Source organism: Aegilops tauschii, chromosome 6, assembly GCF_002575655.3.
Source record: "Aegilops tauschii subsp. strangulata cultivar AL8/78 chromosome 6, Aet v6.0, whole genome shotgun sequence".
NCBI lineage: Eukaryota > Viridiplantae > Streptophyta > Magnoliopsida > Poales > Poaceae > Aegilops > Aegilops tauschii.
Window position 1 is genome coordinate 140,536,585 of NC_053040.3, and position 72,089 is coordinate 140,608,673.

Sequence of the window (72,089 nt, forward strand, 5' to 3'; positions counted from 1 at the left end):
GAAATCATGGAGGTGGACGAACACAAATACTATTACGGGAAGCCTCTCGTCAAAGATGAAAGATCTCTAACAACGATGATGCGAAGATTACATGATTGGTACATGAAAACCTGCAGAGAGTCTGATGGGATGAATACTTTGACGCTGAGAATTAAACCGGAGCATGACCTCGTTGGAATTGAACTGCTGAATGTTTTATTTGAGGAGTTCTTCCAGTTTTTCAATCAAAAGGCCATCGATAAATCAACGATCACTTGCTACTATCTGTAAGTAGTACTACTTCTGTCATTAAGTCTCTCTATATAGGTCAGCTCTTTCATTGCATGTATTTATAATTATCCTCACTATATTATGCAGATTGAAGATCGCCGAATTGAAGAAAAGACAAATCGGTGATATTGGGTTCATTAACACAAATCTCATAGATGCATATACGGTTGAAAAACATGCCAAAGAAGCCGAGGCCAACTTGCTACGATCGTTGGTATTAAATCAAAACAAAGATATAATACTCTTTCCTTACAACTTCAAGTGAGTGTTACTGTCTTGTGCATATTCGGTTTCCCTTATTAGTCCAGGTTATGGTAATGTAATTGATGACTTATGCATGCATGCGCAGCTTCCACTATATTCTCCTAGAGATTAAGCTTGAGCAGGGAGTAGTAACCGTCTTAGACTCGAGACGAAAAGATCCCCAGGACTATGCGGACATGACTCAAATGCTCGAGAAGTAAGTTAAATCGATCATTATCCACCATATCAGCAACTTTGTTCATTTCCTGATATCAAGTAATTGTTTTCTTTGTCTGGCAGGGTTTGGAGAAAATTCACCACAAAAGCTCCGGGACTCCCGAAGAAGCTGCAATTTAGACACCCGAAAGTAAGTACTATAGTAGCATGTTCCGCACATCTCCTAGTGATTCAAGCGCTAGTTTCATCAATACCATTTAGCATGCTTGCTTATCAGTTAGATTGACCTCTATTTCTTGTAAAGTGGTTGTGGCAGGAACAAGGGAATGATTTCTGTGGATACTACGTTTGCGAGTCTGTCCGCCACACGACCTGTGAGCGGGGCTACTCTGACGAACAATATGAAGTGCGTAAGCAATAATATTCACAATTTTATTTTATTACCATCATTTGTGTCGAGTTTCATTTATTCATATATATATGTATTGACCCCCTTCTTCAAATTAGATGTTTCGGATGCGGGATGAACTCCTAGCAGAAGATCGTATGCGAGCAATTCAAGAGGAATTGGCGGCATTCTTCCTTGACCACGTGATCGCTGAAAACGGATAATACTATATGGACCCTGTGTTCTTACAATTTAATTAGGAGATTATATTGTAAGAGATAATTATTGTATATATGTAGCCGGTAGTGTCAGATAGATATACGAGAACTTGTTGTTCGACCAATCTCTCGGAAAAGGAGAGGTGGTCGATATCACTTCTCTCTGTATGCATATGTTCATGACGATCTTCTGTTTCCTTCATTTGCTTACTAGCTAGCGTGTCTAGTCCTCTCCATACGTATATAGTACGTAGCGTCGACCAAGCACGGAGATAAGAGAGGACACTTCTCTCTATTAATTAGCTAGCTAACACAATATATGAAACACCTAAATTAACCCCCCCAAAACCCCCCAAACCCCCCCCCCCCCTTTAAAAAAACAAAAAACCCAGCCCCTGAAATGCTGACGCGTGGATGCCTATTGGTCCCGGTTGGTGACACCAACCGGGACAAAAGGCCCTGCCTATTGGTCCCGGTTGGTGGCACCAACTGGGACCAAAGGCCCCCCTGCCTGGCTGGCAGCAGCGGTCACGTGAAGGACCTTTTGTCCCGGTTCGTGTAAGAACCGGGACTAAAGGGTTAGGGCTTTAGTAACAACCCTTTAGTCCCGGTTCGAAAACCGGGACAAAAGGCCCTTACAAACCGGGGTAAAAGCCCCTTTTTCTACTAGTGTTGCTGTGTGACTTATGGAGTTGTGGTGCAAATGTAACTTCGGACACTTGCCTTCGTATCAACTAACAAAACTATATTTTTCTTGGATAAAAAAGGAAGAATGTCAGGATATATATACACTGAGAGAGAAAAAACTTTTGATCACCACTGAGGATGCCACAGCCAAATTATTGCAAAATCGGGGAACACTGGCACAGCATATATGATATGTGCTAGCATGCATAATAAGGCTATAAAATGTACTTATGACGTGCAATCTTGTCGATTTAGAAATAGTACCTCTTTGGATGACTGAGGAATACACAATCTAATGCCTATGCCTATGTTCCAAAGTTCGTAACTCTAGCCAGTTAGTGTAGTAACTTAGTACCTTCAAGGCAAGCTTGCATGCACATGCATGCAAGAGATAGTACCCCATCCATTTAGTTTGTAAATCTGGCATGGGTTTTTAGGTCTTCGGTTTGATTAACAAAATCATGTGGTATATGCCACTAAAAATATACTCCCTCGTTCCTAAATATAAGTTCTTTTAGAAATTCCAATATGTCTATATACATCTGTATGTAGTCGGCATTGTAATATCTAAAAGACTTATATTTAGAATCGGGGGGAGTATATAACACATGTTTTGTTAGTGAAGTTGGAAGCCTAAAAACTTCCCGCAAAAGAAAAGCCTAGAAACTTGTGTCCGCCTTACAGATTTGGATAGAGGTGTAGTATGTACTAATGTTCTTGTCTTAAAAAGCGCTGTCATCCAAAAAATGCTATGTCTTCAACAACAAATGAACTGAACACGTATTTGAAGAGCATGCATGTTTCGGAAAATACAATTCAACATGCATGCTCACGGAAAAAAAAAAACATGCAAATGTGTGCTGCTAATTAGTGATCATGAAAAGCCAGAGCAACTGGGAGCAATATGTAGAACCACTAAATGTGGACAATGTAGAATAATGGAAATATTATTTGGAGCAAAGCCGGGTCATGTAGATCGCATTGTTACTATGTATACCTGTGGAAAATTAAATTTGGTGCAAACTAAGTACATGCACTCAGTACCTGAGGTGTGGGCCAAACAGAAATGATGGTTCTACAGTATTTAAAGAGGAAAGGATGAAAAGAGAAGGGAGAGAAAAAAAGTGGTCAGGATACTCGTACTTCATGCACGCAAGGGATGTGTGTATTTTGGAATCTGGTTCGATCAAATGAACTATCAGCAAAATATCAGTAATAGAAACTAGTAAATTATCTCTAAATTGCTAATTTGATTCTAGCGTGCAAGGTTTGAACCTCTTTTTCAGAAGAAAAAAGAAGATGGAAAAGACGTGCATGCTTAATTCAGTCCTCATGTATCTTGTATCCTGGTCATACGAGGTTCCAGGCTACGGTTCATAGTTAATTTAGGGTTTTGAATTGCATGAAATTGGTAAAAGATTAACAACTACAAAATCTACGGGGATAGTCGTTTCGATCAAAAACATACATTTAAGTGAATCAACCTAGCTATGTGAATGAGTATGAAAATATGCCTGTTAAAATTCCTATGGAATTGGTGCCCAATCCATTGGAATTTGGTAGTATCTTCTATTTAATCCAGAAGTGATTTATATATAGGATAAAAACAAAAGAGTGTATATCAGTATGTTTGAACATATGTATGCTGAGATCTTGTACGTAGAAGCAGTTTTATGACAAATTTATGCATATATACTTGAAGCGTCTAATTAATGAACATTTTAAAATATATTGACAATAAATAAAGTTTTAAAAGCCAAATATGCTCGTGTCCAAAGCGACAACTTAAGTTTAGAAAACTGAATGGGATGTATAAAATCACGACAATCGATACAAATCCGAGGTTTTGGGAATTAAAATCCGTGGGCACCCCACAATAAAACGAGATACAGATTAACATATACAAACCTCGGATTTATGGTACCGCATTTTAATGTCCAAAAATCCGAGGTTTTTTACACTGTTGTATTCTCATAAAACCCTGGATTATAATTACCATAAAAATCCGTGGCCTCGTTAGTTTTATGAAATACAGTGATGTGATTTTTATTAAATTAAGTGGAGTGATATAATTCACATAGGGTCATATATGTTCATGTGCAAATGAAGAAAAAAGACATGTTCATGTCCAAATGTTACGTACGGTATGCAGATGTTCAGGGCAAAGCCAATCATCTTGACCTATGCAAAAAAAGAAAGAAAAGTTGAGTGTTAAATGTTCCGCATGAAATTTTCTAAGCATGTCTTGGACACTAACATGAACATGTATGAAAAAATCAGAACATTTTGAATTTGTTTGACACTCGTTGCTGGGAGCCAAAACGGCATGCCGGAACCCAGGTATAAGTATATGCATAAATTTCTATTTTGTTCAAAGTATACTGCCTGCGCTGCAGTCAGCACGCAGATCAGCGCATAGGCTCCTACTTACTGTCCCCTGTCAGTATGTGCATTTCAGCCTGCTCAAGCCCGGTACCCTAGGTTTGCCCTTTATTTGACTAATAACGAGGAGACGCAGAGATCTCGAAGGAAGCTTCTTCCTGAGCCTTACCGGGAGTACACTGAAGCAGGAGCAAGTTCCAAAAGCTCATGCCACTGCTACAGTACGCGCGCGCAGCTCCCGAGGCAAATCATCTTGGGTTTCACCAAAGCAAAGCAGCCCGCAGGCCAGGCCGGCCCCTGGTGGCCCGGGCTGGCTCGCCTCGGGTTCACCCCCGGTCGGTGGGTCCCTTGTGCAAGAGACAAGCGCCCTTTTGCTGCCGCCCTTTGGAGGAGAGGGGGGTGAACAAAAAGATAAAGGTGCATGTCAGTGTCCAGCCAGCCGGCCATTGTTTGACGAGGGAGGAAGCTTCGTTTATTCCCTCTACTTCCACCGGTTGCTGTACTGTACAAGTAGTAGGTAGGAGTAGCAGCGTACTAGTATAGTACCATACGGTTGGTTGGCTCGTGCTGCTGCTGGCCCCATTCACTCTTACCGCCTGCCCAGGGTCTGCACTCATCGCTCGATCTAGCTGCTGCTACCTCGGTAAGCGGGAAAGAGGAGATACCAGCCAGATCTTCTCAGCTTTTCGTATTAGGCGTCCTTTTGTTTGTTCAGAATGTGAGAGATCTCATCGGCTCATGCCGCATGTGGGAGTGGTTTCTGCGAAATTCCTGCTTGCCAACAAGCGTTTACAAGTACTCCGAACTTGACAATACGGCCACTACTCACTCCGTCTTATACAACTACTAACACACGTGTTGTTTAATAACCTACGCCGGTCAAGCATTTCAGGTTCGACCACCAGTTTTAACATTGACAATGCCAAATTATTACGCAGTCTTCAAGTTACGTGTTCATTGTACACAATAGTTTTTATTTCAAACACCACAATTGAAGGCATCGGTGGTTAAAATGTCGCGCAGACCCACTGCTACTTGCAGGATAGTATTAGTTACTCATGATCTGTGACGCTTTGGTGACACAGGAACAGCTCACATGCAGGAGCGACAGTGGCCAGAAACACAGAATGCAGTATCACTACACCATTTGAGAGGATCTGCTCTCTGCGTCAAGTGAACAACGTGATGATTATTGAGTAGTACCAAAGTTCAGAGACGAAGCCGTGCTTCACGTTTCATTCATTTACAACTCATTACAACCCTTTTATTTGGGCACGGCCTACTCTCTTTATTCCAAGCTTCTAGACTGCCCTCCCTCTTCACTCGGATTTGCACCTTTTATTCGGACACGGCTTTACTCTCTTTATTCCAAGCTTCTAAAACTGTCCTCCCTTTTCGTTCCATCTTACACCTTATTACGCCTGCAGAGCTATCCACGCTTATCAGCGCACCTGGCCCCAGTAGGTTCTCGATCCTTCTTCTCCATTCAGGTGGAAGCGAAGGCCAACTTCAAACATCAACCCAGGTTGCCCATGCATACGTACTTAATCTGCAACCGCGGTCAAGCAAATGAGAAACGAGTAACACGTCGGGAAACAGTTTAGAGAATCGCATGTACCAACCTCCAGGTAGTCGTCCATGCCGTATTTTGATCCTTCTCGCCCAAGCCCAGACTGCTTAACCCCACCGAATGGCGCTACCTGGAAATTATATGAAATATATCTTACATTGTAGGCTCATAACGCAGGAGATTAAGTGATTTGATTTGGCGTTCTATCACCTCTGTTGAAATTAATCCCTCGTTCACACCGACAAGCCCGTATTCAAGAGCTTCAGAAACACGCCATGACCGCGCAATGTTCTTTGTAAACATGTATGCGGCTAAGCCTGGAGCATCATGGATAATGAGGTTACTAGAATGAGTTTACAACATGTTTTCACAAAATTAGCCTTAAGCCAAGACTATGGAATTGCTCAAATAAAATTCATTACCGCTAGGTTTTCTTAAGATGGTTATATATACTTAGCACAAAGAATTCAGACATGGCAGATTATAGTTACCACTATCTAGAAATATGTCAATGTTGTATCATTCTCTACCAACGTTTTCTGACTGCGACATACCCTATGCATTATGTTTCACTGCAGGTTTTTTGTTAAAGGGCTTGACATATATGGCAGTCTACAGAAAGGGAATCCTAAAAAGTTAACTTGGGCCAGAGAATGAACCTGCATTGGTGTCGTTTGCTAAATGGATTGCTTCCTCCTCAGTTTTGAATGGTATAAGTGGTGCAACTGGACCAAAAACTTCTTCACTGAAGCAAAATGTATTGGCCTTGTTACACATTAAGAGTTCAAATCTGAAGATAGTTATAAATTTGCAAAGGACTGGACCAACGATTTCATGATTTCTGCACATAAAAGTAAGATCTATGCACTGAAACAAGATGGACATGATGTAGAAATTCAAACTTTACCTGAAAAGAAGCATATCATTGCTTACATTCCCTACCACGGTTGGCTCATAAAAGCTCATCCCAAGGCTGTGCCTTTTACCACCGAGCATGATGTTGGCTCCCTACAGAAGGACCAAGATAAGGAGATAATTTACAGTTTACATGCAGTTGCAGGTTATGTTGGAGATTTGGTATAGAATCATCAGACAAGCATCTTGGTATAGAATTGTCTCTTGTTAGTGTGTGGGTAATGAACCAGAGTCAAGATTCAGGAAAACTGTGGTTCCTCAACCACTTAACTTTCTGATTCACCTTTTAAAAAATGTTACCAACAATCCAGCTGGGGCCAGGAAATGGTCTAAGCCATAGTTTGGAACCTAACATCTACTCCCTCCATTCCTAAATACTTGTCTTTCTAGGCATTTCAAATGACTATCACATACGGATGTATGTAGACATATTTTAGAGTGTAGATTCACTCATTTTACTCCGTATGTAGTCACTTGTTGAAATGCCTAGAAAGACAAGTATTTAGGAACGGAGGGAGTAGTTCCAATAGAGAAAATGTACGCCGTTACAGTCATTTGAGATTACCTTTGAAGTAGCATCACCTACAAACTTCTCTACCTACAAGAGAACAAGCCAAAAAATAAAACATGTGAGGATCGCTACATAATATTTCAGAATCATTGCAAGTGCAAAATATGAACCTTTTGAACAGCAGCTTCATTGATTAGAGGACCCTGCATGTGAAAGAAACTGTAAAACCTGACATGAGGTACCAAAAAGCAAATAACATAGCAGATCACGAGCATTATCCATTATGATGCAGCACGAAGTTCAATCATAATTCATAAGGGTCTCTTTGGAAGACAAGATTCTATAAATTAAGGAATAAAAAACACGTAGGATTGAGATCTCATGGCTTGTGGCATCCGTCAGGTTTTGAATTGAGTCAACTAAAACAGCAAATATCTCCCAGGGCAAGCCGTCACGCTGCCAGATGCAACTGACGACTGGCAGGCAGACCTTGTTGACCGTTTCAAGAGGGTTGTACCCACAACTTACGGAACCTAAAAGGACCTTCAGGAAGACAGCCATGGGCCCACGTTGATGAAGTGGCTTTGTTCGATTTTTATCAGCATTTCTTGGATTCGATTAGTGAGGACTCACTTTCCCTGCTTCATGATTTTTATAATGTTAGACTGGACATAGCTAGACTTAATTATGGACTGATTTCTCTCTTAACTAAGGCCCCGTTCGGATCTCCTCTAGCTTCTTGATTAGCTGGCTTCTCGAATTCTCGCTGGAGCAGCCTCGCGTTCGGCTGGCGTGAGCAGCTCCTCACGTGCACAGCCCATGAAATGGGCTTGGCCTGTTCAGCCAAGTCTGGGGCCAATGCACTTGGAAGAGTTGGGCTGAAAAAGGGTGCACGTATGTGCGGCGTGGATCTTGTTGCAGACTGGACGGAGCAGGTCGTCCGGCTGCCAGCGGCGACCAATGGAGGGAGTGGCTGCAGATACGGAATTTGACTGCGGGCGGCGACCTGCAGGATGAGTCTGAGAAGCGAGGGGCGGCAGCGGAAGTCTCGAGGCGGCGGCGCCGCAGCTAGGGTTGAGAGAGCAGAGGCTCGCGTCTGTCTCACTGAGCTCGCTCTCGTCGGGTCAGGCTTTAGCGAGAAAAACGGTTCGAGGAATCTGCACGTGGAACTTCGGGAGGGCAATCATACGTAATTTCCAGCAACTCCTGCTTCTCATTTTTGCGAAGCTGGGCCGAAGCTGCTCCACAAAATTGCACTGCAGGCCGCTCGTTCTCCAGGAGCTGAATTCTCGAAGCTGAACCGTTCGGGTCGCTTCTCGCTCGCTTCTCAGGAAGCTGGATCGTGGAGGAGATCCCAACGGGGCTAAGTGTCCATGTGCTGATAGAATTCAAACATGTGGTCCAAATGAGCTGAAATATCCCACATAAGTAGTGAATACAATTATAATTTACTGATTTTTTAGCATTTTTTAGAAATGTTGAATTCTGAACCAAACTTTTGAATGAGGCAACTAAAACTGCAAATATCCCCAAAACCTGTCGTCCAGCCCGGGTTTTTTTTCATGTGTGCACTTATAAGTGGGACCAACAGGGATCATGTCACGGAGGCAAACGATGGATTAGAGCTACCTGCAATGGATTACACTAATAGGTTGTGTTTCATACATTAAACTTGTAGAGTAGGTGTTCTGCGCAAAATCAACCTCAATAGTTGGCAGGAAACAAAAACATATGAATCTAGAAAAGTGGCTCTTGGGGTGCCCCACAAAAAATTTGTAGGAATTTGGAGAGAGAGAAGGTTGATGCAAGACACTAAGTAATTTTCCGTGTGGTCTAACCTCTTGCTAGATATCAGATGGAATTGGAGCGTATGAAAGCAAGCCTTAGAAACTTGGTGGTCTCATTCATTTGATCCAGAGGGATTTCATGCGAAAAATCCTATTGACTGACATCCTACAGAATTCCTATGAAAATCCTTCAATCCAAAGAGACCCCAAGTACTGTCAAATTAGGTATTCTTATAACTCATACAGCATTAGAAAACATTGTCCAAGAAACTAACACAAGAAACACATAGCTCAAATTTTGTAGCTCAATATATAACACAGGGGGATTAAAAACTTTATATACCTGTGATGTACTCTCTTCTAGCCCATTACCGACTTGCAAACTCTGAACAGCCTTGACAAATGCACTTGCGAATTTTTCATAGATACCTACAGATGCAACTTGCATTCTTAACAGAACAAAAGAGGCACCAATAACATATATATGACATAAATGATCAGTATACCTTCTTGCACCAATATCCTGTTTGCACATACACACGTCTGTCCACTGTTCCGAAACTTGGCAGCAAGCTAAATAAGAATGGAGTAGGTGAATATGCATCATATTATGATCAAAATGATAGAATTTACACATTTTAATAGTCTGTTAGCTGAAGTGGGAAAGTGTAAAATATGTTAGTAAGAGAAAGTGATACATATGAAATGAACTGCATTAGCTGATTCAGCCATTATCATGTTTGTTTTTTTGTTTGTTTGTTTTTTGCCATATCGTGATATTATCCTCTAGAGAAGTAAGAGGGATATGTGCATTACCTGGATACCAACCCAACACTGAATTTCTAACATAATATATGTTGGGAAAGAGTGAGGAAAGCGACATGTGTTTAGCCCACGTTATGTTTCTCGGTTGCAGCTCAGGAAAAAAGAAAGGGAAGTCAAGAGACATACATATGCATGCATTGACCTAAGAAAACTGAGCATTTTCAAGATCGTTCTTTAAAACCACGAAACAGGCCCCAATAGTCAATTAGCCAATTCATGCAAGTCTTAGACATAAAGTACAAATTCATCATATCTATTATGATGTTCATCTCCACCTAGAGAGCTAATCATGATCTTTTTGGTATGTATGTTAGTGGAAATACGAGACCCGAAAATAGTTGTGGAAGTGAGGAAAAGTAAATTTTTACTTACACTGCCTTTAACGGCAACATCAATATCTGCATCATCGAAAACAATGCAAGGCGCATTCCCACCGAGCTCCAAAGAAACCTACATGAGAATTATTCTTGCGAATATCAACATTGATGATATCACACTGAAATGAAACAATAAAAGCTTTTGCAGAAACATTCCAACTAAAATAAAGGAAGTTAACCGCACAGTGAAAAGATCTTGCTAACTAACAATACCGCATATATCCCGACCAAAATTTCACTGGAAAATTAAGTCAAAATGGCAAAGCAATTATTAACATATCATGGTATTACTAGCCAGCAAGTAGTTACGGTGCTTAAAAAAGTGAAAACTCTATATCCGACACCCTAAAGAATAAAATGCTACCAAAGCTGAATTGACCGAATAGCAAGTTTTGAAAGTGGCACAGGACCAGAAAAATACAACCAGGGTGGTTCCAGAGATCGGGTGGTTTTTGGACCACTTATTGGTAAGGTCTGAGACTTTTTCGAGAAAACGCAAAGGACCTTTGCATTTCATTTCATGGGAAAGGTAGAACAGGCCTCCTAGGAAGTGAGCGGTACAGAGTCATACAAACTATCAATGGACGTCCCAGGTTGTGGGCAGAACAACCCGAAGCCCCTGGGCTCCAGCCTCTAAGACTTTCTAGATTGATGTTTGGGGCATATCTAATACTGGGATATATAGACATTCCGGGCTGAAGTGCATGCAGTATGGTATCTAGGGCCTAAACCAGAGGACACATTTTATGAAAATTAGATAAGGGCTAGTATGACCAGAAGCAGCGAGCTACTCCTGGTTTGCTGAGCCCTTCTGCACAGATATCTTACATGTTCATCTGAAACAAGGTTAGTTATTGCAATATGTCACCAAACGAAATCAATACAACTTGCAGCTATTGGATGTGTTCTTGGGAGGAGAAAGCTCTAAAGATGCACAAGAACTTTAAACTTCAGAGGTACAGTAATTTCTCCTCAAGTAGTTTCTCAGTACATACCTTTTTCACAGTGTTTGCTGATCCAGCCATCAGTTTTTTGCCAACAGCTGTTGAACCCGTGAACGTAATCTTTCTGACCTATAAAGAGGAAAACATGTGATCATGTACACCCACAATTTATATGATTTAACATATCTAAAAAAATACTTGCAAAAAAACATACTAGATAATTAATACTGAAAGAAAGGGAAGGAAATAAAACCTGCGTGCTCTGCATTAGTTCATCACCTATCTCAGGAGCATTACCCATCACAACATTTAGTGCACCCTAGATGAAGAAATATGATTGAAACAGATGTCATGAATAGACTCATAGGAAACCTTCTGTTAAATTTAGTGCACCCTAGATAATGAAAAAATAACTGTGATGAATAAAACCTTCTGTTAAGAAACAACTTGGCAGGTGCAATTAAAAGATGGGAAAATACTATGATTTGTTCCAATAATAACGAAAACCTGGTCTTTCCCCTAGGGACTTTTGCAGGATTGCAGTTATGACTAGTTTTAACAGTTTACTTCTCAAAACGAGCAAGGCATCCCAGAAATCTAGTACTCCCTCCAATCCATATTACTTGTCACTGAAACGGATGTATCTAGTCGTATTTCAGTGCTAGATACATCCATTTGAGTGACAAGTAATATGGATCGGAGGGAGTAACAGAATTTTCTCGGTAACTGTACCCATACCATGAATATGAAAATTTCGCTACAGAAATTTAATAGTCCATTTTGAAACATGATCTTCAACAAGTACAGATGGAAACAGAATAAATACACTCGTACACAAATAATACTGGAATAATAGAGAACTCGAGAGAATTACAGCTGGTATTCCAGCTTGAAGAGCAAGGTCTGCTGCAGCTAATGCTGTCAGAGGTGTGAACTCTGATGGCTTGACAACAACAGTGCATCCACAAGCCAATGCTGGTCCAACCTGCGGCAAGGCATATATAAGAAAATGCACGAACATAGCTGATTTTCTTTTGGACATTTTAACCAATGGAGAAGTGTGTTTTGCTTCAGACCTTTCTGGTTATCATTGCTAAAGGAAAATTCCATGGTGTAATAGCTCCAACTACGCCAATAGGCTGCAAAAATATCCAGTAAAACTAATATTAGAAAAATAAAGGTTTACTGTACTAGTACAAGAAAATGAACTGGGAAACTAGAGTAGCATTCCAAGAAAAATAAAAGATTATCATGACATTTTGCTTGATGAAATGAAAGGTGAGAAGTGTACGGTGTGATGATGAAATATGTAATACTACCTCCGTCCTGAATTACTTGTCGCAGAAATTGATAGGAAGGAATGTATCTAAAACTAAAAATACGTCTAGATACATCCATTTCTGTGACAAGTAATTCAGGGCGGAGGGAGTATAAAAGTAATGGGGTAATAAAGGGAAAAGTGACTACCAGAAGGAACAGGCATAATAAATGTTTAGAGGGTACTAGCATATTACCTGCTTCAGAACCAATAGTCTGCGGTCAGCTAGAGTTGGGGGAATAATATCACCATACACACGCTTTGCTTCCTCAGCAAAAAATTCTATGAAACTTGCACCATAGTTCACCTGAATATATGATTAGCAACAAATTACCCTACTATAACCCTAGATAATGACAAGCTCCAACAAACTATTGTCAGTGCATGATTTCTGCAAGTACCTCCCCAAGGGCTTCTTTCATAGGCTTCCCCTGTTCCAGTGTCATAAGAAGTGCAAGTTCTTCCTTGTGTGACATAAGTAGGTCATGCCTTTGTGGAATATACACAGTGAGAAGAAATATCCAGGTAATACTACAAGAAATTCATGCTATTATTAACACTTGAATCCATACAAACTACCATTTTCTTAGTGCCTTGCTCCTTTCACTTGCAGTGAGTTTGCTCCAAGCTACAAAAACGGAAGGGTAATAAACAAACAAAGAAAATTACGAGTGGTAAATGGAAAAGCAACTATAATGAAATATGCCAAGAAAAACATTCTTAGGCATACAAATATTTAGCAAAGGCAAACAACAACAGCAAACGCACAATTCCATGCAGGACTCGTATTTTTGTTATGAGGTGAAGATGAGTATCCTACTAGGTATTGAAAATCATAATCAAACTTGATTTAGATAAGGTTTGCATCAAAAGAGGGCATGCATTAGATATTTTTTTAAACGAGCATTTCCGAAACAACAAAGTTGCCAATGCTTTAGCCAAATAAGCTTTTAGAGACCAATCTGTCTCTCCTAATTTTCTTTGCCTAAGTGCTGATCATGTATTCTCTTGCTGCCTTTCAGAGCTTGTACTAAAAAACTAGAGGATTTTGGGAGTCTACAAGATGTACTCTGTCTACTACAAAGTACAACTCCTCTGTTCTACCAGAAACAAAACAACCATCACACATTCACCTAATATGGAGACAGTATAGTAGTTCTGATTTTGATTTATTAAATTACTATTTATGGCAATAAAACTAAGCCAGAATGAAAGCATTTTCTGATACACAGAAGATATTAGTTGATTGTGGAGACGTAAGTGACATCTGAGCAAGGGTTCACTTGATTCATGGTGTTCCAATGCTGATCTTCCGCAGACACGGAAGCAATTTAATTTGCATATATTATTAATATTATAAGCATGTCAAGACAGTTTAACTGGCACTTACAAAACATTATTTGGTCAGTGTTCAAGCATTAAAAGCGAATACACTAATGTGTTTGACATACTATAAAATGTAGTGTTAGCAGAAGTTATTGCATCAGCTGTTTCTCTGTTGCCCATGCAGGCTACATTTGCTAGGACCTCGCCAGTTGCTGGATTTTGCACCTACAAGAAAAATAAGTTATTCCAGTGACAAAGATTGACAATCAACATTAGCAACTTACCATAGATTAGAGAATTGAGATATAAAAAGTGAGTAGAGTTGCAGTAGCAACATTTCATTAATTCCTCATACTGTTCAGCGCTCATTACAGAAATAACCTAAGGAGCAAACTCAAAAGGCTCAAGACCAGCTAAGTTCCGGCACTATTTTCATGGCTATCAAGGCGTACGGTGGCTAAGACAGGGCAAAACCATACTAAAGAATTACTCATGGCTCCAAACTATATCAGGCAAGAGGAAAATTTTAATGGTGCTAACGTCCTAGGAATGGGGTCAAAAGTCCAAGCAACATTGCCAGAGCTCATCGATGCAGCACTAACCGTATTGAGTTTTCCCGTCTCAACACTGGATCTTCAGCCTGTCAACACTCGGTGACACAACCTAGTTTATGTGCTCCCCTCGGCAGATTCACCTGTCGTGCGGCATAAAACCTCCCCACTGACCAAAACATGTTGCAACGAAGCACACAATTCTGTTTAGCCCACTCCACCAAGCAGTCTGACACTGTCGCACACAGACTGCTCACCGGAATGCCCCAGTGGGGAGGGAATGTGCTCACAGCTTAAGAACACACGACTAATAGCTACACCAACAAAATTGCAATTCAACAGAACGAACTAAGAAATTCGGCACAAAATTTCGAACTCCCACGCGTTCCATTAAGTAGCAACTGGAGCGCCGCAATAAGCCCTGATTTCCCCTCGAAATCGAACGCTATCCGAACCGCGCCAATCAACAGGCATCGCGAAGGATGGATGGAGGGAGTAACGGTACCTCGATGGTCTTCCCGTCGTAGGCGTCGACCCATTTGCCGCCGATGAGGCCGCGCGTCCTGAGCAGCCCCGCCGCCCGGATCTTCTCCATCGCCGCGCCCGCGTCCACGCTGCCCATCTGCGCACCCACCCAGCGATTAACAGAAAAAACACGACCCACCGAGCACCACCGCCGGGGGGCGCGAGGGGTATGAAGGGGCGCAGGCGAGTGGGGTGGGGGCAAAGATGGCGTACGTGGCGGCGGCTGGCGACGCGGGAGGAGGCGGAGACGGAGGCGGCCAGGATGTGGCGGGCGCCGAGCGCCGCCGCGCGTCGCATCGCCATCGCCATCTGAAGGAAGCGACGAGTGACGAACACCTGCACCTGGTGTGGCCGGGTCTCTGTGTCTTATTCACACGAGCGCTTTACACGTGGCCTGCTGAGCTGGTGCGGAGGTGGGGAAATTTTGAACGTTGTGCGATGGCGACCTCGCAACCTCTCGCCCCGACGTCGGCAAATATTCGCGGGCCGGCGTGGACCGCACGGACGGCCAGGTCGCCCCAGATCACAAAGAATGCACTTGCCCTTTTTGCCCTCCTAAAACCATTCTATGCAGCACCATGCAGACAAGCAAGGAAATCCATTTCGACTGAACATGCTCAATTATTTTATTAATTTTATTAGGGCATCTGCAATGGTGATATCTTAGAAGTGTCACATAAGATAATTGCTCAGGTAAAGTGAGAGAAACCATAAGAAAATGTTTGTCTTTTCTTAATTAAGAGATGATTTTTTAGCAACAATTGTCTCACCACATATTTAAGGATATTTAGTTTTGGAGACAAGACTAAAGTAACTTATTGTACATCACTTTTTATTGTCTTATCTAGATTACGTGGCGGACATAAGATAAGACGGCATTATCAACCATTATACATGCCCTTAATAACTCGGGCATTAGCAAGCAGTTTATGCCACTTTATTTACATGGTCAATACATAAATTTGAAATGGTGGCCGGAGATATGGGCCAAACAACAATCATCTCTCTCTCGGGTGCACACATGCATATATACAGAGGCAAATGTTTTTAACTGACAGCCTCCCTGACATATCAGGGCCACCAGCCGGCTCCCATGGTAAAGAGGACCCGGTGACCAGTGCCAACGTGCGCCCCAGGCGCACGGGCCGCGCCAACTCCTGCTACAGTGGGCCGGAAAGGGTCAATGCTATCCAGACGAGGGGCTCGACTACTTAGGCATCCAGCGACAAGACCAGAGGCATCAAGAGGATCACGGCGGCACGGCTCGGGCGGCTACCCACCTACCACTTTTCCCCTTTGTTCCTCCCGCGTGAGGCCTAGTTCATCCTTCCTTCCTCGAAATTCTTGTACCTCTTCTTGTAATCGCCACTGATTCAGACCACTGAGAGGAAGAACTCATCCTGTAACACTAGATCGTGAGTGGGTGTTAAAATTAACAAATCGAATAGACGCAAAGTAACACTCTGAAAGCTTATATGCATCACACATGAACAAAAACTATATGTATTGTGTTATATGGATATTGCACATGGTATGAACTTCACACGGTTGATCTTCATTAGGAGCTTGGATGATCTTCGAAAAATGGCACATTGCTGGTTTCTTTCATTTTTAGCATATATTGGATGATCTTCAGAAAACAACATGTTGCTGGTTTCTTTCATTTTAGTATGGAGATTTTTATCTTGAACGTTTATTATTTCCTGAATAGGTGGGGAGATGAGATCAAAGATGCCGAGAGCACATACAAATCTCCATTTGCACTAGGCAAGGACATGCTCCATCCGCTACCATAATTTCCTTCACGTCCGCGTCTAGATTCAGTTCCTTAAGACTATGAAACCCAGAAATGAAGTCAAGACGTGCCTCCTGATAGGACTCAGGGAGTAGAGCTAGATAGGTAAGAAGGGGCAACTCATTACTTAGTTGGTTGATGAAGTAATTGTGACACCATGCCTTTGAGAATTTTCTTGTCTTTTGGATCAAGGTCATGACACTGGTTCCATTGGCCACCAGACAATGATCAAGGGGGCTCGTCCTCTAGAACCAAACTCACAATGTCGCATCTCGTCATGGGACTTAGTGTCGTGACATGGCTTCCTTTCTTGCGCAACATTACACATGCTCTGGCTGGAGGGGAAGGGCTCCCAGGTTAATTGTTTGTCAATTCTTACTCTAAGAATAGGCAGGTTCATAGAACATTTTTGTTCTAGCGTGAATAAGATTTAGCTATCCCCCCCCCCTTTTCTCTATAACTTACTAAGCTTTCGTTTGAGTGAGATCAAGCTAAATACAACGGGAAAATCACAAAAGACCAAAGTCACCAATCACAATGTAACATCAACATGCCACGTTCCAAATATACTTACCCTTTTTATTCTCACAATACATACAACATGCTCAATCATTTTATTAACTCTGGCATAAGCAATCGGTTTCTGCCACTTTATTTTACATAGTCAATACATATTTGAAATGCTGAGTAAGTCTAATCCTCAGAGATATAGGACAAACAACAATCATCTCGCTCTCAGGAGCATGCACGAATGCTTAGAAAATTGACACAAGTAACACTCCCGAGCTTATGAATCACACAGAATAAAACATATATACATCGTGTTATACAAACATTGCACATAGTACGAACCTCACATGGTTGATCTTCAGTAGGAGCTTTGATCTTCATGAAACACCACATCGACGTCGCGTACTTTCATATTTTCATCTTTTTATAGAGATAGTAATCTTGGTGTTTGATTATTTTCTCAATATTGTGTCGGACCTTGAGATGAAGACCCTTTGAGTAGTTGGTAATCTCCAACTTCTCTAGACATGGACATGCTGGGTCCTCTATCACAATTTCCTCCACACACATGTCTAGGTCTAGCTTTAGTTCTTTGAGACTCTGAAACCCATCCTTGAAGGCAAGACATCGCTCCTCGTAGGACTCGGGGAGTAGAGCTAGAGAGGCAAGAAGAGGAAGCTCAACACTTAGTTTGTTGATGAAGTATTGCGACACCTTGGTCTTATTCAGAGACAACTTTGTCAGAGTTGAGAATTTCCGGAAGTATAACGGGTTACTGTCGTTTAATGGTGGCTCGATCTTCCCTTTCAGAATCATCACCTGAAGGCGTGTAAAGTTGGAGAAAGTGAACAACTCCAGGGAAATTACCTTGCCTTCAATGCTTAGGAGCACGAGGTACTTGACTTCATAGATAGCTGCCAAGACAGCCTGGGCATTTTTGTCGGGGAGGTTCCAAATGTACAAGGACTGAAGATGCTTCATGCAGGCGAAGGTTGTTGTATCCCAGACACCACCATCTTCATCGGGCTTTACTTCTTGTAGTGTCTGTAGTTGCTCTAGGTTGCCGACTCGCCTGGGCAAGATGATGGATCCAAACACATGTCGCAGTGTTGGAATCCTCCGGAACTCCCTGGGAAGTCTAGTGACAGAGGTACCCCGAACATCTAGCGTTTCTAGATGTGTGAGGTTCCCGACTGATGATGGTATCTCGTCGATGGAGCAGGAGGTGATGCCAAGGTAATGCAGGTGCTTCACATTACTGATTTCTGGGGGCAACTTTTTGCCGATCTCGAGGCCATCTAGGAAGATGACACGAAGGAACTTGGATCCTTGTAGGAGCTTCTGCATGACATCATTTGAGTGGGCATGGGCCTTGCGAGGGAAGGGGATACAAGCCCCAACATTGGTCTTGATATCTTTCTTGGTCTCGGCACCGCCTTGGGACTCTTTCTCAAAGTTGGACATGATGGACCGCAACTTGGGCAAAGGCTCAGCAAGATCAGCATACTTGTCCATGTGATTCTGCAAGGAAAGGCGGCGAGCAGTGGACAGTGTTGGCACATCATCACCACTATGGATCTCCATGAAGTTTGCCTCTTGCGCCTCGAGCACCAAGAAGTCATGGACTCTAGTTTGGACGGTTACCCGTTCATCTCCAGGAGCGGCATTCTCCAATGGTGGAAGGTTCATGAGGCGCCTATGGATCAGCTCATGCAAGTAGCGCTCACCCACCTTCTCCATTGTCTTGCCCTCTTTTGGTCTCAAGAACCCCTCTGCCATCCACATGCACACCAAAGAGCGTGCCTTGACAAGTGTGCTCGCCGGGAAGCCGACAAAGTAGAGGAAGCAAGACTTGAGGCCATGTGGGAGATCATCGAAGCACATCGACAATATGTTGTCCAGACGCTTCCGTTCATTGGAGTTGCCCTCGAGGTGCTTGAACACCTTCCACCATTCTCCAGGGTACTCCTTGGTCCGTAGAAGGCCGGACAAGAGCACAACCGCTAGTGGTAGACCACCAGTGACATCGAAGATGAACTTGGCATGGTTTGTTTTGACAGCCTCCATGACCAGATCGCCACAATGCTTCTCTTTGTCGCTCATGAAGAGTGTTGCCAGGAACAACTCTACAGTTATATCTTGTTCTTCAAAGTGATGAAGCTCAATATTTTCCTCTTCAAAGTAGGGTGGAGGCGATTCCAAATCGGCCGCTTGTGTGATTCTCACTACTCTGCTGTTGACGTTGTCCGTTGGGAGGTAGTCTATCATGATGTTCCACTCCGTGCTGCTGACTTCAGCATCTATAACCAACAGGTACTTCTTGTTTTTCAACACCTTCTGCAGCATTGTCCTGAGATCATCATCTGTGGACCACTTAACAGAGCCTCCTATCAAACGCGGAAGAATTAGCTTCATGAGGTTGGAGGCATTGAGATTGGGTGCACATGTCACCCATGCCTTTATGTCAAAATAACGCTTTGTTGAGTGTCTCTCGTATCTCTCCTTCACCAGCTTTGTCTTGCCGACACCACTCTTTCCTGTCACAGAGATCGCCATTGGGTGCTTAGTTTTTTCTGAAATAAGAGCATGTCCCAGATACTTTAGTTGGGCAGCTCGTCCCACCAAAGGTATCACAAAATCATCCCTGCAATTCAATTTAACTATGTGTTAGGATTCCCTGTTCTAACTTGCAATATCTGAAGAACTAAATGTGTGATGATATGTCTATTATCTCCAAACTGTAGACTTTTTTGACAAAAGCAAATTGTAGATTTTAATGTTAACCATAAGGAGAAACTGCCAAAGGTTTGGAGTCTCTGTTTTTAGTTAAAGAAGCATGCAAACTACAATCACCTTATAATAGCCATATGCAATTTTGCGGTCATGTTAAGACCATTTTTGTTTTGACCTCACATCAACATAAATATTATAAATACAAAGTCACTTCACACATGACACTTGGTGGTTCGGTCCTTGTACGATGAGTAATCCAGTGATGTCCTACCTTTCTATTCTATCTATGTACAATCTGATCAATAACGTCGGACAAAAATTATATTCAAGATGACATATGTGTAGCAGGATTCTTATAAGTATGATGCAGTCAACTGACATTATTTGTACAGAATTCTAGGGTTCACATCCTATGTGTGCTGAGAAACCTACTCAATATCTCATGGTTGGGTGATCAAGTCACTAGTGCAAGCCCTGGTATACTAATGTGCACATGAAGTTGCTTTTCTCCATAACTATATTAACTGACACCATTAGCCATCACATGCGGTGGGTTAAGGGACAAATAAACCATAAAGAAAATAACTGGTTGTAGTAGTATTATACTTCATTCAATTTTTAAAAGAAATCATCTCAAAGAAAATCATGAGTATGATTGAATTCAAACCAATTGGGATACAATATTGCACTAAGTTGCCCTAAAGCAGTTCGTTGCTCTAAAACAATAGCGACAACCCTAAAACCCTAACTCTTTTGAGATATAATTAAGCGAGTTTGTGAGTCCCCAATACGTGATTTTCCTTGGTCGTGCGGTTTCATAAAAAATAGAGAGGTAGGTGCTAATAGAGTATGTATTTGTCGATGACATGAATGTACTTGGTACTTATTTTCATTACATCACTCAATTGTTTCCAGAAATTCCACACCTAAGCGTGCGTGTGCACATGCACACACACGCGCACCTATAAGTCACCTGGATTGTACTCATTTATTCAATCCTGCATGACCTCTTGAGAAATCATACTAACAACAAAATATATTACTATGAACGATGTAATGATAGCAATGCATTGATGAGATGAATGTGAATACGTGCTTGTGATAGATCATGTGTTGAGCAGTGATAGGTCTAGGTTCGAATGAAAAAAAAGATCTTAGACATAATTAACAATACAACCAATTTAACTTTAAATCCTGGTGTCTACCTCTTTTCATGTAACCGTGGCTCGGTGCTAATTGAGAGAGGTTGGCTCGGTGCTGATATTTCACCTCGTCATCTTGAGTGATGTGATTAGATATGCGTGCACTTGTTCATTGTGTTGAGTAGTATGTTTTATTCGGCTTACCTTGATACGTACTGAGATGTCAGTGAACGTGGGAAGCGAAAACACACTAATTCATATGTCAATTTCTGCATACCCTCCTTTTTGAAAATAATATGGCAGTCCTTGATGTACTGATATTCTTATTCAAATTCATATAATGATGCATAATTTAAAATACAAACATGTGAAATGATGGGATCATGGAAGTCCAATAACTACTTGGTTCATAATAATAATAATGATAACAACAACAACAACATACTCACAACTTTTCAGCAGTAGCTGAGATGGCAGTGGATGGTCTCCAAGTGGTGACTGGCATGGTTTCACTTCCATCATCGATTTTGTACTTGCCCTTGTTATCAATGATGCTCTCAAACCTTGTGTTGATCAATTTGATCCTCTTTGAAAGGTCGCTCCGCACACGCACTTGTGTGAAGAAGTCGCGGAAGACTCTGACAATGGTATGGCTCCAACTTGGATACCTTCATTCCCAAACAATGTATTGTTGATTAACTAGCTGTCTCTATTAACTATCTCACCTTCTTCCAAAAATTAAGCTTATATCAAACTAATAAACTGGTCAAGCTAATTAACTATGATGTTTAAGTACCTAGTGTAAGATTTATAACACTACAAATATACAGCGACTTGAAGCATTTTATGGGTGTGCCCATTAGAAAAGCTTGACTTTCAGCGCGTTAAGCATTTTATAGGATGCCAATTGGAACATGGCAAAAAGTACTTGGAATTTGCGGGAAGCAACTTTTTCATGTGATAGTTAATCATTGACCTTGACCGTTGACAAAGAATCATTTGGAAAATAGTGTTTTTGAACTGAAAATTTTATTTTGGAATTGAGAACAACACAACACATGCATCGTGGGAAGCTTCATGACTACTCTGCTTCACCTAGGGTAATTATTGGATGATAGAAGAGTGTGTACTTATATCCGTATCGCTATTTATTAAAAGGAGCAATATGCTAAAATCATGGGTCATGAAACTCACCTAATGAAACGACAAACATATGACTAGCAAGTATGCATGACCTTGACATTGTTGTAGAAACCCCCTCTAACTAACTACAGACCCAAAAACCCGACTAGTGACGAGTTGTTCGGCCTATCACAACTTCTAGTCAAATGGAGTCTTTTTACACAAGTGAGGCTTCAGAGCACATGTCAATCGTTCGATTTAAGAACCCTAAAAAAGTGGGCCAAGTCTATAGGCCCATCTCGCTCAACCCGTGAAAGATGCCAACACCATCACACATCGTCTCTATCACCATAAGGATATGGCCATCCTCACCCATGTGGAGTCGAGGAGTCATCCGACGTCCAAGTAGTCGATGCCTACGTCATCCGTCGAGCGTGGAGTTGATGCTGACAAGGTTTGTCGTGCGCCGATTCAATGTGGACACTATGCTACATTGAAGACGACAATGTGGACATTCTAGTGGATGAAACCACTGCCATGACTAAGAAGCCACACCACGGGCTCATAGCTACTTCCGAAGGTGGAAGGTAGAGGGGCGGTTTAGGGAGTCCAAACGTGGAGGAACGAAGAGGCGGCACAATTTCTAGGACGACAAAGAAGAATGGTGGGGAGAGGGCATCTAGGGGTGACACACACACACACACACACAAAGGTTGTTGGTAGGGAGAACGGGATTTAGGGGGTAGGGTTGGGGACAGGGATCAAGAAGGGTCTCATCGACATTAGGGATGATAGGGTCGATGTCCATCTGTTAGAGTCGTGCACATCGCCTTGGAGCCAAAGAGGGCGTTGAGGCCACTAACTGGAGGTTAGGCCGATGGCGGGAGGTGGGTGTTGGAGATATGCCCTAGAAGCAATCATGAGATGGTGATATTTCCTTATGTATTCATGAGTTATTTGTACTGTCCTTGAACATCATCAGTAATATGTATCAATAAGTATGTGTCCGCCTGTTTGTGAAACTATATATTGTATGATGATTGTTCTAATGGTCCCTAGTTGATAAGGTTATGCAGACACATATCCCTTGCCTAGTATAGGTTCTATTGATGACTATGTTTCACCGGCCATGGGCATAGAGATGATAAACCGATGGTATGGACTCAGGGATGGAGATCAGTTAGTCGGACAATCCTAATTTGTGACGCAGCGAGATATTGTCATCCGTTAGTCTCAAGTACGATGTATATGTCATGTTGTAGACCTGAGGTTCTCGCATGTTCAAGGGATGAGGATCGACTCACTTAGGGTCTATCAAATGCTACTTAGTAACTGGCTAGTTATAAAGTGTAACATCCCAAAATTCTAAATTTTGGAATGTTATATTAAATCAATAGATTGATTATTTGTTTGATTGTGGTGTGGTTGCTTGTATGAAATTGAGTGAAATTTGAAACTTTCTAAAAGTTAAATGAGAGGGAATATAAGGACTTTCCCAAACTTTCATTTGCATTTATGATCTCCATGAATTCAAATTTATTTCCTCACAAAACCCTAGAGAGAAGATGACATGACTTCTTCCATTTAATTAAATGAAATGGGTTGTTGAAAAGATTTGAATTTCATTTGGAACTATTTCAAATTCAGAAACTTTAAGCAACTCAATGATTTTCATAAGAGAAGATAAAATGACTTCTTCAAAACATATGAAATATGAGTTGGAAGTTTTAAAAGAATTAAATTCAAAGTCCCTTTGAAAATTATTTTCAACTTGGAGTTATTTGGTTTTATTCAAATTATTTTTCTTCAAAAATAAAATATATGGAAATTAGGTTAAAATGATTCCCTACAGTATAAAAATGGAGAGAAATAAATTTGAAATTATTTTGGTGTTTTTAAAATGATTTTATGAGGTTTTCTTGCAACAGTCGCACTGTTTGCTTTATTTAAATTATTGCGGATTTTATCTGACGCTATAAAAATGTTCATGTTATAGAAAATCTTTTTCCGAAAATTTTGATATATAATATGCCTATATAAAATTTCATTTTTATTTTCGTTATTCAGTTTTTCCTTTTCTGTTTCTATTAAAAAAACTACGTGTGCGGCCTGTAACTATCCGTGGCTCACGTGCGCAGCATAGTCAGTAGACAGGCTCGTAACTGTTTTTATTTATTTATCGGTTATGCTTGGAGAGAAAAAAAATTATTTCAAGAATATTTCTTTTTCTTAAAAAAAGTTCAAAAAAAACGCGCACGACAGCCCATACTGTGCACGCGCGGCCGGCCGAACTAAAAGGCCCATATGGTGCCTTTTTGTTTCTTTTCTCCTCTTTTCATATACATTTAGTCCCACATTGCCTAACCTTTAACCCCTAAACCTTTTTTCCACCTATAAATATAGACGGGTTTTTTCCCTCTAGCTAGGGTTTCCTTCTCCCGGAGGCGATCCAGCCGCTGTCGAGTTTTTCACCTTCCCTCCTCCGATCGTCTCACGGTATCGCACGACTCGGGCTGAATAAGGGCTGATCCTGTATCACCACCCGGCCTTGGTCTGCCTATCGGAGGGTTTGGAGAGTTAGGGTTCGCTTCAAAGCCCGATACTGTAACTTTTCTCGGGCTAGGTTTCAAGGTTTTGGCGGCGATGGGATCGAAGGCCTCGAAGGCGTCAGGTTCCAACTCCGCATCCGAGGTAGAGAAGATGATGGCTGAACTTGGGCTTCGGGAGGAGGATCTGGACGACGTCGTCTTCGACGAGAAGGCGGCGCCACCGGACGCGACCAGATGGATGGCTGTGGCAAGGGTGCACATCGATAAACCTTACAACTAGTACTGGTTTTTCAAGAATATGCGGGCTGCCTGGATCAGGCACATGAGGTGAAATTCCGCCCTTTGGAAGATAATCTATATACCCTACAATTCTTTTGTCTTGGCGATTGGGAACGGGTGATGCAAGATGGCCCATGGAATTTTAGAGGAAACGCTGTCATCATCACCCCCTACGACGGGATCACCAAACCGACGGAGGTAAATCTGGATAACCTAGATATTTGGATACAGATCCACGATGTCCCTGACCTTTATGCACATCTTGTGACACCGCTCGCGTCTAAGGTTGGAGAGGTTCTATTCACCGAACAAGTGACACATGATTTTGCTGGCAATTTCTACCGTGTCCGGGTTAATATCAATGTGCACAAGGCTTTGAAGAATGCTGTGTCCATGATCCGTGATGGTAAACGTCAGATTTATCGTGTCAAGTATGAGCGCTTGCCGGATTGGTGTGCAGTCTGCGGGCATCTTGGACACGTGTATACAGAACATGGCGATGGGATCCACGCCCCCTCTGCTCTGTACTTCAAGGACCTCCGAGCCACATGGAACATGCGAGTTGGGACTGGACCTGGTCGTGGCAGAGGACGCCACGGTGGAAGGCGTGGTGGTCGAGCTGCTGGCCGTGGTAGGGCTCCTGAAGACCCTGAAGGTGTTGATGATGTTACCACTGATGGCCTGGATGAAGTCATGGCTGACGTGGGGGATAGCAGGAAAAGATCATCGGGGGAACAGAAGGATGCAACTCTGTCCCTCCCATCAAGCTCGGAGGAAAGTTTGGCGCTAGTTGCTGCAAAGGTGCCGGCTAGTCCTTCGTCAAAACAGGATCCGAAGAGACCACGTGTCATCCCGGACAAGAGCAATGTGAAGAAGGGTGCTGCCCAAGAGAAAACATATATGCAAAAACGGCGACCTCCCGAGTGGAGGATTGCCGAGCACAATGAATCTCATGTGTTGGAATTGTCGTGGTGCGGGCAAAGCCGCGACAATTCGAGAGCTTCGTGATCTAGCGAAGCAATTTGCCCCTACCGTGCTTTGTATCGTAGAAACTCAAATCTCAAAGGCACGAGTAGAAAGTTTAGCTGGTACTTTAGGCTTCAATCATGCATATGCAGTTGGTAGTTCTGGCCGCAGTGGCGGCATGGGTCTCTTTTGGAACGATGGAATAAAATTGGATGTTTTTGGGTATTCTGAGTACCATGTAGATGCAAAGGTGAAAATACCAAACTTTGCTGTATGGCGGCTTAAGTGTGTTTATGGTGAAGCAAATGTAGGGGACAGATACAAAGCATGGGATACACTTAAAGCGATTTCCAGCGCTAGCCCTTTACCATGGCTCTGCATCGGAGATTTTAATGAAGTATTACATTTGCATGAACACGTTGGAGCAGGCCAGCGGAGAAGGTCCCAAATACAAGGGTTCCGTGACACAATTGATGTATGTGCCCTAGTTGACCTGGGATATAATGGAAAGCCTTGGACTTTTGAGAAGAAAACGTCAGGAGGTGGTTTCTGCCGTGTACGGCTGGACAGAGCACTAGCTAACTCTGATTGGATGTCGCTCTTTCCCCATGCAAATCTGGTACATGAGACTGGCGCATCATCGGATCACTGTCCCATCCGGCTACTTCTGGAGCCACCGGGTGCACCTCAACAGAGAAAAAAGCTGTTCCGATACGAGTGCTACTGGGAGCGCCATGATGGATTTGGCGACTCACTAGAGGCCATGTGGAGCGGGTCATCGGGAAGCCAATCAGCCGCAGAACTGAGTAGTAAATTGGAGAACCTGTCAGCATCTTTGCGGCAGTGGAGTGGGGACAACATAGGCTGTGTATCTAGGAGGATAAAGAAATTGAAGAAAGAGTTAGCACTTTTGCAAAATGACCCTCAACTTTTATCGCCATCACATGTAGAGATAAAAATTACAGATCAACTGATTGAGCTCTATCATATGGAAGAGACCTTGCAGCGCCAGCGGTCTAGGGTCGACTGGCTGGTAGATGGCGACAAGAACACCAAATATTTCCAGAGGAGGGCCAGCATGCGGAGGAGGAAAAATCTGATTAAGAATTTGCAAAAACCAGATGGAACACTAACACATGATCCGGCTGAGATGAGCTCTATGGCAACGACTTTCTATCAGGACTTGTTTCACTCGGAAGGAACTACCGAAATGGATGAGGTACTGCACACAGTACCTGTAAAAGTTACAGCCGCGATGAATGCTAATCTGACTGCCCCTTTCACTTCGGAGGAGGTAAAAACGGCTTTGTTTCAAATGTATCCAACAAAAGCTCCTGGTCCGGACGGATACCCGGCCCACTTCTTCCAACGACATTGGAGTTTTGTGGGGGTGAAGTCACCAATGTGGTGCTCCACATTCTTCGAGGGGAAGAAAGTCCGGAAGTTATCAATAAGACGTTGCTTGTTCTTATTCCAAAGGTAAAGGACCCGGTTCTGCTTTCACAGTTCCGACCAATTAGTTTATGCAACGTGATCTACAAAATATCATCCAAGGTCCTGGCCAACAGACTTAGGGTGATACTTCCGGAAATAATCTCAGAGGAGCAATCTGCTTTTGTACCAGGACGTTTGATCACAGACAATATAATCACAGCATATGAATGTCTCCATTTTATGAAAAGGAACAAGGCAAAGAGGAATAGGTTTTGTGCGGTCAAGCTTGATATGATGAAGGCATACGACCGTGTCGAGTGGAATTATTTGGAAGCTATAATGACTAAGTTGGGCTTTGCACCATCTTGGGTAGCCTTGATTATGAGAATGGTGAGCTCAGTAAGATTCTCAATCATGTTCAATGGTGGCAAGTTGGATGAGTTCATGCCATCACGAGGGATCCGTCAGGGAGACCCAATTTCTCCATACCTGTTTTTGCTTGCAGCAGAGGGCCTTACGTGCCTCCTTAAATCACAAGATGAATCATCACACCTCAGTGGTATTCGAGTGGCTCCATCGGCACCCCCGGTAAGCCATTTGCTTTTTGCGGATGATAACCTGCTGTTTGTCAAAGCCAGTGGAAGTGGTGCAATTGAGTTGTCCTCCTTATTGGATCGGTATTGTCATGCTTCGGGGCAGAGGATTAATTTGGCAAAATCTTCGGTGTTTTTAGCAAGGGGTGTCCCAACCACTTGCGGGCCGAGGTAATGAACACTCTTAATATTGCTAATGAATCTCTTTCGGATAAGTATCTGAGTATGCCCACGGATGTTGGCAACAGCAAAAATGGTGCTTTCAAGTTCTTAAAGGATAGAGTATGGAATAAAGTAAAAGGTTGGTTGGAAAAACTCCTATCTTCAAGAGGAAAGGAAGTTCTTAGAAAATCAGTGGCTCAAGCGGTCCCTGTCTATTCCATGTCCTGTTTCAAGTTACCACGCGGCCTATGCGAACACATCAATACTCTCATACGTAAGTTTTGGTGGGGGAGTAAGGATGGTCACAGGAAGCCGAACTGGGTCTCTTGGAGCACAATGACCCGGCCAAAACATTGTGGGGCCCTAGGGTTCCGGGATATAGAACTCTTCAATCTTGCCCTGCTCGCGAGACAAGCGTGGAGAATTATGAAGGATCCAGAATCGCTTAGTGCTCGAGTACTAAAGGAAAAATATTATGCCAATGCTGATTTTCTGCAAGCTGAACTTGGTACGGCGCCTTCACAGATCTGGAGGGCCATCATTGAAGGCCGGGGCGTACTCACCCAAGGCTTGATCCGCCGAATCGGGACTGGAACGGATACGATGATATGGCAACAGAACTGGCTACCTAGACCGCACAATATGAGGGTGGAGGAGCTCATACTACCGGGGCGGAGTGGAATAGAACCCTAATTGAGGAGGTGTTCTTGCCCTCGGACGCAAGGGTGATATATGCCATTCCACTATGCACGAGACATATAGATGATTTTTGGGACTGGGTGCATGAGAAGAAAGGAACCTTCACAGTCCGTTCAGCTTATCGCATGCTTGTTGATACAAACATGAGGAGAGAAGCCTGGCTTGAGGGACGGGCTGATGTATCGAACAATGAAGGTGAACAGAGATTATGGTCGAAGCTGTGGAAAGTCGACGTCCCGTCGAAGGTCAAGATCTTCCTCTGGCGACTAGCCCAAAATTCAATGCCAACCGCTGATCTTTTGCATGACCGAAACATGTCGACTACCACCGCTTGCAAGCTATGTGGGGCAGAGGATTCTTGGCAGCATTCACTCCTTCATTGTAGTGTTGCAAGATGCGATTGGGTCCTCCAAGATTTAGACCTTGTTGAAGTTCTCAATACCACTCAGGAGCCGGATGCCAAGAGATGGATCTTTGCCATCTTAGACCTGCTCTCCCCCTCCGAATTTACCCAAGTTCTGGTGACTTTGTGGGCTATCTGGTATGCGAGGCGCCAAGCTACCCATGAGAATATCTTTCAAAGCCCGATGGCGACACATAGCTTCATCATGAAGTACCTCCGTGAACTGAAGGAGTGCAAACCACATCAGCCGCCAAGACAAGCAGCAACAACACCAACTCGAAGCAGAACAAGGTGGATCCCCCCGGCTCCTGGGGTAGCAAAGTTGAGAGTCGATGGTGCGGTGTCCAGAGATCTTAACGAAGGGACTATCAGCGCCGTGTGCAGAAACTCAGAAGGTACATTTCTGGGAGCCTCCTATACGAAATTTTGTGGTCTGACTGATCCAGCTACTTTGGAAGCGGTGGCATGCCGTGAGGCACTAGCGCTGGCTGCTGATCTCTATTTGGATAATATGGTGATCGCTTCCGATTGCCAAGGCGTTGTTCGAGATATCCAGGATCGAACAGGAGGATCGTATGCTACTATAGTTAAGGAGATTAATGAGACTGCTACTGTCTTTCAGCAGTGTTCCTTCATCTTTGAAGGGCGAGAAACTAATGTCGAGGCACATAGCCTTGCTAAGCATGCTTTTGGTCTGGGGTCCGGGCGCCACCTGTGGCTTTTAAACCCGTCAGACATCGATTGTATCCCTATGATTATTGAGTGTATAAAGTAAGCATGTTTAGACTAAAAAAACCCCCTATAAATATAGACCTATAGAGCCCCCAAAAATCATCTGATCCGGGTTAAATCAATATTTAGATTTGAGTAGATTCATTAAGAAAAATATTTTCTCCTCTCCGGCGGGACTTCTGAAAGTTGTCTCCTCTCTCCGAAGTCGTCTTTTCTCTACCTTATAAAGGTATATTTTTTCGCCTTTTTTATATACGTACGTAGTTTATTATTTCTAGACTAGTACGGTAGAATAATTAGATTATCAATTAGTCTCTGTATTTATACATTAGACCTAGAATTCTTTTAGCCGTAGTTATTTTTCTTTCTTAAAACAGCTTGACCCTGATTTTTCAAATGGCCATAACTTTTTACCCGTTCATCCAAATTAGATGAAACCAACGCCTATAGTTTCGTCTTGTTTTCACTTATCCAATGAACCTGACACATTAACTTTTTGAAATTTTCAAATTTCAAAATTTGTTCAGATTCATATTCAAACTTTTTTTGATCATAGCTTGAGTTTCGTAACTCCGATTGGGTTGATTTTTTTTGCAAATTGAAGCTCTTGACCTTAACTTTCTGATAAGACCAAATTCACCCAATTTTGGTACTGTTAGAAATTGTTTTATGTTACCCCTCAAAAAAAGATATTGTTTTATGTTGCAAGAGTTAATTGCCTGTTTTCAAAGTTTTCCGAGTTTTTTTCTTTGATTCTTTTGCATGATTGCTTATGTGTGGTTACTATTGCTTGCTTACGATAGATTGAATGGAGTGTGACGAGTAGAACTATCAGGAGTTATGAGTGCGAATCATCTTCATCAACAGTACAAGGCAAGTTCACACTTTGATCATATCCCTTTCATACCCAGTTTTTATGCATTAGTTTCACCCTCAAACATTGCATGAGTAGGATCTGATTAATATGTGGGTTTTGGGACCTTTCATACCCATTTTTTATGCATTAGTTTCACCCTCAAACATTGCATGAGTAGGATCTGATTAATATGTGGGTTTTGGGAGGTAGTTGATGAGGTAGAACCTATTGTCCTTTATATCAAACCCCTGGGAGTTACTTCTACGTTATGCTTATACTTCTATGCTATGCTATGCTTGTAGACGTGTATTGGTTTGAGAGAATTCATGAAAGTTGCGAGAGTAATATTATCTAAGGGAAACATAAGGTGGCTACTTTAATACACATCTGGGTGGATTGGTTGGGGCACCCTGGGGATATACCAGTGGCTTGCCCAGACACTTGGGGATATACCAGTGTTGTCCTAGGAGATCCCGGGGAACCCGTGTGATCATCCTATGGAATGCCACCCAGGCTCAAAGGGATCATAAGATTATTCATGCTAGAAACTTCCGTGTGCAGCCACAAGCTATTATGAGCTCTAGCATAGTTGAGTATGTTGCATGACCTCTTTGAGTGGTAGGCTAGCAGATGTAGGGGAAAGTAGGTGTAACTGTCTACCCAGAGTAAAGAGTTAATGTTTCTGAAAGACTGTGTCTCGGTCATCCGTTTCTCAAACACCATGTAGTGCGAGAAATCCAACGGAGGAGATCGAGTCTTGTGGGGAAAAGTGCGCAAACCTCTGCAGAGTGTACAAACTAATCATGATTAGCCGTGTCCCCGGTTATGGACATCTTGAGTATCTGGTTCTTGAATTATCGTGTTGATCTCATCACTCTACTTAATTAATTTGTTGGGTTGTTCACTTTTAAATCGGATTGAGTTGGAGGAACCTTCTCAATATTTTCAACAAACTTTGTAGTTAAATAAAATATATTCCTTTGTTGTAGGGAAAATTGGCTTTATGCAAAAATAAACTTAGAGCTTTCCACCAGCCAAATATGCATGTAGTGATAGCTATTATTCATCATTATCCCATGGTGTGAATTTGCCAGTACATGCAATGTACTGACCCTTTGTGGCTGCAATGTCTCATGTTGCAGGATTCTTACGACGAGTAAGCGATATGTTAGGGTTACGATTTCTACACTCAACTTTGCCGTTGGTGTTGATGGGAATCCACAACCTTGTTGTTACTTCCGCTATTTGGATTGACGTAATATTATTTACGTTACTTTATACATGTGATTTACCTATGTTATAAATCCTCGAGTACTGTGTGTGTCAGCATACCGAGGGATGACAGTTAAGCACAGAGACTTGACCGTCTGAGGTCGGGTCGCTACATAAAGGTAGCTTTTGGGTGAGTCATGAGACATGCCGCGAGACATGGTTGACCAAGATGGGATTTGTCCCTCCGATGCGAAGAGATATTCTCTAAGCCCTCTCGAGTGATCATAGTTGGAAAACATGGCCATGCGACTTGGGTTAAGAGTTAACCCTGTTCAGAAATGTGTATCGCGGTTTCAAGAAGAGAAGTCAAGCTACAATAAGGCTAACAAGTACTCTCCTTGAGCTCAAAGACATATTTTGTGAGGCAAAGGAAGTTGCATATGAAATATTGTCAAGGTTCATCAAACGGCTTTTCGCACACATGGGAGTTGGCACGTTCTACTAGGATCCGCTACCAACTATCGGCTCGGGACTTGTCCATGTGTACATGAACTTATTGCTCTCCCACTTAAGGGGCTGCAACCCATTCGGATTGGGTCCAAGTGGAAAATGGGTGTAGACTCCTAGTGGGCCTAATGAGTTCAGCCCACCTCAAAGGTCTATATAAAGGGGAGCGAGGCACACCTTTTAGGGTTGATCTTTTTTCTCTCACCATAGCCGCCACCGCCACTCCCCATGCCCATATTCCAAGTAACCAGACGTAGTTCGGCGCCCAAAGCTGCTCCCCGTACGTATGGATACCTTGGAGGCATCACATCTGAGGTGCTCTGACTAACCGTTCAAGGGAACCGAGACGGACAGTTCGAGGGATCCGCGAGGAACCGCTTGAGGGCGATCGGCTACACGGGGAGGAGATGACTCGGCTGATCGGCTAGGCACATCATCAACTCTACTTCCTTTACGGTGACTGCGGGTCTAGTGGTAAACCTGATCCCGTGATCTATCTCCAGCAGTACGTTCTTGCTTGCGCGGTAGAAATTTTTAGTTGGTGGTAGTGTAGCGTTCCGCGTACCCCAACAGTGGGGAGTCAGAGGGAGGTGTGTTGGACCGGACGTCTTTGTGTGTGTGTGTGAGAGAGAGAGAGATAGATTTCGGTGCTAGAGAGAACGAGATGTGTGTGTGTGTATGGGGGGGGGGGTTGGGGATAGGGATTGGGATTGAGAGGGTTCTCATTGGTGCTAGGTAGGATAGGGTCGACGTCAACTAGTTGGAGTGGTGCATGTCATCCTCAGAGCTGGAGAGGGAGGTGAGGCCACTAACTTGGAGTTAGACAAACAGTGGAAGATGGGAGCTAGAGGGAGGTGTGTTGGGTTGTGTGTGCTAGAGAGAGAGAGAGAGAGAGAGAGAGAGAGAGAGAGAGAGAGAGAGAGAGAGAGATGTGATAGATGGAGTTGGGTTGGGCCAATTGATGGGAGACGATGAGGAGGGAGTATGGGTTTGGTTTTCTTGTTTTTATACATAATGGGGTCGGGCTGCGGGCAGGTGTTTGGGCCCAGAAATACTACTGATGGTCCGAACAAGAAGCACATCAGTAGTTAGTAGCTCTCTACTGATGGACAGGATTTTTTGGCCCGTTCGTGGTAATAGCTAGCACTTGCATATCATTAGTGATGGACTTAAATGCATGCATGCCCGCCCTTGTTATTTTTTTTGCAAAATTTTGGCAACTCGTTAAAACCTCCACGATCAGGTTGCCAATTTCCATCAGTGGTATGTAGTACTAGTGGTGGGATTTTTGTGCCTGTCGCCAGGGACCGATCACCAAAGGGGTATTTTGTAGTAGGGTTGCCATTTAGCAAACTCTACCATCACCTCAACATAATTTCTACCTTTTCAGTGGTCATGTCACTCAACCCTTATTGTATCCATCTCGTGGATGGATGTACATTATCACATGAGATAGACATATTGAAGTAGTTGATTGTAGCAAACTAACTAATGTGGTATACGTTGGAGATGGTAAGTTTTGAAATTATGATGCTTATTCGAATGATCGGTGATTATACTAATGGCAATAAAACTTATAGTAGGTTGTAACAAGTGATAAGGAATGAGAAAAGTTCTTTATGGTGATCAAGCACAAGTTACATTGTGAGGCATCTAACAATCCATCAACAAAATCTCTGCTGCTTTTCACCAATGGTGATACTAAACCTGTTCCAAATGCCCTTGTAATGTGAGAAGTCTCATTCTCGCATGACATGGGCAATTTGAGATGTGTCGATTGATATTACTGTTAATGTGCTACATGTTTTTTAACTATAGTAGGTTGCAAAATCTTGATGCTTACTTGAATGATATATGATCATGCAACTTTCTTGTGATTTTCTTAGGTAACATGGATGATTGGGCCAATGATGTTAAATTAATGTCTCGATTTTGCATCGTAATAACTAAAAATCCTTAACATAATCTATAAATCAGGCATGGGATCGAATCGGAGAAGGTATGGTCCGAGGCCTACATATAGTTAAGTAAGCCATTGAGAAGATCTCTAGTTTATCCAGTAGTGTCACTTAATCCAATTAGAGTGACCAAGTTTTTTGAGGAGAAGTTGTTCTGACATGAAATGGATACTTAAACAGGTTGATTCACATCGGGTGATGTGGTGTAAGTTTTGAAGATCATGTTTATTTGAACAACATATGATTATGTGATTTTTTTTGTCTGAGATAGCAACTCATATCCCCAACAGCTGGCTATCGAGACACAATTGTTTGGGGTAAGGTGGTCATCTCAAATGGCCAGTAAATTGTTTTGGATGAAGGGCTCATCCCCAATGTTTAATCCTCGACGGTCGCGAAGATTGTTTGGGATGACATTTTTCAATCATTTTGGGATGAATCCTACTATTATACTAACTAACATGTTGGCCTAAATCAAATGTGAGGGCATCATTTTAGTGTGTAGAAAATATGAAGTATTTATTTTAATGTTTTAACATTTTTAATGTTACGACGAAAGCCCCCCCCCCCCCCCCCAATTACCTCTTCATTACAAAATACACGAAATGTTAGATTGATACATTCATATAGGTGTAACTGGGACTCTATTTATCTTTTGCCATGATTTAACCACAAAGGTACAAAAAAATTATTTTGAATAAAATCTAATGATAATGATTCTTTTTCGTAGTAAACTTTTATTTCACCGGTGGGTGTTTTGAGAGGGCACCAACAAAAATAACTCGAACACATGACCACTAAATCAAATTTCCATGTCCTCGGTAGGGTAGCTCTACAACTCAACGGGTTCCTCATTTTGCACATGGTTATACAAAGCAACAAAACATAATATACCTATTGATATCCTCCTCAAACGACAAAACTTTTAAATCCAACTAATAATTAACATGTACAACAAATAATGCCTAGAATCTCATCTAAATTCCTCACAAAAATGAAACCTTATTCAAAGATAAAATGATACATATCGGGTGACCAATCGAGCAAACCAATTGGTCATTCCCACACAATGCCGCTCATCCAGTGGGACCACACACTAGCCTCTCCCTCAGCCTTTATTTTTCCGGCCATTTGTTCTCCATCCCAATGACCTCATTCTTCTTCTCTCGTTCTCGCCGCCTCAAGCCATCGCCCTATCTTCCCTCCCAGCTATGGCACGTCGGTGCTGCAAGGACTGTGGAGTGTGGCAATAGATGCCGAGGCCATGATCTGAGACCACGACCACATGCGTTGCTATAATCCCATCTCGGGCGTTGTTGCAAGCGCCCCTGCTGTCCGGATAAGGGAGGCAGGGCGACGCCACATAGGAGCTATTGCTGCAGTTGATTTCCGTCAGCCGGTGTTGGGGATGGCGAGCGCGACGACAATAAGATCCGGCGAAGGTAAAGCATGAAGGGTCCACAGAATGCTACGACCTCTCGATTGTGGTGTTGCAATCGTTGATGGCAAAGCTACATCTGTCAATGCGGGGAGCTGCAACCACAACGGTTGGGTGCACCACGTTCTACGACGGGCGGCAATGGCGTGCTGCAACTTCGGCGACCGGGTGTTGCGACAACAGTGACCGCATGCTGCGAGCCTCGATGAGCGGTGATTCAAGCGTCAACAAGGGAGGTGGCTGGACAACGAGGTGTTGCATGCTAGGGACGAGCTGCTGGAGGGGGGCATTGTCGGTGTGGCGGGGTTCCTTGCTAGTAGTTAGTTATGACGGTTTCAGGGGCGCTCCTGCAAGGTGGAGGGGTACAACCTGCTATGATGGCGTCTGGTCCTGCTGCGTCGCAATGAGTTGGCGGTGCTGGCTTATCTACTAAGCATGAGTTGATTACATTAGAACAACGAGCTCCTGCTAAACGTGATTATGGGCTGAGCAAACCATGTTGTAACTCCCTTTTTTTGCCAGGGAGGGGTGGAGGCGAGTAGTAGTTGATCCAGTCTACTAGTACGGAATGCAAGCAAGTCTCACTCGGGTAGCCCTAGAAGCTTGATAGGATTCCATCAACCGTTTCTGATGGCTTTGCACCTAGGGCAGATTAAGAAACAGAAAACCAAGACGGGTCAATTCCGGTGATGTCACACTGAGATTAAAGGGGAGACACAGGTTAAAAGGGAGTGGAAAGGATCAAGGGTGCCTAGGATGCTTCTTACCCGCTTTATCCGCCAGGTTAGGGTTGGTTTTGTTAACTAGAGATCTTTTCTGTGCCTGGCGACCGGCGACTGTGACTATGGGAGGATGTGCAATGACACAAGGACATACATACACATATACACTCATTCCTATGAACGCGCACGCGCACACAGGGCCGGTCCTGAGATTTTGGGGGCCCGGGGCAAGACAAAAAATTGGGGCCCCCCTAATATATATAACCAGTAATACTTTAATGCAACCAATTTTGATACTATTTTCGTTCAATACTTTCTACATATTATTCTAGAAGTTTCTTCTAGAATCCCGCTGGCCATCCGGAACCTAGTAGTAAGGCCATGATTCGTGTCAAGAGATCAGTCATTCTTCTGTAGGCGAAACATGTTAGACATCCGTTTATCTTGAGAAACATTCGAATAACTAGGCTACAGAACGACTAAGCAAGTCAAGGAGAACAATATATATAAGATCTTGTCTCTTAAAATAAAGTCCTGCGTGGCTGCGTCCATGTACTCGAGCTGCCGGCGGCCAGCGACTTTTGATCTAAAATTCGGGACCAGGGAACAGAGAATAGGGCAGTGGATTAGGGATGCGATCTCACGTCGCAAGAGTTACGCCGTGATTGCGTGCGTACATCAATGTGGGCCTAGTTTTGTTTACTTGAGCTAATTCGTTTCGTGAGAAGAAAGTAATGAATTCCTGATTGCGTACTTGCGCCTAGGCTGCTACCTCTTTCCTTTGTTTGAGCTAATTTCATTTCAGGAAATGATATGGGCCTATGGGCTATATTCGTACCACATCTGGGAGGGGCCCCCTGGATTTCGGGGGCCCGGGGCAGCCGCCCCCCCTGCCCCCCCCATCCGGGCCGGGCCTGCGCGCACACGCCCTACCACAGTGAGCGCCTCCAAAAGACTGAGCCGTCATATCATCTTAGATTGACGAAGTCACAGACGCCTTCATAGTCGACGAGAAAGTCTCTTCCTACTAAATGCACATCGCTGAATGGCTTGAAATAAATCCAGGAAAATGCGGGCATCAATGTTAAGTCTAGGACTTCAACCCTGGTAGACTAGGAATAGCACTGTCTACTAATCATCTAACCACAAGTTGGTTCGTTGGCTGTCCTTCCTTGATGTGTATTATATTTGATTTGCATCCTACTACATGTCTTTTCCAGAATACATACTAGCTATGATTTGATTTAGAGGGAATAGGTCATGTATGTGATAATTTTGTTTATCCGCACTAATTGGTATTGGAATGATGCACCGATGTTATAATTTAGATTTAATTTGCTATAAATTGTGCTTGTGTGGTCATGGGGAGATCCAGTCAATGATATAATTGGTTAAGCTCACAACACAAATCTGGTAGTATGATTCTAAGTTTCTACAAATCAACGAGTAGCTAGCATAGAAAATACTAGCACTAACTCTAATCCAACAAATAAGCACTTCTGATCTAGGCGATTGTAAAGCAAAATGAGTAAATGGTTGAACGCAAAGCTAAGCTTAAGACTACACTATATTTGTTATGGGGATGACTGTTTTGGCTCTGTGGTGCATATGCTCTCAAATAGGAGTAAATAGTAAATTTGAAACCAAAAGTAAATAAAATTAAAAATTCTGATTTTTTAAATTTTTTTGCAGATGCTCTTGTTAGTGTAACAAGCGTGCTTGACAATTTTCATATGAAACGAGATAGCGGTGATTCGCCGGTATAAAAACAAAATTAATGTAACATTTGGAGGTAATATTTGGCGGTCGACTTATTTTTTTTTTTGCAGGTCAAAATGCATAAGCTTGTCCCCTAAAAATTTGCAGTTAGCATTTTAATGTGAAAATGAACAAAATCTTTTTCTATTGACATTTGCAAAAAATATTTTTGATGAGTAGGAGCATATGCACTCAAGACCCAAATTAGATTTTGATTTGTTATGTCTGTATTTTTTGTTTGTTTGCTTGTTGTCTCTTTGCCCCCTCCAATGCTCAAACCCTGGCTCGGTCTATGACGGGGACGGTGGTGGTGCGACCCGGCGTAGGAGAGTAGGAGGTGGGAGAGAGGAGGTCACGGGGATTATGTATGCTTAAATAAGTTTGTGAAGTGTTAGTCCTAGATAGTAAGTATTAGTCCTACCCTGCAGCGACCCTCCTCCCCCGACGCGGGAGAGAGCTCCGCCGCCGCCGTCGCCTGATCTCCCGCCTCCGGCCACCTCCTTCACAACAGAGACTAGACCTAAAACTCTCTCCTCACCCTCTCCATCCATACAGGAGTCGAGCGCTATCGGGCGACTCGGGGGCGACCTCCCTTCCGCCGCCGGTGTAGACACCTCCTTTCCCTCCCTCCCTCGCCGCCGCATGAGGCTGGCGCCGGGCAAGCCCGTGCCGCAGCCGGGGACTGCGGCGGCGGGGCCCTTGCTGCTTCGCCTTGCGCTGGAGAGCGATTGGATCTGGGGCGGCGGTCCTTCCGGCGAGGCCCCTCCGTGCTACGGCGAGCAGCGGGGCTGGAGTGGTGCCGGTGGTCTCGTCGGACGGCCGACGGATCTTCGATGGACCAGGGCCTAGCGTGGCTGCTCTGGTGGCCGGCGGCGCCTGATCTGGCCGCTGTCCTCCGACCCTGATTCGGTGTGCTTCTCTCCTGCGGGTTCCTGGCGGTGCCGGCGTGGCTTCCCGGGACCCTGGCCGGTGGCCGTGGATGAAGCTGGTGGAGGAGATCCAGATTGGGGGAAACCCCTTGGTCGGCCTCGACCGACCGCACCAACGACGACGCTCAAGGGCGCCGCTTTTCTTCTTAGAGACGTTGGTCTACGTCTGCTCCGCTACTTCTCCCCTACCTGCCTCTCGAGTGAAAACCCTAGCTCCAGTGGGCGATGGCGGCGTCCTTGACGTCGTAACCTTCCTGTAGGCGTCGCCTTGAGGGCTGAGTGGTGGTGGGCACTGTGTGGGTCCTTGACGGTTGTTGGTGGTGGGCACTGCTTCGGGGAAACCCTATGATCTGGTCTTCTAGATCGGACGATGGCGGTACCGCGGTGCCGTTTCTCTTTTGGGAGCATTGTTTGTGGAGCAGCGCTGGATGGCAGAGGCAGGAGGTGGAGCGGCTTCGTCTTGCACGGAGCTTTGGTGGAGCTGTCAAGTCATGCCTGGCCGACAGGTGCTACGCTGAGTCATGCCTGGTTGGCAAGTGCTACGCACAACAGTCTTCCAGAGTCTTCGTGTCTGGACGGATGAGTGTAGGGCGGTGGCGCCGTTGGGCGCCGTGGTGGCGTCGACGGATGTCCGAACTGGCAAGGATGATGCGGATCTCTCTCCTGAATATGGGTCAGTGGTCCGATGACGATGGCGACTTCTAAAGCATGTGCATGTGGTATGCGCTTTAGGTTTGCTGCACCGGCTGTTGGTCCTGATACATTATGTGGATGGATTAGCGACCACACCAGTTTTAGATATGGGGAGTGAGAGCACTTCACATTAACGAGTTTGTAGGTGTGAGTGTTGGTTTCTGGTGAATTGATGTATGTTTTTGACCAAATAATTAATAAAGATGGCTGAATTCATCGATTGATGCAGAGGCCGGAGTTTATCTTTTTAAAGTATTAGTCCTAGATAGTACGGTTTGTTTTGTTTGATTAGCGTGATGGGGAGGGGGTAAAAGACAGTTTAACGAGGACTCGATTGAATAATTAAACTACTTGTCTTAAAACTTTTTTGGGACAGAGGGAGGGGATGGACACATACCTCGAGAGGTCGATTCGGAAGAAATACTGATCGACGGCGTCCTCGGTGTCGAAGACGACGTCGCGGGTCTGCTGCAGGCACACCCTGATGAGCTCGTCGTTGTTGGCGCGCCGCCGCGGCTCGGCGTCGCGGAGGAAGGCCTGCATCCACATGAGCTTGTCGCGGAGGCTCCGGACGTCCTCGTTCACCGCCACCATCGCCCGCGCCTCGCTCATCACCAGCTCCTGCAGTCTCCCCACCAGCGGCCCCAACACCGCCTCCGCCATCTTGACTAATTTCCTGTCTCTCCAGGCAGCACTTGATCGTGCGACGCAAATGCACGCGGCAGGCCGACAGGGTGGTATATATAGTTATGCTCGCGTAGCTGCCGTGGATGCGAGTGCCTGCTAGCTGCCTCAGCTACTTTGAGTAGCAATAGAGGGAAGGCATAGAATCATTCTGCGAAGACCAAAGGGAAAGGGCACCGATCGGCTATGTGTTGCTTGCTGCCTTGGACGTATGCATTTCTTCCCACAGAACATGATGCTTTACTAGAGGCATTTGCGCGCTTTGCCGCGCCATTATTTTCTAACAAAGTATTGGTGGCAGTAGGCTTTGTTGGTCGGCTTATACATGCAAAATTTACTGTTTTGACACTTTTAATATACTTTAGCACGATCTGACCCTAAGTAAGAAAAAAAAAATCGGATCCGACCATTTTCCTACCGCCACCCGATCCGGCCGTAGGGTTTAATAGGCTACCGCCACAGACCACGGCGGTAGGATCCGAGTCAATGTAAACGGTGCCGTCTGCCCTGGCTGACGTGGACGAGTGGCTACCACCGCACACCGTGACGGTAGGGTGGCGCCTAGGCATTTCGACCCGCTGCGGCTGCGGGCGGGCCCCACCTCTCATCCTCGCGAACAGAGGCGAGACTCGCCTCTCTCCTCCCGACCCCCTCTCCCCTTTGATCTCCCTCTTCCCTCGACCATTTTTGCGGATCTTTGGGGCAAATCGAAGAGGCCGGTAAGCTTCTCCAATCCCTCCAATCAATTTTCGCAATAACTTGGTAGTTTTGAAGCTATTTTTGGCACTAGGTGCAACCTAGGTTTTCAAGGAAAAGAATTGGTGAGGATTTAGTTGTTTAGTATCATATGGTTTATTGGTAGAGGTTATGTAAGGATGAGTGATACGTTCATTTTGCATCATGATTTTCTACTATTATTTATAGTATTTTTATTTAATATAACAATTTTTGGAGTAATTTTAATGCCTTTTCTCTCATAATATGCAAGGTTTACACGAAGAGGGAGATTACCGGCAGCTGGAATTCTGGACCTGAAAAAGCTATGTCAGAGATACCTATTATGCACATCTCCAAATGAACTGAAATTTTACGGAGATTTCTTTTGAAATATATAAAAAAATTTGGAGAAAAAATACCAGAGGGAAAAAATACCCAGGTGCCCATTAGGCACCAGGGCGCGCCTACCCTCCTGGCGCGCCCTGGTGGGTAGTGGGCCCCCTGGCCAGCCTCCGGTGCCCATCTTTTGGTATATAAGGCCATTAGCCCTAGAAAAAAAATAAGGAGAGAACTTTCGGGGCGGAGTGCCGCCGTCTTGAGGCGGAACTTGGGCAGGAGCGATTCCGTTGGGGATACTTCCCTCGGGAGGGGAAAATCGAAGCCATCGTCATCACCAACAACCCTCTCATCGTGGGAGTGCCAAATTTCATCAACATCTTCAACAACACCATCTCATCTCAAAACCCTAGTTCATCTCTTGTGTTCAATCTTTGTATGAAAACCTTAGATTGGTACTTGTGGGTGACCAGTAGTGTTGATTATAACTTGTAGTTAATGCTAGTTGATTTATTTGGTGGAAGATCATATGTTCAGATCTATTATGCTATTCAATACCCCTATAATCTTGAGCATGAATATATTTTGTGAGTAGTTACTTTTGTTCCCGAGGACATGGGAGAAGTCTTGTCATAAGTAATCATGTGAATTTGGTATTCATTCGATATTTTGATGGTATGTATGTTGTGATTCCCTTAGTGGTGTTATGTGAACGTCGACTACATGACACTTCATCATCTTTGGGCCTAAGGGAATGCATTGTGGAGTAGTTATTAGATGATGGGTTGCTAGAGTGACAGAAGCTTAAACCCTAGATTATGTGATATTCCGTAAGGGGCAGATTTAGATCCATATGTTTAATGCTATGGTTAGATTTTATCTTAATTCTTCTTTCGTAGTTGCGGATGCTTGCGAAAGAGGTTAATCATAAGTGGGAGGCTTGTTCAACTAAGAACAACACCCAAGCACCAATCCACCCAGATATCAAATTATCAAAATAGCGAACTCGAATCAAACCAACATGATGAAAGTGACTAGATGGAATTCCCGTGTGTCCTCAAGAACGTTTTACTTATCATAAAAAACTATTCCGGCCTGTCCTTTGCTACAAAAGGGATTGTGCTGCCTTGCTGCACCTATTCTTACTATTGCTACTTATTCATTGATACAAATTATCTTGCTATCAAACTACTTGTTACCGACAATTTCAGTGCCTGCTGAAATTACCTTGCTTACAATTACTGGTCATTTTCTTCTGCTCCTCGTTTGGTTCGACACTCTTACTTATTGAAAGGACTACAATTGATCCCTTATACTTGTGGGTCATCAAGACTCTTTTCTGGCGCCGTTGCCGGGGAGTGAAGCGCTTGTGGTGAGTGGAATTTGGTAAGGAAAAAAATTATATTGCGTGCTGAAATTTACTGTCACTTGTTACTATGGAAAACAATCCTTTGAGGGGTTTGTTCGGGGTATCTTCTCCCCGACCGTAAGCACGAAGAGTTGATCCTCAACCTACTGCACCTACTGAAAATATTTATTATGAGATTCCTTCGGGTATGGTAGAGAAACTGCTAGCTAATCCTTATGTAGGAAACACTATATCCTGATATGCACCTAATCTATGTGGATGAAATTTGTGGATTATTTAAACTTGCAGGTTTACCCGGAGATGAAGTTAAGAAGAAGGTCTTCCCTTTATCTTTGAAGGGAAAGACATTGACATGGTATAGGCTATGTCATGATATCGGAACATGGGATTGGAATCGGTTGAAATTGGAATTTCATCAAAAAAATTATCCTATGCATTATTTCATCGTGATCGGAATTATATATATATAATGTTTGGCCTCGTGAAGGAGAAAGCATCGCTCAAGCTTGGGAGGCTTAAATACATGATGTATACATGCCCCAATCATGAGCTCTCAAGGGAAATTATCTTACAAAATTTTTATGCTCGGCTTTCTCATGGTGATCAAACCATGGTCGATTCTGCTTCGACTGGCTCTTTTATGAAGAAAACTATTGAATTCAGGTGGGACCTTCTTGAAAGGATTAAACACAACTCTGAAGATTGGGAGCTCGACAGAGGTAATGAGTCAGGTATAACACTTAAGTTTGATTGTGTTAAATCTTTTATAGATACCGATGCTTTTCACAAGTTTAGCACTAAATATGGACTTGATCTGAGATAATAACCTTTTTTTGTGAATCATTTGCTACTCATGTTGATCACCCTAAGGAGAAGTGGTTTAAATATCACCCCCTATTAAATAAAAGGGTAAAATGCATTGATGGTCACTGAACTTGTTGTATAAACTAACTTTAGTCAATGTACTCAAGAATACGGTCAATGCGGTCATTATGTACGAGGTGTGGTGATTATTCCGTCACTGACACACCGTATAGCTTCGTATTTTGTTCTGTTGACCAGTCAAACAGTTTGAATGATGTCTCATTTCCTCTGCCTATCTACATGGCCCCACCTGTCAGTGACTAGGAGAAAGAAATAGAAGCAAAATTAAGAATAGAAACGGTGAGGAATTGAACCTTAAACAGAACGACATGAGTCCAGCACGCTAGCTGGGTGAGCCAACGACACTTCGTGGCTAAATTGGAGAACGGAGTCTTATTAATTACTGTATATCGTTCTGCAATCACGTGACATCCATGACCATGCGGCCGAAAGCTCTTTCTTCTCCTCAGGTTCTTCTTTTCTTCCTCCTTTTTCCAAGCTAGAGCAGAGCTCCTAATTAAATTATGGCAAAGACAAAAGGAAGTACTGCTTGTAAATATTTAGTTGTGTGTTGAATTGTTTCCCTGTTTTGTAAACGGAGCGGCAAAGTACAGAAAGATGGCGTTTGCATCATCGTGTCCTAGGTATAAAGTTGAGAGATCTGCCATGACATGCATCAAGTTTCCAAACAAAACCCATTTTTCTTCCTCCCGTTTCGAAGCAAGAGCTCCTTCAAATTATATTAAGACAATGGCAGAAGATACAAAATAGTAGTACTTGTACGTTATAAGCTTTGTGTCGTGTACCTGTGCCTAGCTAAGCTAGTGGCGTTCTAAAAAAATTCTAGTGGCGTCCAAGACCTGCCTCAAGTAGCGTACAGCGTGTGTGTGCGCATTACTGTTTGCATGTGTTTAATAAGGGAACATGAAGAAATAAAACATATATTGTTGTATTTTCAACTGGCTATCAGCGTGCGGGTTCGGGTTCGATTCCCCGGGGCGTTTTTATTTTTGCCTCTACTTCTTTCTTACACTCAGTGACAAGTGGGCCTGTATAGGTCGATAGAGAAAATGAGCTGACAATGCACCATTCAAACTGTTTGACCGGTCAACTAAAACAAATACAAAGCAATACGGTGTGACAGTGACCGTATAATAACCGTATTGACCGTATTTTTAAGTACAATGATCAAAGTGAGCGTATACAGTAAGTTCAATGACCACCGATGCATTTTACTCTAAATAAAATATTGAGGAGCCAGTTACAGTTAGAGATGAAACTATCATTTATAATGTTGAACCAGTTGTGCCTACCGCTTATATTGAAAAAACACCTTTCCTTGTTAGGATAAAGGAACATGCTAAAGTTTCAACCATGGTTAACAAAAGTAATATTAGAGCACCTAGACCTTTTGAACAAATTAAAGTAGAACCTAGTATTGCTATGGTTAAAGATCTGTTGGTTGATAATAAAAATGGGCATGTTATTTATTTTTGCGACGAAGCTGCTAGAATTGCCAAACCCGACACTAAAGATAAGAATAAGCCCGTTGTTGGCATGTCTGCTGCCTCAGTTAATATAGGAGATCACTACTATCATGGTTTATGTGATTTGGGTGCTAGTGTGAGTGCTATCCTTTTTACTTTATATCAAGAAATTATTAATCATATTGCACGTGCTGAAATAGAAGATATTGATGTTACTATTAAACTTGCAAACAGAGACACCATTACACCACTTGGGATTGTTAGAGATGTTGAAGTCTTGTGTGGGAAAATAAAATACCCTACTGATTTTCTAGTTCTTGGTTCTCCACAAGATGATTTTTGTCCCATAATATTTGGCAGACCTTTCTTGAACACTATTAATGCTAAGATTGATTGCACCAAAGAAACTGTGAGTGCCAATTTTGGTGATGTGTCTCATGAGTTTAATTTCTCTAAGTTTTGTAGACAGCCTCATGATAAAGAATTGCCTAGTAAGGGTGAAATAATTGGTCTTGCTTCTATTGCCGTACCTCGTACCGATCCGCTAGAACAACATTTGCTAGACCATGAAAATGGTATGCACTTGCATGAAAGAAATGAAATAGATAAAATGTTCTTTGATCAACAACCTATTCTTAAACACAATTTGCCCGTTGAAACTCTAGGAGGCCCTGCTCCACCTAAAGGTGATCGATCCTTTGTTTGAATTAAAACAATTGCCTGATACTTTGAAATATGCTTATCTTGATGGGAAGAGGATATATCCTGTTATTATTAGTGCTAACCTTATAGAGCATGAAGAAAAGAGATTACTAAAAATTCTGAGGAAGCACCGTGCTGCTATTGGATATACTCTTAATGATCTTAAGGGCATTAGTCCCACTCTCTGTCAGCACAAGATTAATATGGAACCAGATGCTAAACCAGTTGTTGATCATCAACGACAATTAAATACTAAGATGAAGGAAGTGGTAAGAACTGAAATACTAAAGCTTCTGGAAGCAGGTATAATCTATCCCATAGCTGATAGTAGATGGGTAAGTCCTGTTCATTGTGTTCCTAAGAAAGGAGGTATTTGTAACGCCCCGGATCCGATGCGCCAGGTGTCTTCCAGTTATTCGTCGTTGTTGCCATGTCATTTACTTGCGTGTTGCATTTTTTCATGTCATCATCTGCATTCCATCTGCATGTTTTTCAAAACTTGCATCCGTTCGGGTCCCGCCGGTACTCTCCGTTGTCCGTTCTGAGCCCAACCTCTCCCACACGCACCCGTTGCACCTCTCAGATCTTGTTTCGTGAGCGGGAGAAAAACGTTCTCGGAATGGGCTGAGATTTGCCGAGTGGCCTTGGTATATCACCGGTAGACCGCCCGTCAAATTTCGTTCCATTTGGAGGTCGTTTGATGCCCCAACAGTTAACCGCGTAGTCCGAAACCCCCCTTCTCTTTTGCAGCCCAACACCTCCTCACCCAGCCCACCTAACCCATCCTAACCCCCTCCATTCTCTCGGTCGTTCGATCAAGATCGTGTGGGCGAAAACCACTCCTCATTTGGACACTCCTAGCTCCCTCTACCTACATATATGTGCCCCTCCCCGAAATTTCGCGTAGATGAACCCTAGCCCTGCTCCTCCCGCGCCGCCGGACGAAATCGCCGCCGCCGGTCATATCCGCCGGACACGTCGCCCGACCAATCAGGCTTCGCCACGTCGCCCTCCTCGCCGCCCGCAGCCACTAGGGAGCCGCCACGTCGCCCGGGCCGCGCCCCACTTCGCCGCCGACCGCGCGGGCCCGCTCGGCCCGACCGCGGCCCCCCTGCCCGCTCCGTCCCCGCTCCACCGCGACCGCACCCGGCTCCCGCCGCCTCATCCCCGCCGCCCGGAGTCGCCGGCACCCGCAGCTCCTCGTCGCCCCGCCTCCGTCCCGGTGAGCTCGCGCCGCCCGGCCCCGTCGCCGCCTCCGCCGGCGCCGGATCCGGCGGTCCGGCCAGATCCGCTCGCCCCCCCGCGGTCCGGCCTTCTTCCCCCGCGCTCCGGCCACTTCTCCGGCGGAGATCTGGCGAGATCCGCCGCCGCCTCGGGATCCGTGCCGCGGTCAAACCTCAGATCTGAAGGTCGAACCCCCCGCTCGTTTTCCACTGTCATTTTCCTATGATATTTTTATGCCCTGTTCATCATGCCATAACTTCATGTGTGCTACTCCGTTTTATGCGTGTAATATGTGAAAATGTTCATCATGAGATGCTCTACATTTCATTCCATTGTGCCATGCTTGTTTGAGTTCATATTGATGCCCTAATTATCGTTGCAAGAGTGCTATATGATGTTAACTGCTGAAACTTGATATAACTTCCTGATTTGTTATTTTCGTTGCATTTTGTGTGTGCATCCTATGAGTATGAGCTCTACATGTGTTTTGTACTACATCATGCCTTCTTTCCTTGGGTGCTTGTCTTGTATTTTTGTGATCTATGTGGTGGCTAGCACAAGCATGCAAAGTAGCCTCCATGATGTTGCTGATTTCTGTGACAATAATTTCTGCCAAGTCTGTAGCTGTAACATTGTGATGCCCAATAAAACTGCTGCTACTATTCATTCTATGCATAATCTGGAGATGTTCACTAAGGATGTTTTGTTATACATGTTATGCTCTATCCATCCATTTCCTTTTTTGCATTTATAGCCTGCCGTAGCTTGTTATAATCCTGCTCTGAAATTACTAAATAATGTTGCTGTCAGCCTGTTAACATTAAGTTCAGTTTTGCCATGTGTTTTGCTAGTGATCCATGCACCCTATGATTATGCTATTGCCATTTTTAGCTTCATGAACATGTCTTCTTACTGTTGGATTCCTTCACATGCCATGAAATGCTTTGTGATGAGTGATTTGAGCTCGCAAAGATGCCTTCCTAATTCTGTTTATGCCATGCTCAGTTTTGTCTGCTAAGTCTGAATCTGTTTATGAAACTTGTTATGTTTACATGGGTGCCATCATATCTTCTGTACCTTTTTGGCTCGTGATCAGTAAGGGATTTTTGTTCTATGCAATTAGTAGATTCATTCCATGCCTTTGGTTGCTATAATATGTTCCTGTAGCATGTTGTTTGATAGCTCTAAACTTAGCAACCTGATGTTATTTCTGCCATGCCCAGTGATTTCTGCCAAGTCTGTGAATCCGTTATTATTTGCAATCTTGCCATGTCCTTTTGAGCATGTTATATTGGTTTCTGGGGATAGCTCAGTGTTCATGTTTTGTAATGATTTTCCTGTACATCATGTCCATGCCTTTTTCTCTAATGTTGGAGTGCTGTAGCTTATTGCTTTGATGCTTGCAAGATGCCTAGTTGCTGTTTTGGACAGATTGTTGTTATATCTTGTTTGGAGTGTATGTGTTGCACCGTTGCTCCGTTTTGAGTGTGCTCTATATGAAACTTACTTAGTTTTGCATGTAGTTTCATATTACCTTGTTGCATCCATGTTTTGAGGGTGTTTGCTTGAGGTTTGAATGAATTTTGCATCAATGCCATGTTTAACTTGTTTTGCTCATATCTTCTAGGCCGTAGCTCCGAACTAAATGAACTTTATATGTAACTTGACTAGAATTTCGTGTAGATCATCTTGGTGCATCTTAACTTGCTATTTAACCACTTGAACATAAGGCTTATTCAGATCTGGACCAATTTCGAAATTTGCATATGAGGACTTACCGGATTTGTTATATGTTGTTTCCGGCCTCATTTAAACTTGCTTTGATGTGTTACTCTTGTATGCATCATCTCTTGCCATGAGTAGCTGCATGTAGCCTTGTCATGCATCATACTTGGTTGAGCATCATGCCTTGTTCATGTGTGGTGTGTTTACCATGTTGTGTGCTTCTTCTCGATAGTTCCCGTTTCGTTGCGATCGTGAGGATTCGTTCGTCTTCGTGGCTTCATCTTCTTCATGGACTCGTTCTTCTTCCTAGCGGGATTTTAGGCAAGATGACCGTTACCCTGGATCTCACTACTATCATTTCTATGCTAGTTGCTTCGTTCTATCGCTATGTTGCGTTACCTATCACTTGCTCTTCAAGCCTCCCAAATTGCCATGTCAGCCCCTAACCTTTTCACCCTTCCTAGCAAACCGTTGTTTGGCTATGTTACCGCTTTTGCTCAGCCCCTCTTATAGCGTTGCTAGTTGCAGGTGAAGATGAAGTTGTTCCACGTTGGAACATGGATATCATGAACTTTGTTGGGATATCACAATATTCTCTTAATGCATCTATATACTTGGCAAAGGATGGAAGGCTCGGCCTTATGCCTGGTGTTTTGTTCCACTCTTGCCACCCTAGTTTCCGTCATACCGGTGTTATGTTCCTTGATTTTGCGTTCCTTACGCGGTTGGGTGTTATGGGGACCCCTTGACAGTTCACTTTGAATAAAACTCCTCCAGCAAGGCCCAACCTTGGTTTTACCATTTGCCTATCACCTATTTCTTTTCCCTAGGGAGTCGCTCTCCCGAGGGTCATCTTTATTTAACCCCCCCGGGCCAGTGCTTCTCTAAGTGTTGGTCCGAACCGAGCAGCCCGCGGAGCCACCTCGGGGAAACTCGAGGCCTGGTTTTACTCATAGCTTGACTTATCCGGTGTGCCCTGAGAACGAGATATGTGCAGCTCCTATCGGGATTTGTCGGCACATTCGGGCGGCTTTGCTGGTCTTGTTTTACCATTGTCGAAATGTCTTGTAAACCGGGATTCTGAGACTGATCGGGTCTTCCCGGGAGAAGGAATATCCTTCGTTGACCGTGAGAGCTTATAATGGGCTAAGTTGGGACACCCCTGCAGGGTATAAACTTTCGAGAGCCGTGCCCGCGGTTATGTGGCAGATGGGAATTTGTTAATGTCCGGTTGTAGAGAACTTGACACTTGACTTAACTAAAACGCATCAACCGCGTGTGTAACCGTGATGATCTCTTTTCGGCGGAGTCCGGGAAGTGAACACGGTTTTTGGGTTATGTCTGACGTAAGTAGGAGTTCAGGATCACTTCTTGATCATTGCTAGTTTCACGACTGTTCCGTTGCTTCTCTTCTCGCTCTTATTTGCGTATGTTAGCCACCATACATTGCTTAGCCGCTGCTGCAACCTCACCACTTATCCTTTCCATACCCTTTAAGCTTTGCTAGTCTTGATACCCATGGTAATGGGATTGCTGAGTCCTCGTTGGTCACAGTTTACTACAACACCAATTGCAGGTACAGGTTTGCGATGATCATGACGCGAGAGCGATGTTATTTGTTTTGGAGTTCTTCTTCTGCTTCTTCTTCGATCAGGGGATAGGTTCCAGGTCGGCAGCCTGGGCTAGCAGGGTGGATGTCGTTTGAGCTTCTATTTGTGTTTCATCCGTAGTCGGATGTTGATCTTATGTATGATTTATTGATGTATTCTTGCGGCATTTGTATGCCTTGTAGGTATCCCCTTCTATTATGTAATGTTGATGCAATGATATCCACCTTGCAAAAGCGTTTCAATATGCGGTTCTATCCTTGGTGGGACCTTCGAGTCTCTTTAGGATAGTATCGCATATTGGGCGTGACAGTATTACAATTGTTCCTAATGATAAAAGTGAACTTATTCCACAAAGCTTTGTGACTGGCTATAGAATGGCACTAGATTTTAGAAAATTAAACAAAGCCACTAGAAAAGATCATTACCCTTTGCCTTTTATTGCTCAAATGCTAGAAAGATTGTCAATACACACACACTTTTGTTTCCTTGATGGATATTCTGGTTTCTCTCAAATACCTGTATCAAAACCTGATCAAGAGAATACCACCTTCACTTGTCCTTTTGGAACTTATGCTTACAAACGTATGCCTTTTGGTTTATGCAATGCACCTCCTACCTTTCAAAGATGTGTGACTTCTATATTCTCTGACTTTTGTGAAAAGATTGTTGAAGTTTTCATGGATGATTTTCTGTTCACGAAACTTCTTTTGATGATTGCTTAAGCAACCTTGATCGAGTTTTGCAGAGATGTGAACAAACTAATCTTGTCTTGAATTGGGAGAAGTGTCAGTTTATGGTGAATGAAGGTATTGTCTTGGTGCACAAAATTTCTGAAAGAGGTATTGAGGTGGATAAAGCTAAAGTTGATGCAATTGAGAAAATGCCATGTCCTAAGGATGTTAAAGGTATAAGAAATTTTATTTGTCATGCTAGTTGAGGGAGTCCTGGATTAGGGGGTCCTCGGGTGTCCGGTCTATTCGATATGGGCCAGACTGATGGGTCGTGAAGATAAAAACAGAAGACTATGCCCCGTGTCCGGATAGGACTCCTATATGCGTGGACGACAAGTTTGGTGTCCGGATATGTTGTTCCCTTTCTCTGTAAACCGACTCTGTACAACCCTTGGCCCCTCTTGTGTATATATAAACCGGAGGGTTTAGTCCGTAGAGGCTATTAGAATATTCATAGGCTAGACAGCTAGGGTTTAACCATTACGATCTTGAGGTAGATCAACTCTTGTAACCCCTATACTCATCAAATACAATCAAGCATGACGTAGGGTTTTACCTCCTTTAAGAGGGCCCGAATCTGGGTAAACATCGTGTCCCCATCGTCCCTTGTTACCATTGATCCTCAGATACACAGTTCGAGACCCCCTACCCGAGATCTGCCGGTTTTGACACCGACATTGGTGCTTTCCTTGAGAGTTCCATTGTGTTGTCGATAGAAGGATCGATGGCTCGCCTTGTCATCAACAACGACGCTGTTTCCGGGGAGACCTTTCTCCCTGGTCAACTCCTTGTGTTTGGCAGCTTCATGCTACATGCCAACTTGACCGGTCACCTTGAGCAGATCGACAGCTATGCCCCTGGTCACCAGATTAGGTTTGGAAGCTTAAGCTACATCCCCGATATCCGAGGTGACTTGATCTTTGAGGGGTTCTTGGCCTTGGCCGCCACTCCCCATCCACATGAAAGAGGCCCTTCGGATCCACCATCAGATTCCGCGCCCCGGCCTTAGATCCGAGGCGGACCGGTTCATCCGAAGAAGGGAGGATAAACCTTGCCGGACTCTTCCCCATTACGGAGCTTCTTAACAGAGACCCAGATGCGACCATGCCATCAGCAGAACCAGAGTCAAATGGGACTCTCCCTATTATCAGGAAGCCGGATTCGCCCCTGGACGTCAACTCCGAACTCTCGAGGTCTGCGTCCATCGGGCTCGGTCAAGTGATTATTACCGAACCTAGTCCCACAGGTCCTCAAACACCCGTCCAGCTTTCACTCTTAGACGAAGCTCTGGGCTTAATACAATCTCTCGCCATCACGGAAGTATCACCTCCGAACTATGCCCATCCTAAACTAGGGGCTGAGAGTAGGGAATTTTACGTCCCACCCACCACCCACTTGATAGCCACTATCGAGGACTTAACCGACATGCCAGACTATGCCTCCGAAGACATCAACGGCATGGACGATGATGCTGAGGCCGAACCAGGTCGAAACCCGCCCATCACAGGGCGGTGGACGACCACTTTTACCTACGATGTATACATGGTGGGCACACCTGAGAAGAAGGACGATGATGTCACTCAAGATCCAGATGAGGATAAGCCCGTCGATGATCCACCAAAGCACCTGCGTCAGCGGCGCCAATCACGATCGCGTCAGGGAAGGGAAAGTAACACCGGCACCAGAGACAATAATACTCCGGACAACGCCGAAGACTCCGACCACCCTGTGGAGCCTGCATTCGAGCAGGATGAGATGGAAGAGGGTCAAGTCAACCCTGACGAACTCGCCGATCACGAGGATTCGGAAGATAGCAACTACTTGCCTGTCTCCGAAGAGGATGTTAGCCTCGGTAATGAAGAATTCATCGTCCCAGAGGAACCCCTTGAACAAGAACGCTTCAAGCGACAGCTCATCGCCACCCCGCGGAGCTTGAAAAAGAAACAACAGCAGCTCCAAGCCAAACAGGATATGCTCAACGACAGATGGACCAAGGTCCTGGCTGCCGAAGAAGGATATGGCCTTGAGCGCCAAAAAAAAAAGTTACCCCAAACACAGGCTGCTGCCACAATTCGACGACGAGGCCCTTGAGCCAATACTGTCAAAATATAATAATGCTGATCAACCAGACCGACCACCACGTGGACGGGACAAAACGACTCATTATGCCGAACACCAGCCCGCGCCCCCTCGCTGTAAAGGCAAGGAGACAGCGGCTCCGGGCTACACATACGACCTACGTCAGGACCTGACCAATAGAGCCGACCAGACCAGATCAATCTATGGATCAAGAGGACGTGCTCCAGCATGAGACAACGGCCATCAGACCTGGCACGACAAATATAACCAACCCCGGGGTCAGCTCGGCACACAGATGTCATCTGGACTTTGCCGCGATGTCGCCCGATACAGAGGTGCCACGCACCCCATGTGCTTTACCGATGAGGTAATGCAGCACCAGTTTCCATAAGGGTTTAAACCCGTAAAATCGAGCTGTATGACGGAACGACAGATCCCGCTATATGGATTGAAGATTTTCTTCTCCACATCCACATGGCTCGCGGAGATGATCTCCATGCCATTAAATACCTCCCTCTAAAGCTGAAAGGACTAGCACGACACTGGTTGAATAGCCTCCCAGAGAACTCCATTGGAAGTTGGGAAGAACTAGAGGACGCTTTTCGGGACAACTTTCAAGGCACTTATGTTCGGCCACCGGACGCTGATGACCTGAGTCACATAGTCCAGCAACCCGGAGAGTCAGCCCGCGAACTTTGGAATCGGTTCTTAACTAAAAAGAACCAAATTGTTGACTGTCCGGACGCCGAATCCTTAGCGGCATTTAAGCACAGCGTCCGTGACGAATGGCTCGAATGACACCTCGGTCAGGAAAAGCCGAAGACTATGGAAGCTCTTACTACACTCATGACCCGTTTCTGTGCGGGCAAAGATAGCTGGTTGGCTCATAGAAGCAACAGTACAAGCGACCCCGGCACCTCTGAGGCCAGGGATGGCAACGGAAGGCCACGACGCAGCAAAAATAAGCGTCAGAACAACAACAAAGAAACAGAGGATACGACAGTAAACGCCGGTTTCAGCGGCTCTAAATCTGGACAGCGGAAGAAGACGTTCAAAGGAAATAGGGACGGTCCATCCAATTTGGATAAAATACTGGATAGGCCTTGCCAGATTCACGGCACCCCTGACAAGCCTGGCAACCACACCAGCAGAAACTGCTGGGTTTTTAAACAAGCAGGTAAATTAAATACCGAATACAAGGGGAAAGGACCTCAAAGCGAGGACGACGATGAGTCTCGCCCTCTGAACACCGGAGGACAGAAGAAGTTCCCCCCGAAGTGAAAACAGTGAACATGATATATGTCACCCACTGTCGGTGTCAAAACCGGCAGATCTCGGGTAGGGGGTCCCGAACTATGCATCTGAGGATCAATGGTAACAAGGGACGACGGGGACACAATGTTTACCCAGGTTCGGGCCCTCTTAAAGGAGGTAAAACCCTACATCCTTCTTGATTATATTTGATGAGTATAGGGGTTACAAGAGTTGATCTACCTCGAGATCGTAATGGCTAAACCCTAGCTGTCTAGCCTATGAGAATTCTGATAGCCTCTATGGACTAAACCCTCCGGTTTATATACACACCGGAGGGATGTAGGGTTACATAGAGTCGGTTTGCAGAGGAAGGAATAGTACATCTGGACACCAAACTTGCAGTCCACGCATACAGGAGTCCTACCCGAATACGGGGGATAGTCTTCTGCTTTTATCTTCACGGCCCATCAGTCCAGCCCACATAGAATAGGCCGGCCACCAGAGGACCCCCTAATCCAGGACTCCCTCAGTAGCCCCCGAACTTGCCTTCAGTGACAATGTAGTATCCGGCTTATGTCTTCGGCTTCGCAAGGCGGGTTCTTCTCCATACTTCGGATTAATGACAGTCCGGCCCTGACCTTCACGTTCTGCCTTTATGACTCCTCCCTGCCATCGCCTCGATTCCCACGCGACGGGCGAATGCGAACGTTCCAAAATATCTTTTTATAGATATGCCCCTGACCACACAGGGATGGCGCCTATATAAAGAGGCTAGATCCCCAAATGCCATCTACCTCGAGCAGAAAACATCAAGACCATCCACGAAAAAACTTCAAAACATGGCCAGCGCTCCTAGCTCTTCTTCGCGCCCTCATGGCCCTCAAGAGGGTGATTGGCAGAGCTGCTCAGTGCCTCATCTTTGGTTGAGTCGACTTCAGACGCAGGGATATCTCCCCCTCGCTGATCTAGTCTCCGTGCGAGCGGGATTAGCCTTGATCGGCAACGACATGCTAGCAGAAAATTTCCCCTACCCCAACAAGGAGGAGAGGGTGTGCTTCGTTTTGTTTCTTTTGTAGGGCTTAGGATTCCCGATCCACCACTTCCGTAGGGGCCTCTTAGAATTCTACGGGATCCACCTGCACAATCTTACTCCAGGTTCTATTCTGCACATCTCGGGTTTCGTCGCTCTTTGTGAACCGTTTCTGGGTTGCGAGGCTCATTTTGAACTATGGAGAAAGTTCTTTTGCCTCGTCCCCCGTCATCGAGGGGGTTCCATATTCGAAGTGGCGGCACCAAAGTATGGCGCATAGCCGGATTAGGCTACCCTATCGGAACTCCCAAGGAGGTATCCCAGGAATGGTCTTCGGAATGGTTTTATATCAAGGACGTTCCCCTTCCTGACCTAGTTCGGCACAGCCTCCCCGAATTCTCCAGTGCTTCTTTGAAAAAACGCCTCAATTGGTGCCCTCGGAGTCCCAAAGAAGAAGACAGTGCGGAAGTGAAGAGGTTGGTCAGCAAGGTCAGATTACTCGCTCATTCCGAGCTCTCGATAATTGAAGTCATGGCCATCGCGATAAAGCGATGTATTCAGCCTCTCCAATCCAGAGTGACCCCTTTATGGTGTTACAATAGGGAGGACGACACATCTTTTTATAGACGCAAGGGCCCGAATACCCCAGCCGAACTGGCTATAATTCTGGCCGATCTGTATAAGGGGGAGAAATAAGACTTCCTCTGCTTAAACTGTCGAGAAGGCTATTCCATGTACAACCCCGTTGAATGGGTAAGTTTTTGATTATAAGCACTGGTTTTCCTTGTTATCGAGGCGTGCTAATCAAATTGTTCTTGTTGTTAAAACAGTCATGGAGGAAGATGGTGGAGGACGTTCATTGTCCCTCCCCACAGCCAGAGGATCATGCTCGCAACGAAGACCCCGGCTTCTGCGAGGATCCGAATATATACATAGAGTTCGATGATGGAGTATTCTATCAGGCGAGCCTTGACGGCTCAGAAGTGGCTATTACAGCTGACTACTCCTGCCTTTACCCTTTCTCCATTGTAAGTACTCCAAAAGGCTTTCTCAAAAAGAAGCCCTTACCCGTACCTCATCTATTAAACTATATCTCACAGGATCGGCGCTCGGCAAGCCGTACTCCCTCGAGAGCGGCCTCTACACAGGGCAGTCGCTCAAAAAGAAAGGAAACAGGGAGTGCTATCGAGCCCCCTCCTTCTTCAAAGAGGTATGTCCGTTGTTATGTGCCTAAGCATGAGATCAGATTGTTAAATCTCTCCTCTACCTTTATTTTAGGAGGAGCACGCGCCAAACCATGGGAAAACGCCCTGCTAGCCGAAAGTCAGCTAATCCGGCGCCAGACTTGTCAACGAGGACGAGAGCTGACACGGTGCCAGATCCACCCCCTCACGAGGACTCGGATGACATATTCGTCACGAATTCCGAGGTGGAGAGCGTGATGAATCATCGTCGACTAAAAGAGGCCATGCGCGCTCCTGTTTTTTCTGAACAGGAATTCACCGCCCTCAGCTCTGTGGATGCATATATCCGGGCCGCCCGAGATGCATTTACTGGAGTTACCCAACTGCTTTCAAAGAGTATGCAGGTAATAGCTCGTGCGATTTTAATATATATATGCCAGTAGCCCCCGAGACTTAAAGCGGTTAGGCCAACCGATTTAGGATCATCAGGACCGCAGGTTCTTAAAGAGAAGAACAACACGTTGTCCCAGGAGCTGAAAACAAGCCAGACGAAGCTGAATGCCGCCACCACAGAGCTTGCGGAGATGAAGAAAGCCACCATGATCACCAATCAAAAGAACAAACTCGAGGAGGAAAAAGATAAACAAACCGAAGAGATAAAGAGCTTAAAGGCTTAGTTATCAGCCGCGCAAAAAGAGAATGAGAAGTTGAAAGGCGGCATATTCGGTATGACCTTTTGAACCATCAGAGAGAGACTCATACTAGTCCATAATTCGGATTGACACAACTCTGTTATTGCAGGTCTGTTAACCGGTCGGCCTGAAGAGGAAGTATCTGGATTTCGAGGCGACGTGCTGAAGGAGCTGTTCGTGGTGCATGAGCGGGCCCAGAAAACTATGAGAAGCCTGGCTAAGGCCCTATGGCCATCCGATGCCCCTCCAGAAAGTATGGAGGGGTTGGCGAACCTGTTCAAAGGTGCCCGGCGCCGCTTTGAGCTCTTGAAGGCGTCCGCATGCCGGGAAGGTGCACGAGAGGCGTGGGCGATGGTGAAGACGCGCTACACCAAACTCGATCCGAATCATATGGCCCGAGTTGGACCTCAGGGACCAGACGGAAAGGAGATTCCCGTGAACTTGGTATATAACCAAGTGATGATAGCTGCGAAATATTCGCAAGAAGACTGTAGCTTAGACAGTCTTATAGATGGTATAGATAAGGAGTACGCATTTGATTCAATGTATCAATGTACTTTATTTGTCAGCCTTATCTCCAACCGAACATGTCAAAAAATTGTCATTGCAGGACTTCGGCTTCAATCGCCGAACCAAGAAGGTGGAGTGTTTCCGGATACCATGTTGGAATGTAAAAAACAATCATTATGTCCGGAAACCAGGCAATCCAGCCATATCGCTCAAACAGACAAAATTTTGTTCGGGGAGTTATGTTATATTACTTATTTAACGTAAGAAACATCTTCCAAGGAAAATAGTTCCGTTAGGGGTCCCTTTCCTTGGGTTGACATGCTCAATTATGCTTGCCTTAGGTTTTGATCCGAATTACGGGAGGCCTATCCCGTATATTTTGTTAGAGGAGTTATAGAAACATAAATAATCTGTCGTTGCTTGCTGACCAATTATTCCCTTAAGAACGCTAGCTTTCGGCTTCACCCGTCTGAGGTACAGGTCCGGATTACCCGGTTGTAACAATCGCAGAGGTGCTCCCTTTACACCCTAGCCGAACAATCGGGAACATAGGGTATAAACACAGGAGCGAGGCAACCCAACTTGGCAAAAACTTAAGTCATAGAGGTGCATATAATGGCAGAAAATTGTATATAACAAACGACATAGACAATGTAAGCCTCCAGCTTTAGTAAGAAGCTTCGTAAAAGAAGATCCTAGTCATAGTGGGGTGTATACATTTAAAGATGTGTACCCCTAACAGTTCGGCATATCCGAACATGCCCTGGGATGTATATAAAAAGGAAAAGCTAAAAAGGAAAAGGAGAGAGGAAAAAGGAGACTAGAAAAAAGACAAAAAAGGATGCAGCCAAACTATCTGTAGAATCGTCGGAGCCGAGCATCGTTCCATGGATTCAGCTCAAGGCGATTATCCGATGCATTACGAAGGCGATAGGCTCCTCCTATGAGAACTTCATCTATAATGAAGGGGCCGTCCCATTTTGGTTTGAGCTTGTCCTTCTTCTTATCTGGGAGGCGCAAAACGAGTTTGCCGACGTTATAAGTCTTGGCCCGCACTTCTCTGCTTTGGTATCGCCTAGCCTGTTGTTGATAAAATGCGGAACGGGCTCGTGCAACATCACACTCCTCTTCAAGGCCGTCTGGATCTTCCTGCCGATCAAGCTCGGCTTCCCTCTCTTCGTACATGCGCACTCAAGGTGAGTCATGAATAATGTCGTAGCGCAAGACAACTTTTGCGCCGTACACCATGAAAAAAGGTGTGTATACAGTCATTCGATTAGGCGTGGTCCGCAGCCCCCAGAGTACGGAATCGGGTTCCTCCACCCAGTGCTTATCTGACTCTCGCAGGGAGCGCACTAGTCTGGGTTTAATCCCGCTCATTATAAGGCCATTGGCCCGTTCGACCTGACCGTTTGTTTGAGGGTGGTAGACAAATGGATAGTCGAGCTTAATACCCAAGTTAGCACACCAGTTTTTTACCTCATCGGCTGTAAAATTGGAGCCATTAACAGTGATGATGCCGTGCTGGACACCATAAAGGTGTACCACGCCAGATATAAAGTCGATCACTGGCCCTCCTTCAGCCGTTTTTACTGGTTTGGTGTAACGCCCACGATGCGGCTATATCTCCCACGTGTCGAGGCACGACTTAGAGGCATAACCGCATAGTGGTTTTGTCGCAAGAAGGGTCATCTTCACACAATCCCATGTAATGAACAAGAATGGGATAAAGAGTTGGCTTACAATCGCCACTTCACACAATACATAAATATCATTCATACATCATCCAAAAATACAATCATATAGACCGACTACGGTCAAAATCCAGATGAAAATAAGACAACCCCAAATGCTAGATCCCCGATCATCCCAACTGGGCTCCACTACTGATCATCAGGAAAAGACACATAGTAACGACCACGTTCCTCGTCGAACTCCCACTTGAGATCGACGCCATCATCTACACTGGCATCGTCGGCACCTGCAACTGTTTTGGAAGTATCTGTGAGTCACGGGGACTCAGCAATCTCACACCCGCGAGATCAAGACTATTTAAGCTTGTAGGACAAGGAGGAGTAGTGAGGTGGAGCTGCGGCGGCAAAAGCATATATGGTGGCTAACTTGCGCATATGAGAGCGAGAAGAGAAGCAACGGAACGGATGTCATCTAGCAATGACCAAGAAGTGATCCTGAACACCTACTTACGTCATACATAACACAGACCGTGTTCACTTCCCGGACTCCGCCGAGAAGAGACCATCACGGTTACACACGCACTTGGTGTATTTTAATTGGGTCAGGTGACAAGTTATCTACAACCGGACATTAACAAATTCCCATCTGCCTCATAACCGCGGGCACGGCTTTCGAAAGATAATACCCTGCAGGGGTGTCCCAACTTAGCCCATCATAAGCTCTCACGGTCAACGAAGGATAAACCTTCTCCCGGAAAGACCCGATCAGTCTCGGAATCCCGGTTTACAAGACATCTCGACAATGGTAAAACAAGACCAGCAAAGCCGCCCGAATGTGCCGACAATTCCCGATAGGAGCTGCACATATCTCGTTCTCAGGGCACACCGGATTGTCCAAGCTTCCGATAGGCCAGACCAGAGTTGCCCCTGGTGGCCACCGGCGACTGACAGTTTGGACCAATACTCAGAGGAGCACTGGCCCGGGGGTTTAAAATAAAGATGACCCTCGGGCTCTAGAAAACCCGGGGGAAAAAGGTATAGGTCGCAAATGGTAAAACCAAGGTTGGGCCTTGCTGGAGGAGTTTTATTTAAGGCGAACTGTCAAGGGGGTCCCATAAATCACCCGACCGCGTAAGGAACGCAAACTCAAGGAACATAATCCCGGTATAACAGTAACTAGGGCGGCAAGAGTGGAACAAAACACCAGGCATAAGGCCGAGCCTTCCACCCTTTACCAAAATATATAGATGCATTAATTAAATAAGAGATATTGTGATATCCCAACATATCCATGTTCCGACATGGAACAAACTTCAACTTCACCTGCAACTAGCAACGCTATAAGAGGGGCTGAGCAAAAGCGGTAACTTAGCCAAACAACGGTTTGCTAGGAAAGGATGGTTAGGGCTGACATGGCTAAAATGGGAGACATGATATAGCAAAATATAGGTAGCGAGCATGGCAATAGAGCGAACAACTAGCATAGCAAAGATAGAAGTGATTTCGAGGGGTGGTCATCTTGCCTGCAAGATTCTCAGAGTTGTCGAAAGCTTGATCCTCGTAAGCGTACTCGACAGGTTCCTCGTTCACGAACTCGTCTCCCGGATCTACCCAAGACAAGAACACAACAAACGGAACCACAATCAACAACGAGAAATGCACAAGCAACATGATGCAAAACATGTATGATATGCAAGATATGATATGCGATGCATATGCGTGCTCCGGAAGGAAAATGATGAACATGGCAGTAACTTGGCAAACCAAGCATTCCACTGGAAATATGAGATGATTTCGGTCGAAATCGATATAAAGATCACCGGAATCGGATGCACGGTTTGCAAATGGCAAGCAAAACAAGAATGACACTAATCTGCGATAAACAGCAAGATAGCACTTAAAATGCAACAAGTAACAATGCTACAGCACCCCAACATAGCAACAAAGCATATGGTAGTAATCTACAGGAGATGCTTGACAAAAGATGAACACTGAGCTACGGCTAGTTCACAACATATCAAGCTCAAACAAGCATGGCAAAAGTGCAAAAGTTACAGGTTCACAGACTTGGTGAAAAACTGGACATGGCAGAAATCATCATCGGGTAGCTATGTTCGGAGCACGAAATCAACATGCTACAGGAACTTAACATAGAAAAACAAGGCATGGTATTATTCTACTAAATGCACATGAAAAAAGTACCTTACTGACCATAAGCCAAAAAGGACCAGAAGATATAATGGCAAGCATGTAAACATAGCAAGTTTCGTTATCAGGTTTCAGACTTAGCAGAAAACAGAGCATGGCAGAAATATTAATATGTAGGCCTCTTTGTGAGCTTGATGCACTCACTACAGAGCAATGAATGACAAACCAAACATACCTACAGCAAGATGGCATGATTATGAAGCTAACCAAGGCAAGAACAATTGCATAGCATGTATGGATCAACTACAATAAGCTTGGCAAAAATGCATGTCATGTTAAGAATCTGCCAGAAATATTTTATAGCAAAAGTAGAGTAAGATTGAGTCATGCTATGGCACTCCATAATTGCAAACAATTGCAGGAATGGATCAATTACAACTATAGCTACAAAACATCCTTATTGAACATCTCCAAAATATGCATGGATCTCTCTGTAGCATCAAGTTTACATGGCAACAAAATTACAGCAGACAAAGACTTGGAGAAATCACTAAGTCCCTGAAATCAGAAATATTACGGGGCCTACTTTGCATGCTTGTGCTAGTCACCACAGGGATCACAAAAATACATGGACTACACCACTGGAAATATGGCATGGCATAATTCAAAACACATATAGAGCTCATGCTCAAAAGATGCACAGAATAAATGATACAAAAATGACAAATCTCCAAGTTCTGTTAAGAACCAGAGAATAACAGCAACTAGCCCTCTTCCAATGAAGATTTGGGCATCAAGATGACCTCTAATGAACATGGTGCAATTTAATAAAATGAAGAGCATCACGAGACGAACAATTTGACATATTACACGCGCGAATCGGGGCTACATGCAAGAAGTTACGGCATCGAGAACAAGTGCATATACTGATAAGATTCCAGGACTTGGAAGAAAAAAAGGGGATTCGAGAGAAAGTCAACGGGACGATCCATACCAGATCCCGATCGGGCTGGGTCGCCGGCGGGAGGAAGAGGAACCGAGGGCGACGGTGAGGCAGGGGCCGGCGGGGCCTGGCCGGAGGAGGGCGCCGGCGGCGGAGGAGGGCGCCGGAGGTGGGGTTCGCCGGCGGGGGCGGCGAGCGCCGGCGGAGGCGGCGGCGGTGGAGGGAGATGGCGGGCCGGCCGGCGGCGGCGGGGCCGGGCGGCGGCGCGGGCACAGGAGGAGGCGGCGGCGGGCTCGGGCGGGCCCGCTGCGGGCTTCGCGTGCCGGCGGCGGGGCGGTTGGACGTTGTCCGGCGCGGACGGACGCGTCCGGTGGCGCGGTGGGAAAATTTCTAGGGTTCGTGTGCGAATCCGTTTTTCGGGATGCCCACATATAAATAGGTAGAGGGAGCTAGGAGACTCCAAATGAGGTGCGGTTTTCGCCCACACGATCGTGATCGAACGACCTAGAGCATGGAAGAGAGTTGGTGGGTTTTGGGCTGGTTTTAGAGGGGGTTTTTGCTGGATACTCAAATGGACTTTGCGGATGCCCGGTTAACCGTTGGAGTACCAAACGACCTCCGAATGGAACGAAACTTGACCGGTAGTCTCCGGGTGGTATATTAAGGCCACTTGACAAGCCTCGGTCCATTCCGAGAAAGTTTGACACACGCACACGAAAGAAAACAAGAGGGGTGCACCGAAGGAGATAGGAGCGCCGGATTGCAAAACGGACAACGGGGAAAATGCTCGGATGCATAAGACGAACACGTATGCGAATGCAATGCACATGATGACATGATATGAAAATGCATGACATGAAAAAATACAAAACGAAAGACAAAACCCGACAACGGAGGGAAAAACATAACACATAGCCGGAAATGGCAAGAGTCGGAGTTACAAATATGGCAAGTTACATGCGGGGTGTTACAACACTCCACCACTACGAGAGGATCTCGTCCCGAGATCTAGGACTGGAAGAACTCCGGATATTCGGAACGGAGATGGTCCTCGCGTTCCCAGGTGGCTTCCCGGTCGGAATGGTGCGACCACTTCACTTTTAGGAATTTGATAGACTTGTTGCGAGTCTTGCGCTCAGTTTCTTCAAGAATAGCAACGGGGTGCTCATGATAAGACAAATCTTCTTGGAGGTTAATCTCTTCGAAGTCGATAGTGCGCTCAGGCGTCTTGAAGCACTTGCGGAGCTGTGACACGTGGAACACATCGTGCACATTCGCGAAGTTGGAAGGAAGCTCAAGTTGATAGGCGAGATCGCCTCTTTTGCCAATGATCTTGAAAGGACCCACGTATCTAGGGGCAAGCTTCCCTTTGATACCGAAGCGACGAGTGCCTTTCATTGGAGAGACGCGGAGGTAGACATGGTCTCCGATCTCGAAAGCCAAATCACGGTGCTTACTGTCATAGTAACTCTTCTGACGCGATTGCGTGGCTTTGAGATTATCACGGATGACTTTACACATTTCTTCAGCTTCAGTGATTAAGTCATTGCCAAGAAGTTGGCGTTCACCAGTCTCTGACCAATTGAGAGGAGTACGGCACTTTCTGCCATAGAGAATCTCGAATGGGGCCTTGCCCGAACTCGCTTGGAAGCTGTTGTTGTAGGAGAATTCAGCATAAGGAAGACAATCTTCCCATTTCATGCCAAAGGAAATGACACAAGCCCTGAGCATATCTTCAAGAATTTGATTGACTCGCTCGACTTGGCCACTAGTTTGAGGATGGAAAGCTGTGCTGAAGCGAATGTTTGTGCCCATGGCCTTCTGGAAGGAGTCCCAGAACTTAGAGGTGAAGATGCTTCCACGATCTGAAAAAATCAATTGTGGAATGCCGTGCAAGGAGACAATTCTGGAGGTGTAGAGCTCTGCCAGCTGAGCTGCTATGATGGATTCTTTGATAGGAAGGAAATGAGCCACTTTAGAGAGCTTGTCGATGACAAAGAAGATAGCGTCATTTCCGCGCTTGGACTTTGGAAATCCAGTCACGAAGTCCATTTTGATATGATCAAACTTCCATTCTGGGATAGAAAGAGGTTGGAGGAGACCAGCTGGTCGTTGGTGTTCTGCTTTCACCCTTCGGCAGACATCACATTCATTCACGAATTGAGCAATTTTTCGCTTCATTCGAGTCCACCAATACGACTGCTTGAGGTCATGATACATCTTCGTACTTCCAGGATGAATGGACAGGAGAGAATTGTGCACTTCGTTCATTATGACTTTCCTTAGATCACCTTTCTGAACCACAATCCGGTCCTCGAAGAACAAAGTGTCTCTGTCATCTATGCGATAGCACTTGTATTTGGAAAGACCCTTGTCGATACCACGTTTCACCTTCTTCACCATGGCATCAAGGAGTTGTGCCTCACGAATTTGATCTTCCAACGTAGGAGATACTATGAGGTTGGCAAGAACGCCTTGAGGAACAACTTGGATATTCAGCTTGCGGAAAGCTTCACAAAGATCCGGTTGGAAAGGCTTGAGGATTAAGCTGTTGCAATAAGCCTTCCTGCTTAGAGCATCTGCAATGACATTGGCCTTGCCTGGAGTATATTCGATACTCGGATTGTACTCTTGAATCATTTCGACCCATCGAGTCTGCCTGAGGTTGAGGTTGGGCTGAGTGAAGATATACTTGAGACTCTTGTGATCAGTGAAAATGTCCACTTGTCTTCCCAACAAGAGATGTCTCCACGTAATCAATGCATGGACAACTGCCGCCAACTCAAGATCGTGAGTGGGGTAGTTCTTCTCGTTGGGCTTCAACTGCCGAGAGGTATAGGCCACAACTTTCTTCTCTTGCATTAACACAGCACCGAGACCTTGGAGAGAAGCATCACATAAAACTTCATACGGCTTGGATTCATCAGGAGGAGTCAAAACAGGAGCTGTGACTAGTTTCTCTTTGAGAGTGTTGAAAGCAACGTCACACTCAGGAGACCAGACATATTTCACATGCTTCTGTAGGAGGTTGGAAAGAGGCTTTGCAATCTTGGAGAAATTCTCAACGAATCTTCCGCAATAGCTTGCAAGACCCAGAAAACTGCGGAGCTGCTTGACATTTTGAGGAGGTTCCCAATCCAGAACTGCGGACACCTTCTCGGGGTTAACAGCGATGCCTTTGGCAGAGATGATGTGACCAAGGAAAAGAACTTCATCGAGCCAAAACTCACATTTAGAGAACTTCACATAGAATTGATACTCTCTGAGCTTGTCGAGCACCAATCGCAAATGTTTGGCATGATCCTGCTTATTCTTGGAGAAGACCAAGATATCATCGAGATACACCAGAACGAATTCATTGGTATAGGGGCTGAAGATGAAATTCATCATCCGAGAGAACACTGGAGGAGCATTGACAAGGCCGAAAGACACGACAGTATATTCATAAGAACCAAAGCTTGTTCTGAATGCTGTCTTGGGAATATCTTCTTCACGAATGCGAATCTGATGATAACCCATACGAAGGTCAAGCTTCGAGAACACTTTAGCCCCTTTGAGTTGCTCAAATAGCTCATTGATGTTGGGAAGTGGATACTTGTTCTTGATTGTCTTCTTGTTCAATGGACGGTAGTCGACACAAAGTCGGTCCGTGCCATCCTTCTTCTTGACAAAAAGAACACCACAACCCCATGGAGAAGAACTCGGTCTGATCAAACCCAGACATTCTTGTTCATCGAGCTGCTTCTTCAATTCCTTCAGCTCGTTAGGTCCAAGCTTGTATGGACGCTTGCAAACGGGTTCAGTGCCAGGCTCTAGTTCGATAACGAACTCAACTGGCCGATGAGGAGGCATACCCGGAAGCTCTTCTGGAAAGACATCTTGATACTCGCAAACGACTGGAATTTGCGAGATGGCATTCAATTCGCCCTTCTCATTGAGAGAGAAAAACCGAATGGTTTCATCACGAGCGGCAAAAATAATCACATCCTCAGACGAGTGTGTCAATTGAATTTCCCTGGCAGCACAATCAAGTTGAGCTTTGTGCTTAGAAAGCCAGTCCATCCCGAGAATAAGATCAATATCCGAGTCACCAAGAACAATTGGAGAAGACTGAAATTTGTAGTCACCCATCTTGATGGTAACATTCGGAACCATGGAACTTGCATTCATGCATTTGCCCGGAGAGACAACTGCTAACGGCCTAGGCAATCCTTGGAAATGCAATTCATGCTTGGATGCAAAAGGTCTTGATATGAAAGAAAGCGATGCACCAGTATCAAAAAGAACTTTTGCAGGAATATCATTAACAGGAAGATTACCCATTATCACATCAGTAGATTCCTCCGCTTGAGCTGCATTCATCATGTTCACCTTTGCAAACTTTGGATTATGCTTGACCACTACATTGCTGGAAGATCTGACAGGAGGAGGAGGAGGAAGACGCCTCTGGTTGAAGCACTTGTTAGCATAGTGACCTTTCTGCTGACATTTGTTGCAAGTCACCTCTGAGAGTGGACGGTGATAAGGAGCATTGGACTTTGGAGCTTGATTCTGAGACTTGTTCTGATAGCCAGAGTTGGAAGAGTTTGAAGAACCATGGCCACCTTTGTGCTTCTGCTGATAAGGCTAACGAAACGGAGGAGGAGGAGGCAACCAGAACTTCTGTTGCTTAGCTGTCACAAGTGAGGAAGAAGAAGACTGAACTGCATCTCTGACTCTCTTCTTAGAAGCCTCACACTTGAGCTGAGCAGCCTCTTGCTTCAGTGCCATATTGTAGAATTGATCAAACTGAGTAGGCTCAACAAGAACGAGAGCTAACTGCAGATCCTCTTTAAGGCCACCTCTGAAGTGATAGATCATGCTCTTCTCATCAGGAACGTCTTGTTTAGCGAAGCGAGCAAGTTTCTGAAACTGAATGTTGTATTGATACACAGACATGTTTCCTTGCTTGAGATTGCGGAACTCCTCACGCTTGCTCTCAACAACACTTTGTGGAATGTGGTGCGCTTTGAAGTCCCGACAGAAGTCAGTCCAAGTGATCACACGACCTCCTCTGGAATCTTTGTATTGCTGAAACCAATCAGCAGCTTGGTCCTTGAGCTGGAAGAAGCGAACTTGACAAAGTCTTCAGGCCTGACATTGCTACATTCAAAATGTTTGTTGATGTCCACGAGCCAATCATCGGCATCCGTGGCCTCGGCACAGTAGCTGAAAGACTTGGGCTGATTTGCGAGAAACTGGTTGAGAGTGGCAAAGTGAAACTGATTGTTGCCTTGACCTTGATTGCCTTGATTGCCTTGCCCTTTAGTACGTTCTTGCAAGAGTTGCAGAATCATCTGAGCATTGGCGTTGGTGGCTGCCATGATTGCTTGCCATGCCTCCGGAGGTGGAGGTGGTGGCAGAGGGTTCGCTTGACTCCCTTCATTGCGATCCGGATTTGACGCGTTGGCGGAGCCATCCTGAAGAGGGTGACATCCGTTAGCATCTTGATAGACAATTAGGTAAGTAGAATCAACGGATAGAAATTGCAACATATAGTCTTCACAATAAACATTCGAACGAAGATGAACGAATGAATTCCGTAGTAAATCATCACACTTCCATAAGTTGAGAAGCCACTTGAAAAAGAGATGGCAAGAGTCGGAGTTACAAATATGGCAAGTTACATGCGGGGTGTTACATTTGGCCTCTACCACTTAGTGAATTTATCCACCATGACCAGTAAATATTTCTTATTGTGGCTTCCCCCTTTAAGGGGTCCAACCATGTCTAGCCCTCAGACCGCAAAAGGCCAAGTGATGGGGATTGTTCATAAGGTAGTGGGAGGCATATGACTTTGATTGGCGAAAAGCTGACATCCAACGCAATGTTGCACAAGGGCTTGTTCATCTGCTCGGGCCGTTGGCCAGAAGAAACCATCCCGAAAGGCCTTACTCACTAGGGCTCGAGCTGCGGCGTGATGGCCGCCCAGAACAGCATGTATTTCAGCCAATAGTTTCCGTCCCTCCTGTTCGGAGATGCACCTTTGAAGGACTCCGGTAGTGCTTTTCTTGTACAGCTCACCTTCGTGGACTTTCTAGGCTTTAGAACGTCGAACTATGCGACGGGCCTCATTTTGATCATCGGGAAGCTCCTGCCTATTAAGGTAGGCTAGGAAAGGTTCGGTCCAGGGAGCAATAACGGCCATGATTTCATGAGCAGAGGGCGTTACTTCGGTATCCGAACTCCCGTTGATACTTATATCTTGTTCGGTTACTGGGGGTGTTATCAGGTCCGGAATGGTATTGCCGCTCTCGTCCTGCCACACTATGGATGGCTTGAAGAGCCTTTCCACAAAGGTGTTAGTCGGGACGGGGTCGCGCTTGGGCCCCATTCGAGCAAGTATGTCCGCTGCCTAGTTACTATCTCGAGCGACGTGATGAAACTCAAGCCCCTCGAATCGAGCCGATATTTTTAATACGACGTTTCGATACGCCGCCATTTTGGGATCTTTTGCATCGAACTCTCCATTTATCTAGGATATTGCAAGGTTTGAATCCCCGCGCACCTCTAGGCATTGTATGCCCATCGAGACAGCCATTCGGAGACCATGTAGAAGTGCCTCGTATTCGGCTGCGTTATTGGAGTCCGAATACATAATTTGCAGCACAAAGCAGACTGTGTCCCCCGTGGGGGATGTCAAGATGACACCAGCCCCCAGTCCGGCTAACATTTTAGAGCCGTCAAAGTATATGATCCAGTTGGAGTATGAACTGTACTCTTTGGGGAGCTCGGCTTCCGTCCACTCGGTGACGAAGTCGGCCAGCACCTAAGATTTAATAGCTCGGCGCGGCTTGTATGTGATTTCAAATGGTAAGAGCTCAATGGCCCATTTAGCTATGCGGCCGGTGGCATCCCTATTATTTATAATGTCATTGAGTGGTACTTTGGATGCCACCGTGATCGAACACTCTTGAAAAAAGTGTCGGAGTTTGCGGGATGACATAAAGACCGCGTAGGCTATCTTATGATAGTGAGGGTATCGGGATTTTCATGGTGTAAGGACCGCCGATATGTAGTATACTGGTTTCTGGATGGGGAATTTATGTCCCTGTTCCTCTCGCTCGACGACGAGTACGACGCTCACTACCTAGTGAGTCATGGATATATAGAGCAACATATGCTCGCCAACACTTGGGGCGGCTAGGATCGGGTTGCCTGCTAATAAGGTTTTTATTTCTTCCAATCCGACTGTAGCCGCGTCCGCCCATGCGAAGTGGTCAGTGCGTCTGAGGACCCTATAAAGTGGTAATGCCCTTTCTCCTAATATGGAGATGAAGCGGCTCAAAGCTGCCACGCACCCTGCTAGTTTTTGGACCTGCTTTAAGTCTATTGGTATTGCCAATTGTGACAAGGCTTGGATTTGGCTGGGTTCGCTTCAATTCCCCTATTGGAGACAATGAACCCTAGCAACTTTACGGCTGGAACGAAGAAAACACATGTTTGAATCCGGATTAAGCCGTATGTCATATGTTCGGAGGTTGTCAAATGTGAGGCCAAGATCATCCACCAATGATTCAACGTGTTTAGTCTTGATGACCACGTCGTCCACATATGCTTCCACTGCCTTCCCAATTTGCTTTTCCAAACATGTTTGAATCATGAGTTGGTAAGTGGCACCAGCGTTTTTAAGCCCAAAAGGCATAGTGTAGAAACAAAAAGGCCCGTACGGGGTAATGAACGCCATTGCAGCCTGGTCGGACTCCTTCATCTTAATCTGATAGTATCCAGAGTAAGCATCGAGGAAACACAATGAGTCGTCTCCCGTGGTTGCTGTCGGTGTCAAAACCGGCCGATCTTGGGTAGGGGGTACCGAACTGTCCGTCTGTGGATCGAAGGTAACAGGAGGCGGGGGACACGATGTTTACCCAGGTTCGGGCCCTCTTGATGGAGGTAATACCCTACTTCCTGCTTGATTGACTATGATGAGTACATGGGTTACAAGAGTTGATCTACCTCAAGATCGTAAGTACTAAACCCTAGATGTCTAGCCTGTATGAATCCTGATGATCTTTACGGACTAAACCCTCTGGTTTATATAGACACCGGAGGGGGCTAGGGTTGTAAAGAGTCGGTTTATAGAGAAAGGAAGTTTCATATCCGAACGCCAGGCTTGCCATCCACGCAAAGGAGAGTCCCATCCGGACACGGGGGAAGGCCTTCAATCTCGTATCTTCACGACCCATTAGTCCGACCCATGTCACATAGCCCGGATGCTCATGGACCCCCAAATCCAGGACTCCCTCAGTAGCCCCCGAACCAGGCTTCAATGACGACGTGTCCGGCGCGCAGATCATCTTCGGCATTGCAAGGCGGGTTCCTCCTCTTCCATATACTCCAAAGCAATTTGAAAAAAAAGAACTGTATTTGGCTTTTCAATGACGACGCAGTATCCGGCTTCATATCTTCGGCTTTGTAAGGTGCGTCCTCCATGGTACTTCAGACAACTTCAGCTTTACATTAAATGTCATACCACTCAGCTTCTGCCCCACCGTCGCCTCGGCTTACACGTGTCAGACGAATACGAAAGGTCCAAGTGTTTTTACAGATAACACCCTAACTTTGTAGGGAAGGCGTCTATTTAAGGAGATTGGATCTGAGATGCCATTCCACACCAGGCGAAAATCCTTAGAGCTTGCCACAGGAAACCGCGCAAACATGGCTGGCGCTCCCAGTTCTTCCTCACACCCCCACAGCCCTCAAAAAGGCGATTGGGAGAGCTGCTCGGTATCCCACGCCTAGCTGACGAAGCTTCAGACGCAGGGGTATCTCCCTCCCGCGGATCTAGTCCCTGTTCGGGCGGGATTAACTTCCATCAATGGCGAAGCCCTGGCGGAAAACTTCCCCAATCCTACTGAAGG

At 44.8% G+C, this 72,089-nt stretch overlaps 3 protein-coding genes across 3 annotated transcripts; all 3 read right to left on the reverse strand.

Moving 5' to 3' along the window:
* Positions 1-5,530: 5,530 nt before the first annotated feature.
* Positions 5,531-15,452, reverse strand: LOC109735776 (succinate-semialdehyde dehydrogenase, mitochondrial). The gene is made up of 20 exons (XM_020294976.4): positions 15,228-15,452; positions 14,995-15,111; positions 14,064-14,163; positions 13,192-13,240; positions 13,014-13,101; positions 12,809-12,919; positions 12,371-12,433; positions 12,169-12,279; positions 11,548-11,613; positions 11,346-11,423; positions 10,346-10,423; positions 9,655-9,721; positions 9,492-9,577; positions 7,532-7,564; positions 7,416-7,448; positions 6,843-6,943; positions 6,595-6,680; positions 6,146-6,252; positions 5,988-6,065; positions 5,531-5,914 (listed from the first exon to the last, which is right to left on the reverse strand). The coding sequence occupies exons 1-20, from the start codon at positions 15,321-15,323 to the stop codon at positions 5,882-5,884; spliced, it is 1,581 nt and encodes a 526-aa protein (XP_020150565.1). The 5' UTR covers positions 15,324-15,452; the 3' UTR covers positions 5,531-5,881.
* A 2,275-nt stretch (positions 15,453-17,727) lies between these two features.
* Positions 17,728-19,875, reverse strand: LOC123494475 (putative disease resistance RPP13-like protein 3). Its single transcript, XM_045230359.1, has one exon. The coding sequence runs from the start codon at positions 19,873-19,875 to the stop codon at positions 17,728-17,730; it is 2,148 nt and encodes a 715-aa protein (XP_045086294.1).
* Positions 19,876-21,639: 1,764 nt separating this feature from the next.
* On the reverse strand, positions 21,640-41,266 carry LOC109735787 (disease resistance protein PIK6-NP). The gene is made up of 2 exons (XM_040393504.2): positions 40,604-41,266; positions 21,640-21,862 (listed from the first exon to the last, which is right to left on the reverse strand). The coding sequence occupies exons 1-2, from the start codon at positions 40,867-40,869 to the stop codon at positions 21,640-21,642; spliced, it is 489 nt and encodes a 162-aa protein (XP_040249438.2). The 5' UTR covers positions 40,870-41,266.
* Positions 41,267-72,089: the final 30,823 nt, after the last annotated feature.

Bases quoted from the DNA above. Each gene is read 5' to 3' on its own strand.
- LOC109735776 (XM_020294976.4), bottom strand. From the start codon at position 15,323: ATGGCGATGGCGATGCGACGCGCGGCGGCGCTCGGCGCCCGCCACATC. The intron at 14,164-14,994 runs GTACCGTTACTC...TTTTTCTTGTAG, and splicing joins ACGACGGGAAGACCATCGAG to GTGCAAAATCCAGCAACTGG. The intron at 6,253-6,594 runs GTTCATTCTCTG...ATGATGCTCCAG, and splicing joins AGCAAACGACACCAATGCAG to GCTTAGCCGCATACATGTTT.
- LOC123494475 (XM_045230359.1), bottom strand. From the start codon at position 19,875: ATGGCGATCTCTGTGACAGGAAAGAGTGGTGTCGGCAAGACAAAGCTG.
- LOC109735787 (XM_040393504.2), bottom strand. From the start codon at position 40,869: ATGGCGGAGGCGGTGTTGGGGCCGCTGGTGGGGAGACTGCAGGAGCTG. The intron at 21,863-40,603 runs GTATGTGTCCAT...TTGGGAATGAAG, and splicing joins TTCCGAATCGACCTCTCGAG to GTATCCAAGTTGGAGCCATA.